General features: G+C 39.9%; 1 protein-coding gene across 1 annotated transcript; it reads left to right on the top strand.

The window, feature by feature from the left end:
• Positions 1-29,538: 29,538 nt before the first annotated feature.
• Positions 29,539-39,211, top strand: LOC137004529 (cytochrome P450 2G1-like). Its single transcript, XM_067364940.1, has 9 exons — positions 29,539-29,800; positions 35,822-35,984; positions 36,074-36,223; positions 36,316-36,476; positions 36,588-36,764; positions 36,865-37,006; positions 37,250-37,437; positions 37,591-37,732; positions 38,223-39,211. The coding sequence occupies exons 1-9, from the start codon at positions 29,630-29,632 to the stop codon at positions 38,402-38,404; spliced, it is 1,476 nt and encodes a 491-aa protein (XP_067221041.1). The 5' UTR covers positions 29,539-29,629; the 3' UTR covers positions 38,405-39,211.
• Positions 39,212-72,089: the final 32,878 nt, after the last annotated feature.

Below are 72,089 nucleotides of genomic sequence, written 5' to 3'. Positions count from 1 at the left end.
ATGATGCCATTTTGTCGTGGTGTGTGTGAATTCAAGGAGCTGTTGATGAGCAGTTGGAACATTTGTTTTGGCTGTTCTACAGACATTTTTTCCTAACATTTACCTTTTTATAGTTTTTCACCAAAGGAGAACATCACAATTTTTAAGTTACCATCATCGAGGGTCAGGGTTTGTTTTAGTTGAGCTGTTGACCCTTAACTTTTTAATATTAGATTTTGTTTGGGCAGTTTTAACTGCATTAAAACCAACCAGACAAGCAAAGTTAAAAGATGATCAGGTGATGTTGGTTATGTTTTCACATAATCATTATTTGATCTGAATCACTGAACTCATTTAGAGCTTAATCTCTGAGTTAGATTTACATTATTGATTACAGCAGCACTGTGATTCTACAGTGGAGGATCAACTTCTACAATACATTTTTTTTTTTTTTTTTTTAAGTTGTCCTTATCACAAAAAAAAAAAAATATATATATATTTTAGGCACACACAGACATCAAGAATCAGCCTGTGAATCTAAACGACGGTGACAAGCAACATGTTCTGATAAACAGATCAACTCTGAACATTAGAAAACAAGCTACTAAAAAGTCACAGAAAAACAGCAAAATTTAAATAGTGAGAATAAAGGAAATTACTAAGACAATTCAGCTCATAATTTATTCGTGCAGCAATGCATGTGTTACAGATCCCGTGTTCCCCTGGACTCTATTTCCCAAGATCCTCCTGTTCTCCACACCTGCACTCACTTCCCTCGTCAGCTCCTCATCGTCACTCATCACCTGCACCTGGACTCTATTGTCAGCACTCCCCATATATTGCACTCACTCCCTTCACTCCTCGTCCGTTCTCTGTTTATGTTAGATGCTTGTTTGGTGTACTCTGCCTTTGGTTATATTAAAGTCTTATATGTTTGTGGAAATCCGTTATCTGCCTCATCTCTACACCACCAGCCGGAACAGAAGAACGGACCCAAAGAACGTTGGATTTTCACAAGGAGAAAATGGAGACTTCCCCCGGCTCCCTGGCTCCAGCTCCTCCAACGCCTCTCACCCTGTCATCCGGCGATCGCCTAATCGGGCTCCTGCAGGTAGGTCGTTCGCTGGAGAGGTATGTGGAGGAGTTCGTTGAGCTCGCTTTTTTTTCTGACTGGCCTGAAGCTTGTTTGATCTCCTTGTTTTTGGATGGACTAGATGATGACACCATCCGTTTTGGTGAACCCGATTACAGGTTCTCCTTAAGTGAAACTATAAATTCCATTTTATGGTTAAATGACTCCAAATTCGTAGTTGATTGGGTTCAGGATGGGTGTCTGTCTCTAGTCCATCCAGAAACATGGTTGGCCGGGCCAGTCAGACAATCACGTTATCAGTTACATCTACGGCGCGAGGACGCGCCTACCGGGAGGGGGAGGTACTGTTACAGATCCCGTGTTCCCCTGGACTCTATTTCCCAAGATCCTCCTGTTCTCCACACCTGCACTCACTTCCCTCGTCAGCTCCTCATCGTCACTCATCACCTGCACCTGGACTCTATTGTCAGCACTCCCCATATATTGCACTCACTCCCTTCACTCCTCGTCTGTTCTCTGTTTATGTTAGATGCTTGTTTGGTGTACTCTGCCTTTGGTTATATTAAAGTCTTATGTTTGTGGAAATCCGTTATCTGCCTCATCTCTACACCACCAGCCGTAACAGAATGATGGGAGGCATGGATGAATTTTGATTGGTGGCAAGTTAACTTGCTTAGTACATTGAACTTAAATATACTAGTTGTAATAACTACAAAGTAATTAATATTACAAAGCATTTTAAGTTAAATGAACTCGAACATAAGTTCACATTACTGAATCATTACTTAATTTTTTTAGGGCAACCAGTTTCCTCAAATGTTTTAAGTAAATTCAACTTATCCGGGCTAACAGTGCAGAAAGATAAAATACTGGCTGTAAAACCCGGACTCTGTATCAGGAGGAAGAACACATTTTAATGGTCTCCTTTCCAAACAGAGTTTTTATCTTGTTTTCCATAACCAGACCCTGCTCATGGCTTTTAACACTGTGGACAGGACCCCCTCTGAGACCCTACTCAAAGGGGGCGAGCAACCCAGCACCGCTTAATTTCCGGGCAGACACTGAGATATGTACTCGCTGGAGACCACTGCGCCCTGAAGCACACAAGGTGGCAGGGTTGGCAGAACGGCCCCCTGTAATGAGGTGTTGACCCCTTCTCCCTGGAGGGGAATGCCCTCATTCAGCCTTCATGGAGGTTATGACAGTTCTCAAATGTGTTTTACCCCAAAAAGACCTCACACCGAGGCTGCTGGCTCTGAAGGCATACCCAACACCAACCTATTCACTTTTCCAGTTAATTGTTAAGCATAGAAGCAGCAACCACATCAAGTCAAGTCACCTTTATTGCGCTTTTTACAATGCAGATTGTGTTGGGGCAGTTTTAAAGTGATAGCAAGAAAATAATTTTGGCTGCACAGCAGCTCTAGAAGAAAATGGTGTCATTGTCCAGCTTAAGTTCAGAATTGATTCATTCCATTTTTAAAAATCATTAGTTATTAATTTAGTTTATCTATCTATACGACAGCTCTGGAGGAAACAGTGATATCATCGTCCAGTTCAGTTCAGTTCGCATACATTGGTGTCAATGAAGGCAGATCAAAAACATTGTTGCACATCAAGTGTTCCAACTAAGCAAGCCAGGAGGTGACAGCGGCAAGGAACCGCAGCTGCTCCAAAAGTCCTCTCCCAGCATCAAATTCAAACATTGCTGGTCATCACAGGCTTTTAAGAACTATATTGAGCCCAATCACTTCCATATTAAAGAAGATCAACAAACCCTTACTAGCCAAATTCTTCAGCTTCAGCTTGTTCTCTTGCTCAATCCTACAAGCTCACCATATCCGCCTCAATTAACACCATCAATCCACTAAAATAGTGAACATTTTAGTGGCAGCTAGAGCCCTCCCGGTCAGTTTCCATCCTATTATTAATCTCACATGTTACTCCTCATTAGCTTCCCTTAATATTCCCTTTGTGTATTTTGTATCGTGCCAGATCATGTTAATGTGTCTTGTTGTTCATGTCAAGTTTTTTTTTTTTGTGCTGTTTCTAGTTATCTAGTCAAACTTTATTTTCTTCAGTTTGAATTTGTTTTGTGTCTTAAGTTATTTCTATGTTGTTTTTTGCTGTGACTAGAGCTCTGTTTAATTTCTAGCTTTATTCAGATTTTTAGTTTTAACCAACTTGATTTAATTTCTTTTTTTCTTTTTTTCCCCCCTTGGTATAATAGTTTTTTTCTGGTTATTTTTTGTTTTTATTTATTTCCTCTCGTGGTTTTTACTTTCAGATTAGTCATTTTTTTTTTATTTTTTTTTATTTATTTATTTTTTTTTTTTCTCTCCAGTCTCCCTGTTTCCCTGGCTGCTGGATTGTGCTCATCTTCTGGCTTCTTCTGGCTTTCCCACTCCACCTGCCATCTCTGCCCATTGCTCCCCTGTCTCGTTTGCCATCATCCTTGACCTCCTGAGCTGCACACATCTCTTGGTTAGGCATTTAAGTTCCATGGACTGTGTCTTGCTACCGGCTGTCATTGACTGTGGACATTATCCAGTCTAGCCCTTGCTGCTATTTTGTTACTCCTTGATCTGTTCCCTAATAAACTGTCAATTACCCTGCAAATTGAATTCTCTTCTTTCTGAACCCTAACATGATCTCCCGTCAGATGCAGCAAGAGCCCTCCCCATCAGCTTCCATATTGTTATCCTTCCCCGTCCGGCGATGCTCACCCGTCCAATGCAATGAGCAATCCCATCGGATGTCGCGAGAGCCCTCCTGATCGGTCATTCCAAATTTCAGCTACTCCTCATTTGTAAGCCAGTAGGGCCCATCCGCCTGGTATAGTAAGATGCTCCTGTCAGTGGCAACATGGGCTCTCCTGGTCAAGCGACCAGGATTCTTGAAATGCCAGCCTGCCAATTCTCTGCATCTTTTGGGGGTCTTTAGTCTAGTGGCTGATCTTTTGCTTTTTGGGGGAGTACTCTGGATTCGGGCCAAAATTCTGAGCTCGGAGCCCTCCCCCTGGACACCAAATACACATAACTTTACTCTGTTAATAAAGCATAATTTCACAAGTTCACATATACATATAATTAAATAAAGTTCGGGAGGAGCAGGTTCAGATAATTAACCTAATTAGTGGAAAGCATTCAGCTAATAAATTCAACCAACAAAAAGAGGTATATAAACTGCAGACTTGCCTCTGTTTGTTGGCGGTTTATCAGCAGCCCTTCTCCACCCCATCTCCTCACTTCTAGTTCTATCTATAATTATCACATCTGGGGGAGTACTCTGGGTTCAGGCAAAAATTCAGAGCTTGGAGGCCTTCCCCCAGTCAGCACGCCAAATATGCATTACTTTACTCTATTTAATTATGTGTATATGTGAACTCGTGAAAAGAATATATGTGATTATTCTGTAGTTTATCATGTTAAGCAGTTAAATCACTTACAATAACTTACAATTACTAAAAGGAAATTATAAAGATTCGCCTCAGATTTGACCTCAGACAGCCTCATGGGAGACTGCGCTTGTGCACAAATAAACCAAATTGGATTTTTATCTATGCTTGATTGTGTTTATGGGGCACAGTTTAACATGTCTTAATGCTTCAAAAAAAAAAAAAACACATATATTACATATACATATATTTGAACTTTATTCTACACCACTGTCTCCATTGCCATTTGAACAGCCGGCTGACTTCCTGGTTCTATGATACCACTCCCTCCGAAATATGCAATGGGCTCAGATTGGATAGCTGGCCCAGTGTATTGTGATTCACTGAAGTGCCTTGTGCACGTTGTCCGTAAACACCACGCAAATTAGACACAGATAGCAGTTATGAAAAAGAATTGTAAGTATTTCCATTTGTACTTGTGTCAAAGTGTTTAGATATGCTGTCATAGATATACTTGTAAATGTTACTGCTGTTTATGTTAGCTTTCAATATACAGTTTTATCCTGATTAAAGCTTTGCTGTAGCTGAAAACACGACTGAGAAGTATCATTTTCGTAAAGGTACTGTTTAATTTATAGCATGAACAACTGTTTGTCTATGAACATAGAAGTTTTTTGGTGTTACTTTGAAGGCGTTTGCTGGAGAAGTATGCAATAGAATTTAGCTAACTGGCTAGCAAAGCAAAACTGTGTTGGTCTTTGTTTATGTCCTTGATGCAACCAAAAAATAGCAACAGAAACTATACATTTAAAAGACATGTACAAATAATAAAACATACTTTTACAGCCGGCTCTTAGGCTGCAACAAACAGGAGACCATGCGCCAATTCTTTGCAGAAACATTTATTTTACACAAGAAAGACTTATCTTATGTCTTAATGTCTTATGTGAGTTGACACCATCTAGGGGTTGAAGTTGGAGATGTAAGGCCTCTGGAAATAAAGGACCTGTGACTTCACCTGAGGGCGTGGCCTGAACTGGAAGTGACAGTCTTTGACCTCACGGCCTGACACCATGCGAAATAGACTGATTCAATCTACCTGTTATCTCTTCAATCCTTTAGTTATTTGAAATTTTGATTTTGCATACAGTTGCTTTTTTGTAATAAATAATACTTCAGTTTTGGAAAATTATGCTGTGGACAATGGAATCTTTTGGACAGTGAGTGTCAAGCCTTTTTTCTGTTCAGCCACCAAAGTGGACAATTTATCCATTATACAAGTCAAAGACTCCTTCCTACAAGCTGAAGAGCAAAATGTGCTTGTATCTGAAGAAGTGAAGTGCATGGATATCGATGAGCACATGACATGGACTGTTTGTTTGGGCCGCATGGTATGTACAGCTTTATGCATTTTTTGAGTCAAATCCTTGAAATGACAGAAAATGAAACGGAACATAATTTCAGATGTTATGGAAATCTGTAAAGTACTTTGAAGCCATGCAAACTGTTAGAAGTCTACTATAGGAAAAGTGGATTATTGGATGATTTTATATCAGCCTGTCAGGCAACATTACAAGTCCATGCATATTGATTCCATGTGCTGAATTACCAAGCAAGTAGCAAGTATGGAAGATACAGTTAATGAGTTTGATGAAGAGAAAGTCAAGGGTGACCTCTCAAGCACTGTTCTGGATCTAGAGGTTAATGGTCATCTGTCTAAGCTACGAAATGCTAGAAAAGGAAAGCTTGCCCACTTAACTAAAAGAAAAAAACATAATGCTTGAGCTTATGGGAGATGCTTCGTGTGTGCAAGAAGTGAAAGAAAATTTGAATAAATATGTGTGTCTATTGGATGATTTTAAATCTCTACATGAAACATATCAAGAATTGTTGTCAGAAGAGGAAGCAAGACGAGATGAAACTGAATGGTTTGAACCTAAAATGGCAGACATTAATGCTTTTCTCTCTTCTGTTTCTGAATGGCTGTCTGGAGTATCTAAGGCTGTGGAACCTCAGGAGACTGAAATTGCCCCAAAGGACAGCATTTCTCAAGTTTCCAGTCGTGAATCCAGATCAAAAGCATTCTCAGTTGCGTCTGCAAGTCTACAGGCGGAAGCAGAAAGAGCGGCTATTTTAGCAAAGGTGGCTGCACTAAGAGAAAAACATGACTTGGAGGATAGAGAGGAAGTACTAAACATGGAGAGGCAAACACTAAAGAAGAAACGTGAAGTTCTGGAGCTGAAAGCACAGCTAGAAGCTTCATCAGCCAAACTCGCAGTTTTGATGTCCGCTGGTAAATATCACGGTGCCTCCGCAGCAACAGACTTAACAGCTAAGCCTCACAGGCCAAGTGAAGGTCAAATTGACAGGAATGCAAATGCCTATCTTGCTGACTTGTCATCAAAGAGTTATGCTTCAGAGTGTGAATTCCTTTCTTTGGATAAGGCCTCTAAAGCCCTTTCTATTGTTCAAACCCCAAGTGTTCGACCCAAGCATGTTCAACCCAATCCTATCCCGCAGCAGCCAAAAGGCCACAATGCAGTCAGGAAGAAAAGCGAAAATGTTTAAGCACCTGGTCCAGTTAGCCTCCATGCACAGACAAACTCACCTAATACATCTAATGTGTCCGAGCAGTCTTCAGAGAGCAGTGAGGCAAATACGAGTTCTGGTGTACATTTGAATAATTTAGCAAACATCCTTCAATGCCAAAATGACATAACATCCCTTCTAGTGAAGCAGCATCAGCTTTCAAGTCTTCCTCAGAGAGATATCCCAATCTTCGATGATGATATTTTGAAATACAGGCCATTCATAAGAGCTTTTGAGTATGTTATTGAGCAAAAAACTGATAACAGTGCTGACCGGCTGTACTTTCTTGATCAATATACCAGTGGCTTTCCCAGAGATCTGGTAAGGAGCTGTCTTTATATGACCCCAGATAAAGGTTATGAAAGGGCAAGAGAGTTGCTACAGAAACACTTCGGAGATGAATTCAATATGAGTTCTGCCTATATGAAGAAAGCATTAGAATGGCCTGTGATTAGACCTGAGGATTTTAAATCACTGCAAGCCTACGCAATATTCTTGAGGAGTCGTTGTAATGCAATGGAGGACATGAATTACGCACATGAAATTAACTTATCATCCAACATGAAAGTAATGGTCATGAAACTTCCTTACAAGCTGAGGGAAAGCTGGAGATTATACGTGTGGGAATTTCAAGAAAACCATAACATTAGGCCTCAATTTAAAAATCTTGTCCTATTCGTTGAGAAACAAGTAAAAGTGGCTTCAGACCTTGTGTTTGGGGATATTCAAGATAAGCCCACAAGCAGAGCTAAAGGCAAGTTTCCCACTAAAGTCAAGCCCAAGTCTGGTGGAAGTACCTTTGCAACTAGTGTCTCCACTCCCACTTGCCAGTCCACTCAGCAGTCCTCTAACGACAACCATATGAGAGTCTTATGCCATTTGTGTAGCAGCAGCGGACACACATTGGAGCAGTGTAAGCTATTCAAGAAAAAGAAACACAGGGATAAAATAGACTTCCTCAAAGGAAAGGGAATCTGTTTTGGTTGCTTACATCAAGGCCACCTCAGCAAATACTGTAGGAAGAGACTCACCTGTACATCATGTTCTAAACAGCACCCAAGTGTCCTTCACATTGAGCAAACAGAACAAAAGGTGAAGCAAGAAAAAAAAAATTGACACACAAGAAACTGTGAACTCGTCTGCTGTTATGCAGCCAGCTGGTGGGCATATTGGGGCCGGTATACAGGATAATGTCCTTTCAGTGATTCCGGTAAGAGTCAAAGCCGTTAAGGGTGACAAGATTATTTCAGTCTACGCTTTCATTGATCCTGGAAGTTCTGCTACCTTTTGTACCGAACGTCTGATGTCACAGTTGAACGTCAAAGGTAAAAGAACTAGCATCCTGTTAAAGACATTGAGTCATGAGAAGTCCATGCTGACTCATGTAATCACAGGATTAGAGATTTCTGGACTAGACCAAAACAATTTCATTCAGTTGCCTGATGTATTCACACAAAAGGAGATGCCAGTCACCATGGAAAACATACCCACAAAAAAGGATCTTGCTAGATGGCCTTACCTGCAAAAGGTTGATATCCCTGAGATTGATGGCAACATTGAGCTACTAATAGGAACCAATGCCTCAAAATTCATAGAACCATGGGAGATCATAAATAGTCAAGGTGAGGGCCCATATGCAGTCAAGACCTTAGTAGGATGGGTAGTTAATGGACCCTTAAGAGGAGGGGATTCCAGTGCAAGCTGCAACTGTCCATCTGCTACCATAAATAGAATCTCTGTAGCAAATTTGGAAAAGCTGCTGATTAGTCAGTACAATCATGACTTCAATGAAAAGGCCTCAGATGAAAAACGTGAAATGTCATTTGATGACAAAAGGTTTCTTAAAATTGCAAATAAGTCAATATCGCTAAGGGATGGACACTACACACTCAACTTACCGTTTAGGAAAGATGATGTGCTAATGCCCAACAACCGTCACATGGCCATGCAACGTCTTCTGAGTCTTAAAAGGAAGTTCAAGAGAAACGATTCATTCCAAAAAGAATACACATTCTTTCTCAGTGACATGATTGATAAAGGATATGCTGAAGTGGTCCCACAGGATGAAGTAGATCAAGTGGAAGGAAGAACCTGGTATATTCAACATCATGCAGTCTACCACCCCAAAAAAAAAATACACTTAGAGTTGTGTTTGACTGTGGTGCAGTATATCAAGGCGTGTCCTTGAACACGGAACTGTTGCAAGGGCCTGATCTTACCAACTCACTGGTTGGAGTTCTGCTTAGATTTTATGTCCGCCATCATTGCAATGGGTTCTTGACAAAACCTATGTTCCATCAGGTAAGAGTCTCAAAATCAAATGTGAACTTTCTACGCTTCTTGTGGCAGCCAGAAGGGGACACTGAGCAAAGTCCAATAGATCATCGCATGTTGGTGCACCTTTTTGGAGCAGTTTCTTCTACAAGCTGTGCCAGCTTTGCCTTGCGAAGAACTGCAGAAGATAATAGTCATTTTCGGCCACAAGTAACCAACGCAGTAATGCATCATTTTTATATTGATGATTGCCTAGTGTCTCTGCCCACAGCATCAGAAGCAGTGCAACTGAGATCAGATTTGGTGGATTTGTGCAGCTTGGGAGGATTTCATCTCACCAAATGGGTGAGTAATAGTAGAACTGTCTTGTCCACCATTGAGGAGGAGCAAAGAGGAAAGAACATTAGGTCCTTGGATTTAGATAAAGACAAGTTACCAGTTGACCATGCCTTGGGACTCCAATGGAACGTAGAAGATGACACCTCTAGATTTACCATCACACTCAATGAAAAGCCCCATACCCGTAGATATGGTATTCTAGGTATTCTCTCCATGGTGAGCTCTGTCTTTGATCCTCTTGGAATTTGGCACCCCTAACTCTTCCAGCCAAACAATTTTACAGCAATTGTGCAAAGAAGGTTATGGATGGGATAAGCCAATATCTACGTCTCAGTCTAGACAATGGCTAAGTTGGATTCATGACCTCCCCAAATTGGCAGCCTTCACTGTACCACGCTGTAAGAAACCCAATGAATTTGGTGAGCCACAGTCCTTTCAGTTGCATCATTTTGCTGACGCCAGCGAACATGGATACGGAACCGTAAGCTACATTAGAATGACCAATGAGCAAGGTAACATTCATGTATCTTTCATGATTGGAAAGGCAAGAGTTGCCCCTTTAAAGCAGTTGACGATACCACGACTTGAGTTGGCAGCTGCTGTATTGTCTGTCAAGGTAGACAAAATGCTCCAGTCTGAAGTGCAGCTCCCATTGAAAAATTCACTGTTCTGGACAGATAGTCAGGCAGTGTTAAAATACATAGCCAATGACTGTGTAAGATTCCACACTTATGTTGCCAATAGAGTATCATTCATAAGAGAAAATACCAGCACCCAGCAATGGAGATATGTGTCCAGTAAGGACAATCCGGCAGATGATGCATCCAGAGGGCTGAGTGTACCAGTGTTTCTGGAATGTAAAAGATGGATTTGTGGCCCCGAATTCCTCTGGCAACCAGAACTCAGTTGGCCAACCGAAGGGTATAAACAAGAGTCCCTAAGACAAGATGACCCAGAGGTTAAAGGTTTTACCATTGTGTGTAATGTGGTTACTCAAAACGAACAGAGTCCTACTCAAAAACTACTTTCTTACTTCTCAGATTGGATCAGATTGCTTAAAGCTGTTGCTTGGTACCAAAAACTTGGAGACAACCTGTTAGCTCTCGCTGCTAAAAGGAATGAACTTTCCACTGACGTCAGCACACGTTCTAGCCATCGAAAACTGACTTCCCAGCTACATATCTTCAGATCAACACTTAGTGGTCAGTTCGTATCTATGAATGATCTTGGAAGAGCAGAGAAAGCAGTTGTATCATATACCCAAAGACAAGCTTTCCCAAATGAATTTGAAAAGCTAAAAATTACTCCACACAACGTTAAAAAAAAGGAGTACCCTCTACAAACTAGACCCAGTGATAAAAGATGGATTGCTGAGAGTAGGAAGACGACTGTCAAGGGCGACTATGTCAGAAAGCATGAAGCATCCCATTATTCTTCCAAAACAATCTCACATCTCCTATCTGTTACTTCGCCACATTCATGAAAGGTATGGACATTGTGGAAGAAATTACATTCTTGCCCAGTTGCGTAAGAAATATTGGATCATTAGTGGCAACGCTGGAGCAAGAAAAAATAATTTCAAAGTGCGTGACATGCAGACGCTTGAAAGGCAAAACCAAGGAACAAAAGATGGCTAATTTGCCAAAAGAAAGAACTCAACCAGATCTCCCACCATTCACAAATGTGGGAATGTACTATTTTGGCCCAATAGAAACAAAAAGAGGAAGAAGTTTTGTCAAAAGATATGGTACTCTTTACATGTATGTCATGCAGAGCCGTTCATCTTGAAATGGCCAGCTCTCTGGACACTGGACTCCTGTATCCATGCATTAAGAAGATTCATATGTAGGAGGGGCCAGGTAAAACGTGTCTGGTCTGACAATGGCACCAATCTCGTAGGTGCATACAGAGAGCTCAAAAAAAGTTTCATCAATCTGAATAGCAGTAAGATTCAAAGTGCCATGCTCCAAAGGGGAATCGATTGGAGTTTCAACCCACCAAGGGCGTCTCACCATGGAGGCGTGTGGGAGAGATTAATCAGGTCTGCAAGATGGATCTTAAATTCTCTCTTACACCAACAAGTTGTAGACGATGAAGGTCTTCAGACATTGTTGAGGCAATTCTCAACAACCGTCCAATCACCGCTGCATCCTCTGACCCTTTTGACCTGGAGGCTCTTACACCTAACCACATTCTCTTGCAAACCATACAACCTGTTCTACCTCCTGGTGAGTTTTCCAAATCTGACTCCTACACCAGGCGCCGGTGGAAACAAGTGCAAGACTTAGCAGACTTGTTCTGGTGGAGGTGGACACAAGAGTATTTAACACTAATGCAAGAGAGACAGAAGTGGTCCAAAGCAAAAACCAATCTCAAGGTTGGAGATATTGTGTTGGTGGTTGACTCTACCTCTCCCTGATCTTCATGGCCACTTGCTAGAATTCTAGAAACAAAACCTGATTCAGATGGGATGGTCCGGTCAGTCAAACTACAGACAAGGACAAGTATTATGGAGCGACCCATCACAAAACTGTGCTTACTATTGGAAGATGATGATAACTAGAGCTCAGATAAAAGGAAAGTGTATATATATTTCTTTTCTTTTGTTATTTGATTAATTAGATTATTTATAGCTCCTTTTTAAAATGTATATAAATGTTTAATGTTATGATTAAAACATTTAGGGGCCGGATTTGTAGGAGCTAAAATAGGATTAATTTAAGTATTATGTTTATTAAATATCTTATGTGAGCTGTTATTTGAGTTGACACCATCTAGGGGTTGAAGTTGGAGATGTAAGGCCTCTGGAAATAAAGGACCTGTGACTTCACCTGAGGGCGTGTTCTGAACTGGAAGTGACAGTCTTTGACCTCACGGCCTGACACCATGCGAAATAGACTGAATCAATCTACCTGTTATCTCTTCAATCCTTTAGTTATTTGAAATTTTGATTTTTTGATTTTTGCATACAGTTGGTTTTTTGTAATAAATAATACTTCAGTTTTGGAAAATTATGCTGTGGACAATGGAATCTTTTGGACAGTGAGTGTCAAGCCTTTTTTTCTGTTCAGCCACCAAAGTGGACAATTTATCCATTATAAAGACATTAATATAACATAAATAAAGAAACATTTTAGGGCCGAGCAGGACACTCGGCATAATGCAGACCATCAAGCGCCATGCTGGAACCAGATGCCCATTCAAACCAAGCCCACACACGAACCGTCTGAGTGGCATCCAACAAGTGTCAGGTATGTCAGCCATGCCTCCTCCAGACGGCACCTAAGGATCACACACAACCCAACAGATGCACAGCGTAGGCTGGGACGTCAAACATACTTACAGGTTGGGGCCCATAAACAGCAGTTTCTGCTTTTAATTTTAACAATTGTCACCGAAGTCCAGCGCCTTTAGGAAGGCCAAACACAGAAGACTTGCAATCTGCGTGAAAATAACAGCATTTTGACGGCTTAATTCCATGCGACATGGCCTCGCCCTTTTTGTTGCGTGTTCCCGGGGGCAGGTTTTTTTTTTTTTAATTGCAGGGTTGGTGATGTCACCAACCCGGGAAGAAACTCATTGTAGTCCCAACCAATTGTATTTGTAGGCATTAAACTAAATTAAGCATGATCGAAATGCCTGATGCCTTGCATAAAATGTCTTGGGTCATGATTGTAACCCTGGTTCCCTGATTACAGGGAACAAGACACTGCGTCCCGAGACACTATTGGGGAATGCCTCCACATGACTGCTATCTGAAGTGACTGTCAAATCACTTCAATCCTATTGGCTGGTGACAGCTTATGACATCATACTAGTGCGACCAGGAAGTATATAAGGGGTGCCTAGAGAACATGTTATCCACTCATCATCTGAAGGGACTGTGCAGACAGCCCGGAGGTGTGTCAAAGAGACACAGTGTCTCGTTTCCTGTTCTCAGGGAACCAGGGTTAAAGTCATAACCTGAGACATTTCCTTTCAAAAGGGAACTTGTACTGTGTTCTGAGACGCCCCGTTTGTTGCTGCCACGCTGTTTGAGTTAGAGCTCTGTCGAGTTAATTTCCTAATTGCTTGTTTTTTCACTTAATATCAAATTTATAACATATCATTCTCTCCTTTATGGTGGGGAACACATACCCGACATTATTTTATATAAAAAAACACTTGGATTGCCTTGATATCGCTAGTTTTATCCGACTTCCTGAACATTCGCTACTAGCTTTAGCCCTTTAGCAATAGTGGTGTGGTCACACTAGTGTTTGTACTCTTCTCTCTCACATTTTTATTGTTCGTCTATTCTAATGGCGGGTGTATCGGATGTGTCTCTCCCTTTGAGTGCAGGTGAGGACACGTTCGAGCTGCATGCAGTGCAGTCGGAGCTGGAGGCTGTGGAGAAGCAGATCCGACATCTGCTGGTGAAGCAGGCTGAGCTACGGGAGCGGCAAACGGTGCTGGAAACATCCTGTGCTGACGCTCACCAATCATCGGTAAGTCTGCAGCGTGATACTAACACTCCTGTTTCCTCTATGCCGTGTGTTTCTCTGCACAGGACCCGAGCACCCAGAACGCATTCATCCCAGCCCTTGTTCACTCCGGCGTCATCACACCGGGGATCTTGGGTTCTTCAGCAGCAGAAGATGCGAGCCAGGCCTCGGACTAGGACCTCTCCTCCACTGCCGCCCGGAAGGATGTTGTACCTAGGATAGCTAAGTCCACTAAAGGAGGGAGAGCGTTTTCACATTTGGCTCCTAAACTCTGGAATAGCCTTCCTGATAATGTTCAGGGCTCAGACTCGCTCACCCAGTTTAAATCTAGATTAAATACGCATCTCTTTAGCCAAGCATTCACATAATGCATCTCATATCAGATCAATTGCACATGACTATCTTTGCTTAATGTTATGAACAGCAGCTACGCTAATCATTCTCCTTTTGCTTTTCTGTTTTACCTCGGGACCCCCTAGGAAGTACATCAGCTTCAGTTTGGATCCAGCCTCTTCAGAAGACCTGTGAAGAGACGGCGACCAACTCCTGTGAGGACTTCAGAAGATGCAACCTCTGGATCAACATGCACATTCCCAAATTTCTATATATCCTAATTATTGTTAATATGTAATTCATTTTTCCAGGATCTCATTGCTTCTACCTTCAAGTAAATTGCTAACAGTGTTTGTAAATTATGCTAACTGCATTCTTAAAATTGTAATGTTAACATGGATTATCTGTAAAGCTGCTTTGAAACGATATGCATTGTTAAAAGCGCTATACAAATAAATGTGAATTGAATTTAATTGAATTATTAGGGAATGAAATACCACATCGCCATGCTGAAGGGAGTACATGCCAAAAAAGATCATCATCAAGGCAGCCCGAGGAGGGCCAACTACTTGTCTTACAGAGATAGCCACCAGGGGTGTGTAGGCTTGGAATACTCCAGACTGTTGAGGAGGCCAATAAATAGGGCCTACAACTCCAGAATAACATGGGAATTTGCTCAGGGCTAATGCTTGAACTCTAAGGGAGCATACTCAAGACCGTCCTGAATAGGAGGGAGTACCTAGTCGATTTGACACGAGCATCATTGGTGTTGAAAACAAGGGGCATAGAACTCTGGGAGTGAAGCACTCTTAAAAGACCCTGAACAAGGCAGGTTATTATCAGCTTGACACAAGACAAAGTTTAAGGATGGAGGCCTGAACAAATAATGACTCTTGCTCCAAGACAGCTTGCTGTCTGAGCTAAGCTCTGTAGGAGTGGAGGCCTTGATGGGAAGAAATTCAACAGAAGAGGCCTAGGACACTCAACCCTGCAACTTGATGGTTATAATTAAGGAGCTAGACAGGATAGCCTGCTGAAAAAGGCCACAAGGCTAGATAATGCTTTTGTCTGTGTCTAATACCACTAGCTTAGCATATCACTTTTTACTCTAGTAACAAGAGGAGTTCCAGCTCAACGTAGGCAGATTAAGGAGGCCACAAGGCCTGCAACTTGCATTATTAGCCTAAAGCAGAAGAAGAAGGCGAACCCTGGCCAGATGACTCTCACAATGAGAGGAGGCTTACCAGTTTTTGGGCTGGAGCGGCTCTCCCTCAGGAGCAGCCTACTCTGAACCACTGTAGACTAGGAGGCAGAGATGCTACGGTAAACACCGCCTCTGTTTATGCACTAAGCCTAGGCTGGATATCGTGGCAGCCAAGAATGAAGGGCCAGACACACACACATTCATGTCCTTACTGGAGCTCAATAGAGCAGTGGTTTCAACCTAACAACTCTCTAAGTGAGAGGATGGTTAACTGACCACCTGGAGCTCAGTGGAGTGGTGGCCTCAACAGAATAATGACTCTCAAATGAGAGGATGTCAACACACTGCCTTACAACAAACCAACGCTTATGACATTATCTACATGGAGTTCAATGGAGTGGTGGCTTCAACATAATGTCTCTGACTCAAATGATATTATGACTGTAAATAAGAGAAAACCAACAAACTTACCACAGCAGGATTGTCAAGGCGGCCTCACAGAGGGCCTACCCTTGAAGGAGAGGGTAAATCTATGACCCTCAGAAGGAAGGAGGAGATGTTATCTACCTTTTTTCACCGATCTACAGGACTCTTGAGGGTGTCTGAACTGGATCACTTCCCTTCTAGTGTTATGCCTTCTACGCAACCTGCTCGTCAGAAGAGGAGGGGCATGAGAGGTGCTGCTAGCCCTCTGGACCTGTCTGTAGTCATCGGACCGGGACAGGGACCAGGACCCCCTGGGTGTTTGAGCATAGCCTTGGACTGGTATGGTATACAAGAATACAAGATTTGAATGTTGGTCCAGTCTTTCAGCAGGTCGGTTCGGCATACTTAAAGCACTGCCATAGTGTGCAGTGAGAGGGATAACACCTCTCTCTAACTCTTCAACAAGCTTCATCTGAGACCCCTGCAATCTCAGTCTCCTCTCAGTGAGAGGGACTGAACCACTGGGTGCTGATGGGTGCTATCTTCCCTCAGGAAGATAGACAAAATGAGATAGGGGTTTCCTAAAGGGGAAACGCTGACAGTGCGCGCCATCAGCTCTCTCAAGAACTGAGCATGCATGTTCTTCACCCAAACAAACAATGCACAAGTTGTGTGTGTGATCAAATGTCAAAAATCTTTGAACACAAATCCACACACCCCATAAAACGTTTGCTTACACATTCTTTACATAATTTTGAACAATTGCTTCAAACAAACAGAAAACAAAAATAGGATGACATGTTCTCTAGGCACCCCTTATATAATTCCTGGTCACACTAGTATGATGTCATAGGCTGTCGCCAGCCAATAGGATTGCCATTATTTAACAGTTGCTTCAGATACCAGTCACATGGAGGCATTCCCCAATAGGATCTCAGGATTCAGTTCCCTTTTGAAAAGGAACACATGACTTTATTCCTTAACCCTTATGCGGTCTTCACTTAAGGGACTACACACATGGTCTTCGGGGTCTCTGGAGACAAGATGCAACAAAATGCATTTTTGTATCAATATAATATATTTTTAAAAACTGTTGGGTCTGCACAGTCTCAAAGATGAGCAGGTCCCACCATAAACTGTGTTTAAGTCTCAATTCACGGAACTTTGGTTTGTAAATCTTACATTGATTCCGGCCTGGCAGACACTAATGACACAAGACTCTTTTTATGACTATTTCGATAAGTTCCCGAACCTCTCCTCTGTGACTTCAAACGGGATGCGAACACCATGGATCGGGTTTCTAGGAGACAGGCCCGCATTCCAAACAGTCATAAAAGGGAAAATACACGCACACACCCACACACACACATACACACACACACATGTTTGTTTTTGTGAATTGTGGGGACTTTCCATAGACTTCAATGCATTTTACACTGAACAAACTGTACATTCTATCCCCCTACCCTGCCCCTACCCCTAAACCTAACCCTCACAGGAAACTGTGCAAACTTTTACTTTTTCACAAAAACTCATTCTATATGATTTATAAACCCATTTACATTGTGGGGACCGCTGGCTGGTCCCCACGATGTAGGTGAACTCAGGTTTATATTACATCATGGGGACATTTGGTCCCCACAATGTAATATAAACAAAAGCACACACACACACACACACACACACACACACACACACACACACACACACACACACACACACACACACACACACACACACACACACACACAAAGACCTACATAAAGACTGTATGCACAAATATTGTACCTGCAAATATGAATGTATCTGCCATTGTAGTGCTTGTTGCATGTATGTGTTACCAGTGTAGAAGCGTAGAATTGACTGTAGTAGGTTAGTTCTCATGTTAAACGATAGTAGTAGAGTATAAAGTGTATCTTCTTTATATGATGGGCGACACATGTCGTGTTTGAACTCTCTGTAAAGCTGTGAGTCCGAGCTATTCACTCATGTATGTTGCATGTCTGTCAAATGCACCGTTCAATTTTTAATAGTACTATGAAGAAAATACACCCAATTTGACATACCATAAATTATGCAAATTAGTCTGTGAGACAGGACAAAGGAAGGTGGAAAACCACCAAAATTTCAACGCTATCATTGGCGGATGTTATCAAGAAGGCGTTCTGGTCTGTTGTCTTTAAAACACCATGACACGTGTCTCTTGGTTGCACAAGTTTCCTGCCATCGAGACGGACTCTCTTCTTCATCTTCCGGTCATATTACTTCCAGTTAAGCCTTCATTTGAAACTTCGCCGAAAACAACCTCCTGAAGAAGGGCCAATTACCAAACTGAGTGCTCCGAAACTCTAAGCACCACAACGAACCTATATGCAAGTATTAACTTCTTTAAGATTTTAAATACTGGGTTTCCTTGCTGGCTCTTGAAGGTTAACTGTTGCAATTTGCCATTCTTTGATCATCTCTCTCTTTCTGCCTTTACTTTCACTTTCTATGTATTTGTATCTACTTGTGTACATTTAGCCGTATAACCTTTGTATTACCCGTTTCGTATATTAAACATATTATATCCATGCTTTTTGTTCTCTTACTCATTAAACAAAAACCAAGTCACTTTAACGTTCCGATCCTAGTACAATAGCTTTACGTTTGATGCTATCATCGAATGTTAACCTCGTGGCCAGAGGATAACATTTCCGTTATAATAATTTTTAAACCAGAACTAATCATATATGATTATAATTCGTTGTAATTAATTCACCATATATGTGACCCGTCACGGAAACCAGAGACACAAGTCGGCAGCACAACTCTCGAGCAAAATGAGAAAGAAGCATTTTTTTTTTTTCAAAATTGGTGATTTTCGTTTTTTTTTGCAGAAAGAGTCATGATCTCTTAGTTGAGATCATGAAGAAGCCTTTCCATGTTTGAGATAGCAGTATTGGTATATTTAAAAGCGTACATTTTGAGGTTGAAATCGGCTTGTTTTTCGGAGATTCTAGGATGCAGTAGGGGCGTGTCATGTCTGTGTGTATTTCTATACTGGGAAGCGTGGCTACTTATTATGCAGCGCTCTGGCCGGCTCTAGCTGATATCAAAATTCAATGAAGAACCGTGGCCGTTACACCGGAAATGTTTTGAAGTACTTCTTCGACAAGCCGGATGCTTATGAACAAGCGCTCACTGATTCTGAAGACGATCTGAGCGACGATGAAAGCGGCATAATAAGACATTACCTCTCTGGAGTCGGGTAACACGCCGGCGCATTTTGCAGGATTTTAAACAGACTTAAAATACTCCGTCATTTTTTGTCATAGAGACATAAGTAATATATCAATTGAAACTATAGAATGTCTTCTTTTATTTGTGTACACTCAGAGTAAAAACAATTTTTTTTCAAAATGCTTTTTGAAAAGTAAAGAAAACTAACATGATGCGTGATCTCTCGTAGTCCAATCTGATAGTTCTCAGAAAATGAACTGTAACTTAGTGAATACTAATCACAAAAAAATTATACTTATGTCTGAAAAAACTTTGAAATGTCAAGTTTTAAATCGTGTAAGTCAAATCGAAAACGATCCTTCTGTGTTTATGTAATCTGTATGAAAAGAGAGCCATGTCAGACGCCCGTGATTCAGCTCATTATCCGCTAATGCGGCCACGCCCACGGAGCCAGCACTATTCAGACGCAAATTCAGTCAATACATGCATTCATCGTCTCAATCGTGTATTTATTGTCTTGAAAAGTGTTTTGAATAGCCATAGTCAGCGATCTCTGGCCTCTGTTAGTTCAGTTAGTATCCTTTATTATTAATAGTATGCAGTCCATGCAGCTTTACAGGGGGTATGGCTTATCTAAATTAGATGTAAATGAGCCTTATTGTCACTCCCAACAGGTGAGAACAGGTGAGAACTGCAACTTTAGAGGCGTTTTTCTCCCTATAGAGCTTTCCTGAGTGCCTACCTTCAAATGGCCACAACTTCTCCAAATATTATCAGATTTTCATGTGTTACACATCGTTGAAAAGCTTGGAGACTACACTTTCAGAATCTGTGAATAACTCAAAATGCCCCAGAACCGACTTGTGTCCCTACTTTCCGTGACTGGTCACATATGTTTAATTCCCCATTGGGTCTGCCTATGCATAATAATTGACCATAAAGCTTTATGGTTTATTATATTCATATCTCCAACCTATAAATTGATTAATAACTGTACAAATTTGTGATATGTAAAAATTGTGAACTGTACAAATTTGGGATTTGTGATATCTTTTAAATTTATATAAATACATTTAAAAATATTTTTTAAATTGATTTTTATGCATAAACAGCTTTTTATGTAAAATTCACTTTATAAAAGGCCCAGATTTCTAACATTCATTCATGGGGATAACATGGATAATTTGACATGGTTTAGTGTGAGATTTTTGCCCATCTTTTGAAAAATGCAGTTATAAAGTAAAAAAATATAATTTTTACCAGTAGATGGCTGCAGAGATCCGCTATTTGCTATGTGCTATTTGAATGATTGAAAGATGTCTTTTCACAAGTTTTTTTCAGTTGGATTCATATCTAAATGTTATTAAATCACAAATATAACAATAAAAAACGCACAACGCAAATAGACAGAAATGAAGTGGCACACTTCCAAAAATGCAAAAAAACATCCCCAATACAAAATGGACATGCTCACATACACACACACACGCACGCACACAAAAATAAAAAATATTTATTTTATTATTTAATTATTTTTTTTATAAAATTATTATTGGAAAAATGATTTTGCCCTGCAAAAAAAATGCTAAATCTCGACAAAGTAATTTTTATTATTATAATTGTGATTTCATAACATTTAGATATGAATCCAACTGAAAAAAAAAAAAAAAAACCTTGTGAAAAGACGTCTTTCAATCATTCAAATAGTACATAGCAAATAGTGGAGCTCAGCAGCCATCTACTGGTAAAAATTATATATATATATTTTACTTTTAAAACTGCATTTTTCAAAAGATGGGCAAAAATCTTACACTAAACCATGTCAAATTATCCTTGTTATCCACATGAATGAAAGTTAGAAATCTGGGCCTTTTATAAAATGAATTTTACATAAAAAGCTGTTCATGCATAAAAGCCTATTTAAAAAAAAACAATTTTAATTTATATATTATTTATGTTGAGAAAAAACATTAATAAACAGAGTAAAATTACATTGGTTTTTAAAAAATATATTATATTGTTACAAAATTACATGACCACGAACGTAACTTTTTTTTTTACACTAACATAAAGATATCATTTTTTTTATTTTTATTTGTAGATCTTAAAAGTGTTAACCACCGTACAAAGTCTCATGCCATTTGGACAAAGAGAACTTTTTTTTAATTTGAGCAAACATCGTTTGCTGGTCAAAAAGACCCCGAAGACTGCATAAGGGTTAAAAAAAATGAATATAAGTTATTTAGATGATGAAATGTTCTCAGAACTGTGTATATAGAGTTATAATAGTTATAGAGTGAAATGCAAGATTTTACCCAATTATTTTTTAGTTATTTTTTTATTTGTTAATGTACCAAATGCATTTACTGGGATCTCATTTACTTAGATTTCAAACAAAAATTTCCTGATAATTTACTTTCAGTACTGCTTCAAAGTGCTTTAAATGATACCAGACGAGGAATTAGTGTCTTATCTAGTGAAACAATCAGTCATTTTCTTAAAAAAAAAAAAATGTATATACTTTATAGACACAAATGATCACATCACAAGTGCTTCCACCAGAACGTGATTCCGTATTCTTCAAAAAGCTTACGCTAAAAGTCCTACACTTTCCCTATTTAACTTATGGAAAAAATGGAACTGGCACCACATTCATTCCATAAGCTGAATAGGGAAGGTGTAGGACATTTAGCATAAGCTTTTTGAAGAATATAGAATCGCGTTCTGGTGGAAGCACTGCTTAACCTGATATTGCTAAGTTCAACATGTTCCTGGGTCAACATTTTTGTTGATCCTGGAACAAAATTCAAATCAACCAATCAGATTTCAGGGACAAGTTTACAGATTATGTCAAGTTTAGGCTTAAAATCATGAATTGGTGCTTCTACATCAGTGTTATTCATCTATAATTTCCCTCAGATTTTTGGGATAACGTTTGGGTAGGGTTAGGTTTAGGGGTAGGAATAGGCAAGGCCGGATTAACCATACGGGCAACTGGGCAATTGCCCAGGGGCCCAAGACCTCTAAAGGGCCCAGGGCAGCAAGGGCACGAGCAAAATACTGTATGTGGTAATCTCCCGCTTTATATTAAACAAACTGTCAACACGGGCTTTTGTGCTGCACAGAGAGATGCTGCGCTGCCTATGACTTTGAACGTGACGGTTGAGAGTCAGGCTGCGTTCCAGTTCGGTTTTTAAATGCCCTTCCCTCGCTAACTTCACTCGGTCTCGTTGACTCGGATGTACGTCATTGCTTACGTTGCACGAGTGCCCACTTCTGGCGGAACCTTTGTATGGGCTGAACTGGAACGTCCTAAGCCCTTGATCACTTGGAATCCGCAATGGAGCTGATTTATTATTTATTTTTTCCCCTTACAAAATTGTTTAATACAGCATTCTATATGTATATATGTGTGTGTGTTAAATGTTTAAAAAATAATTAATATATCAGAGTTGTTTGTGGTGGGGTAAATTAAACGCGATATGCGGTGACGTCACAATCGTGTTGCATTGTGGGTTATGGAGCTGCCTGAAGTGTACATATGAAGTACATATTTTGACCGAGGGAGCGAGGGTCTGTCCATATAAACTTCCCCCGTCCACTTCACGAAGTGGAATGCACTTCAAAATTAGGGAAGTTCGCGAGTGCGTGTCTAAAACCGAACTGGAACGCAGCCTCAGTCTCATGCGGATTGACCATTGAAGAGAGGGCATTAAGTTAAGACCCTCTCCTCATTGGTCAGTCCGCATGAGGTGTGGGTCAAATGTTACGCCGAGTGATGGTGCGTTCAAGTCTTCCTGGGAAGTTCGTATTTACGAGGTGGGAAATCGTGTGTACGACGGTAGGTGCGTTCAAGTCACTTTCGTCGGAGTATGATGGCGGTGTGCCTTCTCTAAATGAATTACACAAAATTACAACACTTCTGCTTCTAGAAAATGTAGAGCAAATAATGTACATTAGTTGTATGTTGCTTTTTTATGTTTTTTAATTAATTTATGAAGCTGTTGTAAACTTTATTGTTGCATATTACATTTTTATACTGTGATGCTATTGTATTTTTTGCTGGGAATCAGCTTACTTTGTGTGTAAATAGAAAAGCCTGACAATTCACTGCTAAATACCTGTAATATTGTGGTATTTCGCCATGTTTCTGACTGACACGCCCCCAACTCGTACAGATCGGAGCTTAAAGAAAATTACGAGCTTCCCACTGGTATTTACGACATTGTGGTGGCATTCATGTCAGTTCTGCTCGTAAATACGATCTTTCCGACATGACTTGAACGCACCATGAGTTACGTCAGGCGTTGCTTGCTACAACAGAAAAAAATCTGACATGGAGAAGCTAAGGGGGAGCGCGAAGCGGAAATTAAAAAAGGAAAAGGACATCAGAAACGCAGAAAATTTAAAGTAACGTTATATACCTAAAACAGGTAATTTCTTCACTCCTGTTAATGTTGCCGACAGTTCTGTTAAGTCAGCTTCCGTCAACGACGAGGACAACTCAGCTAGCCAGGACTTTTCTACACCGCCAGCTTACGTTTACAGCCCGGAGAGCGAAGAGCCAGCAGCAACTTCAAGCAACAACAGAGGCAGCGAGTCTGATCGTAGAGGGAAGCGGTGATGGCGAGTCTCCAGTGTCTCCGCCGGCGCCGCCGCCACCTGTGCCGCTTGTCGAGTCTGGGAGCAGCCCCTGCATCTCAACGCCTCTACTCGCTGGGGATCCTGCACTGTGGGGGGCCGTTACGGAGCGGCTCCGGGAAGAAGCGATTTACAGAGGGCCTGCAGCTTTCCAGAACAGGGCCGCCAAGCATCCTGCATCGGTAAGGGAGTCCGGATTTAGCTACTGCTCTTGGCCTTTTGCGCTCACTGCTTTCATATGTTGGCACTCTACGAGAACAGTTTTCTGAGCTCGAAGAATCGCGCGGTCAGTGTGACACAAAACTACCAGTTTGACACTAAACGTGTGAAAAAAAAAAAAAAGAGATTTGCAGATGAGTCTGCTGATGACAGCAAAGTAGATTTGAATGACAGCAGTCTTTTTTTTTTTTTTTTTTTTATTATGAACAATGCACAGGACAATAGGTACAGAGAACACTACAAATACTGTGTAACCTGCACAACAAAAAGTGACATGTACAGACCAGAGGATAATAACATATTAATATAATATATAGAAGGGGAAAATTAAAAATTAATCAGTTCCTTCAGGAGATGAAATGTTCTTTTAGCCTTCATATTTTGCATGTTTTCTATTGTTTTGTAATATGATTTAAAGTCAAGATGAAATACATTAAAGCAAGGTTGTGAATTAGACCATTTACATTTGTGAATATGGTATTTTCCGAAGATAATAAACAGCTGAATAACAAAAATTAAATTTTTGGACTAACCACATAAATCAAAGTATAACATGACATCAAAAATATTGATTCTGATGTTTACATTCAATTTTGTGATTATAAATTCTTCCAAATCAGACCAACATTTTTTTGTGTACACACAGTGATAAAATAAATGAAAAATAGTCTCCCTATTTGATTGGCAAAAGACACAGGACTCTTCTATGTTTATTTTAAATCTCCTTAGCGTATCTTTAACAGGATAAATTTGATGTAAAATTTTAAATGAAACTTCTTTTATTTTATTATTAATACAGTATTTATAAATAGTAATATTAGCCTTTTCCCAATTTAAATCACCCATGGTTGAATACCAAAAAAACTTTGCAGCAGGTGGAACTGAACACGAAATTTGATTTCTAATATATTTATTGGTGTATTCTTTCTTTGTAATGTCTGTATCTCCAATAAAAATTCTATTAAATTCAGCACTAATATCTGTGAATGATATGTGTTTTAGAATTTGAAGTGAACCTGTAGGGATTGCATCAAATACAATTGCGTATTCTTTTGGTGTCACTGGGAAGTTAAAGTTCTGAAGAAATTCTGAATATGACATGAGAAAACCATCTTTGTTCAGTAACTGTCCTACCAACAGAATTCCTCTATCAAACCATGGTTGACAAAACAGAGACTTCTTTTTATAAAGGATTTCTTTGTTATTCCAGATAAAGTATCTATGTGGAATAAAGTTATGTTTATAGATCAATATCCAAGATAGAAGGGCTTGTTTATGGAAGTCAGCTAATTTCAAGGGAATTTTATCAATAGAAAAATTACATTTCAGTAGAAAATGTATGCCACCAAGAGTATTGAACAAATATGATGGAAAAGCATTCCAGATGCTGTCAGGACTTTTCAAGAATTCTATAATCCATTTTATTTTAAAAGTATTATTTATAGTATGAAAATCCAGCACTTCCAGACCACCTTGGTCTCTACATCCTGTGATAACATCTTTTTTGAGATAATGGGGTTTTTTCCTCCAGATATAATCATACAGTATTTTATCTAATTCTTTGATTGTATTTTTTGGGATATCCAGCGATAAGGCAACATATACAGAGCGTGATATACCATCTGCCTTTGATATTAAGACCCTGCCAAATAAAGACAAGTCTCTCATTAACCATGAATTTAGTTTAGATTGTATTTTTTTAACAATTGGATCAAAATTTAACTTATGACGTTCTTCTTTATTTTTACAAATTACAATTCCAAGATATGTCACTTTTTCATCAATTGGTATTCCATCAAAACTGGCCAGATTGCAATTTTTCATGGGGAACAAAACTGATTTATTAATGTTCATTACCAACCCTGATACATCACTAAATGTTTTGATACTATTTACTGCAGTCCCAATTTGGTTTCGGTCACTCAAAAAGATGGCTGTGTCATCTGCAAGTTGGCAAATTTTAAACTTTTTACCAACAGCATTAATTCCTGAAAAGGGAGACATTTTTTTGTGTGTAGCCATTGTCTGAGCAACTAAGAGAAACAAAAATGGAGACACCGGGCAGCCTTGTCTAATACCACGTGATATACTAAATCTTTCTGATGTGCCTGTTTTCAGTTTAATAGAACTAGGACACCCATTATATAAGGTTTGAATCGCCTTATGAAAATAGTTACCAAAACCAAAAAAGGAAATAGATTTTAATATAAAGTTATGCTCGATGGTGTCGAAGGCTTTATAAAAGTCAATGAATAGTATGAAGCTATCATTCGGAAGAAGGTCACTATAATCTATCATGTCTAAAATTAAACGTATGTTATTGCTTATGTATCTTTTGGGCATAAAGCCAGATTGTTCTTCATCTATAATTTGGTTCAGGCTATGTTTAAGTCTTCTGGCAAAAATTAAAGCAAATAACTAAACTAATGGGTCTCCAGTTTTCAATGTGTAATTTATTCTTATTTGGTTTGGGAATTAAAGTAATCACACCCTGTTTCATAGTCGGAGGAAGTTCACCTTTTTCAATGGCTTCTTCAAACACAGATAGCAGGAAAGGAGAGAGTTTGTCATTAAATACTTTATAAAATTCTCCTGTTAAGCCATCATTCCCGGGTGTTTTATTGTCTTTTAAAAGTTTAACACATTCCACCAGTTCAGGTAAGGAAATTTTTCCATCACAAATCTCTCTAAATTCTTCATTTATTTTCTTAGCATTTGTGGAGATGTTATTTAAAAAAGAATCTATGCCAGAACCAGTGGAAGCGGATGAGTATAAGTCCTGATAAAAGCTAGCAACATGTTTTGAGATTATCTTATGATTATTGGTAATACTTCCATTGACTGACAAATTAGTTATTGTATTATATTCAGCATTTCTCCTTTCTAATCCAAAAAAGTACTTTGTATTTTTCTCTCCTTTTTCAATCCATTTACATCTGGATCTAACAAAGGCGCCTTTAGTTTTTTCTATGTATATGTCGTCTAGTTTACTTTGTAATAAAATCAGATTTTCTTTCTCATGTTCACTAAGATTACCGTTAGATTTTATTTGTATGAATGACAGCAGTCAGAAATTTAAAATTGAAACATATTACGTCATCATTGACAGACTTTGTTCATGCCTGTCCAAGCGCATAGAAGCCTACACACGTGTGTGACCTCTTTGGGGTTTTATTTGAGAGGGACTGTGATGATTGTGATGTGCGTGTAAGAGCTGCTAAGCTGAGCTCCACTTATCCAACAGATCTGGATAGTTCGTTGTCAGATGAACTTATTCAGTTCAAGCACTTTGTGCAGCATGAGACTTCACCTGTACAGCTACTGCAAGCTCTTGACAGACAGAGACTTAAGACAACATTTCCCAATGTTTATGTTGCACTAAGACTGTTTTTAACCTTACCTTTGTCTAACTGTGAGGGCGAGAGGTCATTTTCTGTTTTGAAACGGGTTAAAAATGAGCTGAGGACCACAATGTCGCAGACACGGCTCTCTGCACTTTCTCTCTTAGCCATTGAACATGAACTTGTAAGTGGCCTTGATTTTGAAGATATTATACATCAGTATGCACAGTCAAAGTCCAGAAAAAAGCCAGTATAAGATGCCAAATGAAAGCAAACATGCACTTCCTCATTATTTAGGATTAAAATTGTGTGTTTTGCCAGGTTTTGTAGTATTTATTTTTATCTTGTCTTCTAAAGAGAAATTGTGTCACAGACACGGCTCTGCACTTTCTATTTTAGCTATTGGACGTGAACTTGTTAGTGGCCTTGATTTTGAAGATGTTATACACCAGTTTGCACAGTCAAAGTCCAAAAAAAGCCATTGTAAGATGTGTTTGCCAAATGAAGGCATTTCAAATTCAAACATGCACTTCGTCATTATTTAGGACTAAAATTGTGTGTTTTGCCAGATTATGTAGCATTTATTTCCGTCTTGTCTTCTTCAGAGAAATTGACAGATTTCTAAATGTTTATGTAGCACTAAAATGTTTAACTGGTTAATTGTGCAGTGATATGTTGTAGGATAAAAATGTTTATGAGCAGATAATAGTGATACTGCATTTTATTTATTTATTTTTTCCTTGAGGTGCCAGCTTCATTAAAATGCTGTAAATTGTTATGGAGGGATAACTGGCAGATTTCAAATTGTTTGTGTTGGACTAATAACTTGATTGCCTTGTTGAATTCTGAGGAAACAGTGTCACCCTGTCAGAGTGATTTCTGCTTAAAATGAGCTGAGGACCAAAATGTTTCTTGATGTGTTGTCTGTGGTCTTCTGTTATAGCTCTATCAATTCAATACATTTCTATTGGGAATAAATGTTGTTAAATTAACAATGGTTTGAAAGTGGTTGCTTATTTATTCATTTTTGTGAAAATGGAGGATATTTCCCTCCCTCTCAATGTAGTGGGTCAATTTTACCAGATTATACAGATGCTGATGTGTTTTGTTTTCATAGCATCATATGTGAGTGAATGTCTTTGATAGGGGACATAGTAGTGCATTTGTAGTTCTATGAGCATTTAAATATTTGTAAATCAAAATACACCTGATGACAGTTAGAATTTGAAGTATTGAGTATATTTACTGTATATTACAGTAATATATTCTGTATATGACCATATTATGGTGATCCTGGGGTCGTGATGATGGGGCCCTTGAATATTGTTGCCCAGGGTACAACAAAGTGTTAATCTGGCCCTGGGAATAGGGTTAAGATTAAATTTTCAGACTAGAATGTTGTTCCAGGATCAACAAAATATGTTGACCCAGGAACGCGTCTAACTCCGCAATATCAGGACGTGCGGAAACACAAATGATGTGATCCTTTGTGTCTATAAAGCATATACATTTTCTTTTTTTCTTTTTTTTGAAAGAAAATGACTGATTGTTCCACAAAATAAGACCTTTATTCCTTGTTTAAAGCCCTTTGAAACAGCACTGAAACTGTCATTTTGACCTTCAACTATTTAAAGACCATTGAAGTACTATAAGGAGAATAATCCTGGAATGTTTTCATCAAAAACCTTAATTTCTTTTCAACTGAAGAAAGGACATGGACATATTGGATGACATGGGGGTGAGTAAATTATCAGGAAATTTTTACTATTCTTTAATGTTTTACTTACATTTAATCAGTTCATACAGTATATGTAATGGATTCCACTGCTTTAAAATTGACTCAATATTTTTAAGTGTAAAAATGTTTCACTAAAATAATTGAGTAAATCATAGTTAAAGTTTTTAGAGTGTAGTGTTCACCCTGGTTAATGTGTAATGCATGTCACAATCTTCACCTCTATCCTATTCCAGCTTGAACCGCCCATTTTTTGTTCATTTCCTACTGTGCATATAAAAACCTCTAAAGCCACTGGCAAAACAGCTGTAAAGAAAGAAAAAACCTGAAATTTAACATTTAATAGAAGAGAGATGGAACTCTCTAGCTCATTAGTGTTGGTTTTAGTCTTGGCTGTGTTGATGTTGGTCAGATGGAAGAGGAAGGCGAGTGGACTTTCTTTGCCCCCAGGGCCACTAGCACTGCCGCTGGTTGGAAATTTGCCAATAATGGACAAGAGTGCACCCTTTAAAAGCTTTATGAAGGTAAGAAGGATTATTCATTTCTGATTGTTACACTTATTAGGGCTGTCACAATATTATATTTTTCACACCACGGTTATTGTGGTCAAAATTAAGGCTTTTTAAGACCTGAAGAAATAAAAATTAATACTAGCCTATACATTATGGCTGTTACCAATCAAATTAAATCATTATCAACAAAATCCATCTTTGCAATACAGAGGTGACACAGAATGAGAAGTGGCATTAATATGTTTACACAGCATTTACAATTTGTCTACATAAATTTAATTCAATATTTAAATGGATTTTTCTAATTTTAACTTTTTAATTAAAATGTCCCTTGAATATGAAACTAAACTAAACTGCCAGTAGGTGGCAGCAAATCTGTCTTAATGAGTGAGTGAGTCAACCATTTTGTTCAAATGACTGATTCATTCAGGAACGAAGCACGGATTCTTTCATTCTAAATGTGGATTCAGTCAGAATAACAAAAACACTTCTGTTGCACAGGGACTCTGTCCTGCTGTTCATCATTTTGAAATTTTCATTGGCGAAATACAGGGGAAAAAAACAATATTAACAATACTGTGTCTAAAATGTAATTCACATTGTTCATTTAACAATAAGTTGAAGGAACATTGCATTTGTGCTGATTAGGGAAAAACGGCACTCTTGCTCGTGTGATATTGTAAAACAACTACATCTTATAATATGATATAATGACAAAAAATCGTCAGGGCAAAAATGCCCATGTATCTAGAATTTTGAGGCCGGCATATAACTGCATGCATAACTACATCACGCTGAATAAGACGAGTAAAGAAAATGCGGTAGGCTACTTATTAAAAGAATCAAGCTTTATTTAAATTTATACAACAGTTCTGTCTGGTTCTCGAATCTGATTGGCTGATAGCCATGCGATATTTCAGTGATAACAGCACTCCTACTGCCTTTTCACCGTTTGTATCACTCCATCACTCCGCTTGAAGTGACCGTCATGGCGGCCGATCAAATCAACCGTAATTTTTACAAATACTACTTCTTGTACCACAAACTGTAGTTTTAATAATTTTTTAGGCAAGAATGTAGTTGTTTAGACCTGAAATATGTGACTCATATTTAACAACAGAGCCCATTTTACAATTTGTTTTGACGTTTTCGGAGATGCGAGCTCGAGTGCGTCAGCGGTCGTTCAGTGCTTCTGTAACCGCCGAGAACAGCTTCATCTCGGCCAGTGCCTCGGGGATTTGCCACTGGCTCTTATAGTGGTTAAACATGAGACATAATTCAATTTGAGTACACAGAACGGGCAATCTTTGGTCTTATTAATCTATTATTTTATATCTATTAGAGCAAGTCGAATTGTGCTATATTAAATTTGATAATAATAAACGTTATGTTACATCCTTATAGCACATTGGCTACAACTAGACGGAAAATATCAGACTCTTCTCTGCTTCAAATACGTAAAACATTAAACTAAATAATTTAGATGAGATTACATCAAATTAGATAAAAACAGATTCAAGACAAGAGTGATTCCGTATGTCACAGACTTGAAGCTTTGGTCATGTGATTTTTCAAACCGTAGATCTGCTCCGCAATGATTTGGATATGGTGAAGAAAACAAGTTTGACCACCAGATGTCACTAATGCGCACTGTGTTTTAAAAGCTTCGAGTAATGAACCATTTTTCGGCACAATTTGATGAAAGCCTCAAACGCTTCAGAAAGCCTCGGTTTCCCATCACTATCCGTAAGTCACGACTTCAAATCACCACTCACAACTTTGTAGCGTTTCAAGAAAGTCATGCCAAACTGCGTAAAATTGTAAACAAATCAACATGGCGGACCATAAGGCAAGAGAATCTGTTATACCTTTTATTTTACCCATAGACTGTAAAAAAGTATGGACGTAGCGTCCGTGACGTCACCCATAGAGTTCTGAACAGCAGTTTTGAAGCGAAAATGAGGCCGCGGCCATCTTAGCTGCACGTGACCGCACGTCACTAAAGTTATAAAAAAATTCACCCCCCTCAGAGTTCTCATGAAGGGCAAAAATAGCAGTATAGACCAAAACCACAATTTGAACCAACTTGTAAACATGTTTTTTTCTGCTATAAACTTGGCCAATTTAACATGGGACTCTATGAGATTCTGCTCTCTTTTGGAGCCTGTCCCTAGCGGCCAGTCGATGAATCGCAGTTTAAGTTACTTCCGTATTGGCTTCACGAGAGAAAGGGGGAGGTTGCCGCTTGATTTTACCATGCACTTGCATAAACACAGCATCCGTAGGGGCTGCCATTGTTGTTTCGTGGGCTATGTGACGTCAGAACCCATAAATGGGAGTACATCGATCTAGTACGAGTTCACGGGTAGGAAGTCACGGGTTTGACTGCCGTTCCAATGCACTTTCACAGGTAGAAGGTTGTAAAACACAACACGGTTTATGGGTTGCCTGGAATGCGGCATTACTCTTTGTAAAATGGCATAATCCACAGGGTGATGGACACGGAGGTGGGTAAAGAGGTTGGTGTTGTTGCCACCCATATATATATATATATATATATATATATATATATATATATATATATATATATATATATATATATATATATATATATATAAACAAAAACGTAAAGATCATTGCTAAGGCTATTTGGTTGTTAAGTCTGACGTCACGCGGCAGTGCTTCCGGGTCCTAACACTCTATCAGAGATTGTATAGACCCCTTAAAAGTTTGTAAACATTGCAAAGTTTCCTGGTGGGTGGGGCTTAGCTGGAGGCAAAAAGAGATGCTGGACTCAATGTTGACAAGCGTAAGCTAGCATGTTTTTGGAGGGATTTATTAAACATAGATGCAGAAGAAGGTTCAGAACTGTCCGAATATGTACAGTCACTGACTCTGAGGGACCGTGACAGCTATTTTTGTAAATTAACTTAAGTTTTGGATATTTCCTAGACAACATATGAATTACTTTTGGGTGGTTCGGGAAATTTTGTCAAGGCTTATTGTCTAATGTAACCTAACGCTGGGCTAACTATGATTATGGCTAGCAATATGGATTATTTTAAGAGACCATTCAAAGGATGCACAGACATCTATCGCTGTATGTTTGTTTAACATTTAAGCTAGCTAGTGCGCTGAAAGTTGGCGACTTTTCACCTATAAAACAGAAACTTGCTGATTTGTACTAGATAAAACCAACACACCATTACATATGCCTCGATTATTTTACCTGATATGAAGTGTGCACTGCAAACACAAGTATTATTTATGATCGTCTCCGTCCAGTCTGTACGCCATATTGCATTCAACCACAATTATCTTTTCGATTTCTGTGAAGGAATGTCTGCCGGGATCTGGTAAAACTTTAGTTTTGAACCAAAAGTCCTGTTCCTTCTATTCTAGCAGCCAAAAACACAACAAGACGACATTTTGAAGTCAAAACCTCAAAGCGTAGTTCTTATTTATGTTTTGCCTCCAGCTAGAGCGGTGACGTAGGCGATTAAGGGGTCTATATAATAGGGAGATAAGAGGGTCTGTATCTCTTAGCATTGGAGAAAGTGTAACGGCTAACTTAATCACGTGTGGCACCTCTCAGCCTATCATGTAATGGCAGTGACGTCAGTCCCAACGTTCCCTAGTCTGCCTTCTCATAAAAAAATACATTTTTATCAAGCTAAAATCTACACATAGTTCCCAACGAAAGTATTGTTTAGTGTAAAACATTCTGAAGATTGGCAAACAGGCAGTCCATTAATTAAATTATAGCTATTTAGCTATTTACCCACAAAAGGTGTTTAATCAGCATAGTGAAGCCTTCTCATCCATTGACTTCCATTCAAAAAACAGCCTTCGGTCTCATTCCCTGCGTACCGCGGGGGGCGGAGCGTTAGCTTTAGCCGTTACGCTTTTTTGGCTACAGGTTGCAGGCTTGCCTTCCAGTGGCTTTGGCTCTATCTCATACCACAAGAAAACAACAATTCGTGCTAATATACACAATGTGGTGTAATACTACAAAAAATGTATAATTATAACCTTTATCTCCATACCAAAATTCCAGATGGCCAGACATGATGATTCATCTTTTATAAATCGTTAAAATATTAATGTCTGTGATGCTGTGAGCATGGAGACTGTTGTGTAGACAGTAAGTATTTAAAATGTTTAACTTTTTAAAATGATTGATGTTTAAAATGAATAAATAGCGCTCATAAACGGCTGTCGATGGCAAGTGAAACGAGTCGAAATGGCGTTCCTTATGTCACGACCTGAGCGGATATGTTGATATTTTATTCTTAAAGCTTTAATTAAATATTACACTGGTTAGGATCTATACAGAAAAAAACATGGCAATTTTCACATTGGTCAGCACTCTGCAGAAAAATAGCAATTATCTGAATTAAAATGTAATTGACAGTAGGCCTAGGTGGCGCTGGAACAACAGAAACCTATTGTTATACAAATAGTATCAATCTAACAAAAATCATAGTTGCCACACTTTTACTATAATAAAACCATGTTTAATTTTCATAAGTGTTGACAATAGTTTGCAAAGCAAGCAATGTGTTATTTAGCAAACTTTTTATACATACAAATAAAACTAGCGAATAATACAAATTTACAAAATAACTATATGTTTTATATAGGGCTGCCCCCTAATAGTCGACTAACTGTTAGTCAACTTGAAGAGGCTTGGTCGACCAAGATTTTATTAATCGGTTAGTCGCAGAAAAAAAAATCTCCACAGGAAGTGGCGAGGTCACGCAGTCCTAGAGGCACAGATCATTAACTGCAGGAAATCCAAACATTCACCTATCATTTATCGACCTCAAATATGGCTTATCACTTGAAACATGTAAGTCGCAACTTTAGTCCATTCTCTTTAATGTTTGCCTATAGATAAATGTGCGATATTATTTGGCGCATATCCAAGTGTTTATGTGGAGAGCGTGTTTACTGCATGACATGGAGGCGCCGGTGTGATCACTGCACTTAACTTAAAATACTCCGTCATTTTTGGTCATAGATAAGAGTAATGCAAAATGTAAAGGGTGTACTTTTATTTCTGTAAACTCACAATAACAGCAAAACGTTGTGCTTTTGTAAAACAATGAAAGCAATCAGGATGCGTTTTCTGATCTCGATCTTGGTGAACTTGAGCTCGTAACGAGCATGAACCGAAACTCATCGTATAGGCTGCTTTCCTCACAGACACAAGAAATATATCTATAGCTTGGAATGTCTACTTTTAAACGAGCCAATTCAAATGGCAAATAAATATTCTCAGATTATGTAATCCATATGAAACTTGCATATAGGCGCGTCCACTGCAGAGATGAGAGATGAGTCAGCATTGTTGACTTAATCTCTGCAGCCGAAAACACAGAAAACATTATCAATAAATTATTAAAATGTTTAGACAGTCTCCTTGCTGTTTTTTCATGACACATTCATAATCTTTACGTTTGCCGGTGCACTGTGGCAAGCTTTATGCATGTGTGTGTTTGAGCACTGATTAGGCTATGTATACACAAGATTAAAGGCTCATTATTATGATTTATGGCTTATTAATATAAATGTGCGATTAGTCAACTAATGGCTTAAATTAACGACTACTGGTCGACTGGAAAAATCTTTAGTCGAGGGCAGTTTTAAACACTAGTTTTATACAACTTAGTGTAACATTTACATGGCATACATGTGACGTCACTTTGAGGCAGGGCAATTTCCTCCCTTAAGTCTGATGCTTTTATGTCTTATGCCTTTTTTTCTGAGGCTGTTTTGTCCGATGCCTAATTACGAGACCTGACCTGACGTAGTTTTTCGTGAGACCATGAGGCCTTTTAGTCTGAGGCATGACGCCTTTTCGTTGTATGACTGAGATGTGAGAATGTCTTAAAATGGACACCGTATATATGATTCATTGTTGTTTGTGAAACACTGGTTTTAGTTTAGGAAATTACATATGTTATGAAATGCTCAGAAACACCTGATGAGTTTGCACTGGTGTGACAGTAAACTCTATTCTCCTAACAGTGGAGTAAAACCTATGGGCCTGTGATGACGGTGTACATAGGACCCCAAAGAACAGTGGTTCTGGTCGGTTATGATACAGTGAAAGAGGCTCTAATGGACCAGGCAGATGACTTCAAAGGCAGAGCACCCATTCCCTTTCTGTACAGAGTTCTGAGAGGCTACGGTGAGATTATTTTTTGTGTTTGTCAAAGACAGATGTTATCAGTTTAATGTAGCTCAGTCCAGATTTCGATTTCTCTATATTGTCTGTAGGTTTGGCCATCAGTAATGGAGATCGTTGGCAACAGCTCAGGCGGTTCACTCTTACCACATTGAGGGATTTTGGAATGGGACGCAAACGAATGGAACAATGGATTCAAGAAGAGAGCAGGCATTTGCTGAACAGTTTTGAAGAAACCAAATGTGAGGGAAGAGAGCATTTGACATTTACATCCCATGAGTTCACTACAAGTACAACTGTGAGATTTGTATGCTAAACAGTTTTTCTCATTTAGCAACACCAGTCGACCCAACCTTCTTCATGAGCCGGGCTGTGTCCAACGTGATCTGTTCTCTGGTGTTTGGGCAGCGCTTTGATTATGAAGACAAAAACTTCCTGCACTTGCTCCAGATACTTTCCAGACTCATTCGCTTTGGCAGCAGCCCTTGGGGTCAGGTGAGCAGATGCTTCAAAACCACTGCATTCTGTTACATTCAACTGTGTCTTTATATGCAAAGACTGTTTCCTGTGTGAATGTCTTCTTAACTATCCTCTCAACCCCAACAGATGTACAACATCTTCCCTAAACTAATGGAGTTTTTGCCTGGTAGACATCATGCCATGTTTAGGGAAGTAGATGACATCAAAGCCTTCATTATGACAAAAATCAAGGAGCATGAGCAGAATTTAGACTTCAATGAGCCAAAGGACTTTATCGACTGCTTCCTTATAAGACTCAAAGAGGTACAGAAGAGATTCCTCTTCTCTTATCTATTTTATCTACATAGCATTCCCTTATAAAAAGTATACAATTCCTGTTCTGGTTCTTTGTGTGCTACGGCAGGAGAAACAAAATCCTGACACAGAATTCCACAAGGATAACTTGCTGGCGACTGTTTTAAATCTGTTCGTAGCTGGTACAGACACCACCAGCACAACTATCAGATATGCCTTGATGCTGTTGATCAAGCACCCCCACATACAGGGTATGTTCAGACGAGCACATGAAGTACGTCAGAAATAGAATGGGGAATCAGTTTATCAACAACCTTGTTTTTCGTTGCACCACTCTCGTCTGGTGCAGACATGGTGTAACTCTGCGACACTATTCTGTGCTTATCTGGTGTACTTAAATTATATATATATATATGCGTGTGTGTGTGTTTTCTTTGTTTGTTTTTACATATATAAGAATTTTTATTAATGATTTTTTGGTGTATTTGATCTAGAACAAGTGCAGAGGGAGATTGATCAAGTTATTGGACAGAACAGAATCCCTACAATGGATGACAGGAAGTCCCTCCCATTCACTGACGCTGTCATTCATGAAGTACAACGCTATATGGACATTGCCCCACTAAATTTTCCCCACTATGCCACGCATGACATCTCATTCAGAGGTTATTTAATACCAAAGGTAACAATAAACACATACAATGGTCCGCTCCTTTTATCTTGGAAATTACTAAATTTATGAAAATTCACAAAATATTTCCCAATTATCTCTATTTGCTTTATTGTGTTGAATCTAGACATTTTGTGTAATTTTGGATGGATTTTATTTCCCCAGGACACTGTAATTCTTCCCATGCTGCACTCTGTCCTAAGGGATGAGGGACAGTGGGAAACTCCTTGGACATTTAATCCAGAGAACTTCCTGGATGCCAATGGCAACTTTAAAAAGAATCCAGCCTTTTTCCCTTTTTCTGCAGGTAAATTCTATTAAGTCTCTCATGTCAACCCAGAGTTAATCAAAGTTATCTTTCTAGCTTTGACAATGAGTAGTTTGTTATTGTGGGACTGAGTGCACTCCCTATCTACATCTCAGTACTCACAATACATGTTGGGTTCTCATGTTTAATGAGGACATTGTGTAGACAATGATTTTATGAACTGTCCATTCTAACATTAAACCTCTATCATTCTTTATTATTTAAAAACTGTTTTCCTCATGAGACCAATAAATGAGATATTGTCCTCAAAATGTAGGGTTTACCAGGGCCACAAACTCACACACAGCACGACTAACCTTGCATCAATTGATTTTCCACCTTTTAAATCAAGCATGGATCTAATACGTTTTAAGCAATCCTATATAATTAGAGATAGCCCCAAATTTTAAGCTCGAAATTGTAGTACTATAACTTATATCATAAATAACATGAATGATCAGATGTTTTATTTGGTCTTGCATCTCTGCAGGTAAACGCTCTTGTGTGGGCGAGTCTTTGGCTCGTATGGAGCTCTTTCTGTTCATCGTGTCTCTGCTTCAGAGGTTCAACTTCAGTAGTCCAAAGGGTCCAGATGGCATTGACCCCACTCCTGAATTCAGCAGCTTTGGCAATGTGCCTCGATTCTATGATCTTATTGCATCCCCCCGCTAAGCAACATGGATACTGCTGCTTGTCTCATTTTACAAACTCAGTACAAATGGATCAAAGCTACTTTAGTATGTATATATAGTATGTATAGTATGTATGTCAAAATTACCACCATAAACCTGACAAGCAGTCTTGCATTAATGCTATAATGCAGAGCTTCTCAAATTTCCAAGTACAACCTTTGATCAAATCACCAAGTGTCTTTGCATGCAAGCTTAAGAGCAATTTTTGCTGCATTGAAAATAATTAGGCAATCACCCAAGCAAAATTTTGGGCTGCCTGCATTGCCAGAGAAAGATGAATTCAATTACTTCTGTGTATGAAATGTGATGTACATAGAAAATAGTTTTGCATTACCCTGTCTAAGTGAATGAGACAAGAGATAAAGGCTGGTCCCTGCAAAATAATATATTTCTGCATGAACCAACAGTGTAATCAGTAATGTCTTTTTTGGTTCCTTACTGAATTTGAAAATCACTGACAGATAATTCAACAAACTTTCCATTATTTTGAGAGACAGAAAACGGTATCTGGTGTTGGTATCATCAGCTTTGCTATAGATGCAATGATTTAATTGTTTTACTTTTTAAATTGATACATATAACTAAGTAATAATAATAAAAAAAACTTAACCAAATAAATAAAACAAAAGTGGTTTGTCCAAACTCACACTTGTCATTCAATGACTCTGGTTCTTTACACATTCTTTAATGGAAAATCTACAACCCTGATGATTATTAATGATTGTTGCACAACCTTTGGGTCAAACCAGTCGGCTTGAACTCATGAGTCATTATTATGAATCTTTGTTAAAAAAAAAAAAAAAAAAAAAAACTTACTCACTAAATAATTCAGAGCCCACTTATTGTCAGTAGAATGTCTGTTGGGGAGCATCAAAATAAAGTTTTAGCAGACAATACTGAAGTGCAAATAGTATGTATCTGCCAATATAAAATATAAATAGCATCTAATTACTATTTACAGGAAGTGTGTGCACCCTTGTCCACGTTTTATCCCGGACGGGATTGTTTGGGAGTGCAGCATGCCCAGGCAGCTCTCGAGGGGTCTGCTTGTGTGCATTGTGACCAGCTGCCGCTGCGTACACTGCACTCCCGCCGAGCCTTCTTCGAGGAGATTGGCTCGGCTCACGTTCCTCATGGGGTTCGCAGATGGATGTAACAGAGGGGTTAGAGACGGGCCCAGCCTTATCTCTGCCCTCACCTGTTGCATCCGGAAGTGTATCTATCAGGAGGCAGGAAGCACGCGTTGCGGATTCGGTCACGTTAATGGCGTTTAGTTCTGAGGAGCTAGATGTTGTTAGCGTGGCCACGGGGGAGTCTGAAGATCCGCCACTTCAGTCTCCCGCCAGCGAGGAGCTTATGGAGGTGCTTTATCGTGCCGTCACTAAGTTAAACAGCCACTGGCCAGCCGAAAAGCAAGAGCAGACCGTGAAAAGTAAACTGGATGAACGCCTTAAAGACAACTTCAGCGCTAGTGGGCAAAGCGTACTCGGCAGCAGGTCAGGCTGCAGCATGCTTGCATACGATGTCCATCTTGCAAGCATATCAGGCTGATCTGTTGAAGGATTTGGGGGAAAGTGATGAGGTTGGGGCTGATCTAATTCAGGAGTTATGCCTTACGGCCGATCTCGCCCTCCGTGCCACTAAGGAGACAGCTAAGTCTGTCGGCCGTTCGATGTCTTCCTTGGTGGCTACAGAGCGGCACTTGTGGCTTAATCTCACTGAGATTAAGGACAAGGATAAGGCGTTTCTCCTAGATGCCCCACTGTTACTTCCTGCTTCGCTACTGTTCGGACACTCTTGCTTACAGCTCCGCACTTTGCTCTATTGCTTTTATATTTTATCTCCTAATTTTAACTACAGCAAATAGGCACAGTGCTCAAACGACAAATCTTGGCACCAACAATCTTTTTAACTGGAAGAATTGCTACAAAAAAAGAGGAATTTTTATCCAACCAGGCTCCCACTGACAGCAGCCATCAGCTTACATTCCGGAGAAGGGAAAACACAGCCCCTACATCCAAAAGGATTAGAAATAATATGCCTCCTCTGGTTGAAGAATCTACCTGCTGCACAAACTGCCACAGACTTCTACAAAGGATTGCAGTTCTTGATACAAATTTACTTGCGGGACTACCAAACCAGAAGGAACACACAACAGAGCTTCATCATGGACGTCCTCAGCACACAGTCGGTGAGTCCCATGAATCTAATGCCCCTAAACAGACCGTACTGAGTGCCGAAATTGATCAACATATTAATCGATGGCACACTCAGGGAGCGAGACCCAAAGGCACTCGAGACATCAGATTGTCACGAGTGCCACATATTAAAGGTCCCGTTTTTCGTGTTTTTTTTTGAAGCTTTGATTGTGTTTATAGTGTGCAATATAACATGTGTTCATGTTTCGTGTATAAAAAAATACAGTATTTTTCACATAATTTACTTATCTGTATACCGCTGTTTCCACTGTCATAAAAACGGGCTGATGACTTCCTTGTTCTATGAAGTCCCTCCTTCAGAAATACGTAACGAGTTCTGATTGTGCCAGCGGTTCCTGTGTTGTGATTCGACAGCAGCTTGAGTGCACCTTGCCTGGAAAGGTCACGCCTCTTACCATAACGTGTGCTGCACATAGTTTTACATGTGGATTATTGTGGTGTGCCGAATGAACACAAAAGACAATAATTCCCGAGAGACTGTACTCTTTAATCTCCACAAGCAGCGACAAAAAGTGTACAACGTTAGCACTCACTCAGAAGAGTACCTCATACGGAAAACAGCTGTATACATAAACATAGTCCCCTCTTGTGGCCATTATGTGCACTGCAGTCCAACATTAACTATTGCAGTAAGGATACCACAATTATAATTTTCGGGAACCGAGTTAAACATAAATTGTAACCATTGATCTCTAAGTACAGCGTCCCTGGGAAGGCCAAACAAAGGTGATTGGACTGCGGGATGAAAATAACAGCGTTTTGACGACATGGCGACAAGACCACACCACGTTTTAGTGACGTCATTAAAGAAGGAAGTAGAGGGATGTAGTCCAAACTGGCCGTTCGATGTAGGCGACTTCTGTTAAATAAAATCTCGCTTGGCATTGAACATTGAGCTTTAACCTGTTACCCAGCACTGGCACGCCGACACGCTGAAGCTTCTTTGTTTAAATTAGCTCAAATTTACTGTTAGATTTAATGTAATTACCTTGACAAACTATACATCTTTAAAAAGATCTAAGACTCGAGCTTCAATTTTTAATCTTTATTTTTCACTCAACATTGTATAGCGACCGTTATTTGTTAATATGCGTCGGGAGTTATGAATATGAGAAACGGAGTCGTTACCTTTTCATTGAAATATGAGCGTCAGCTTCAGCCATTGAGAAAAAAACTCTGTACGATCATCATGAAAAAACTCCACAAAATAACATCCCTCGGGGATTTTAGCTTAAAAGCATGCACATTTGGATAAATATTGATGCACTGTCATACGTTTGTCAAATTTCTATACAGAAGAGTCATATTTATTCAATTTTTACCCAAAGCGCGCTGTTTTCATCATATGAGCGCTGTATACACTGACTACTGTGTGTCCAACACATACCCAAAGCTGGAGGGCGCTCTGTGCACTTTTAGTCCACAAAATAATACAGCATGAACAAGAGGCAGTCATGTGACATACACGGAGCTAACAGAGGCTACCAGACATCGCTATTCATTGATATAAACATACAGAACGTCACTTTTGAAAGTAATAAATACACGATTGTGACGATATGTGGTTTATCTGTGTTCTTCACGCCATGTCAGGTATTCATATAGCCTAAAATGATATATTTTCTAGGGGTGTAACGATATGCTCAGGTCACGATACGATACGTATCTCGATACGGAGTTCACGATACGATACGTATCACGATATTTTGAACAAAATGAAACTGAAATTCAAACAAGATTTATTAAAAAAAAACATTAACAAATTTCAATAATTGTCCTTGTTGTACACACAAGATCACATTTCAATAAAATAAATAAATATAAAATTTTAATAAAAACCTTCTGTATTCAAATTAACAGTTGAATAGGGCTGTCTGTCACAAAAAAAAATTCTTTAAATTTAACATGAACTTAGAATTATGAATAGGGGCCGTTCACATATCGCGTCTAAAAACGTGTGGAAGGCGCGGCCGCACCGCTTCTCCTTCTTTCCAAAGCGCGTGCGCTCCCGTGGCGTCGGTCGTTGCTATGCAACCTTGAACTGGGCTCTCCAAGAGGATCAGAGAATGTTTCTGCAAAGGATAAATGATTTCTAGCCCTTGCATTAGTTTTACTACGAGATATATTGATGGAGATAAGATATAAAAACCACCATGTACAGCTATGATCAGCTGTTCGGCTGAGCTTTTGATGTTTTGTTACGGAAAGGCCATATAGCTGATCGGTTGATTCTTGTCACACGACCTGCGGTGCGTTTGCGGCATTCTGAGAAGTTGAGAATTGCATGCGTGTCGCGACTGCGTTGATCCCATTATGAGCGCGCCTGCCGCACGGCTACATTTGAAAATAATAACTGACTTGCACGCAGAAAAGACGCAATATGTGAACGGCGCCACAGAACTTAAAGCAAAGCATCGCAAGCGTCTTTTGCTTTTCTGTGAGCACAGCTGTTGCTGTGCACTGCGGTGAAAGAAAGCCACGACTTTTCTCACGCGACCATGCAAGAGACTGACATGAGAAACGTTTAAACCTGCTTGCAAGATTCAATGTGTGCCCGAAACACTTACTGAACTAGAGAGCTGATTGAGACACACCATCTACGATAAATCGTTACACCCCTAATACTTATAGTAATTTAAAAATGTGGTAGCATTGGATCTGGACAGGAAGGATAACTCTGGGAGTTGGAAGGGGTGTGTCGTGATTCTGCCTTCTCAAATCGCGATACAGGTTCGTGGACCTGCGTATCGCGATTTCGATTTCATATCGCATATCGTTACAGCCCTAATATTTTCTGTCTGATTTTGATCCAAAGCCACATCACATCAAAGAAGGTTATTTAAAACAATCGACTAGTAAGTTTGGAGAAAAAACGTGGTTTTAATCGTATAAATTGTCGTGTTTTGATGGTGTGCTAAGCTAACATGCTAACAAGCCCAGATGCACCTGTTCTAAGCTAATAAATAATAAATAATTTTTAATCGTAAAGCTCAGGTTTTTTTTCTCTTTTTTTTCCAAGAAGGGCATTAGATACAGTTTGAAAGAAGGTGAACTGAGAAGTTTGGTGAATGAAATGAGGGATTAAATCATCTTGAATAGAACATCAGCAAGTAATTATAATAGAGACAAAAGAATAATAAGAGCCATAAGATGGCTGAAGAGGTGTGGATGTGTTCAGGGTAGACTGAATCTAAATGGGGCTGTTTGCACCACAAACACAATACAGAAAATACACTTGAATAGATGACAATAAACATCAGTTAACATTTTAGAGTCCTTTCTAAATAAAGTCTCATGACATGGTCTTGAAAAACATGTAATAAAACTCAGAGTTTTAAACCTATCATCTTCAGATTTGAAATATAACATGGTCAGACATGTGGCTTTAGCTGCAGTGCATTTCTAGATTGCCACAAGGCCAACTTCACTTTTATTTTCATAAATATATTTCATAAAAATAAATTTCTAATAACTTTTAAAAATTTCAAAGCTATTTTAACTATTTACTTCATTGTGACAATAAGTAATTATGAGATTACCATAAACTGCAAAGTGTCTGCTTTCAAATGAGACCTTACTTATGCTTTTAGTGCAAAGGGTTCATGAACTGTATCTGTTTTAGTTTGGGTATGTCATTTTTTGGGATTTTCCAAAGGTGGGGGTGCTGGCTAACAGGTTAAAATTTTACAGATTTTATTCATACTCTAACAACAACATTACACACTAACTAAAGTTTGAAACATGGGATCACGAAGAACGGGACCTTTAATGCAGTAGCATCCTCTACCCCAAACAATGGCTCCCTACCACCGCCAATACATCTGGAGAACAGATTTGAAGTGTTAATGAATGTGGGTGAGGAATCCCCAAACATGATCGGACACAGATCAAATCAGCCACCGGCACTCGCGTCGGGAGACTTTGGAGGTACGCCCTTCGTAACCGACAGCGGAGGCACGCCCTTCGTAACCGACAAAAGGTTGGATCTGGGGCTTACTTTCAATGGATCGCAGCGATGGAGCTGCTCTGCCACGCACGAAACCCCGACCCAGAATCAGGTCGTCTACGAGTCATTTAGCACCGGGTTGTTCCACAAACTTGCGGTGCGCGTCAGGGAGTGGGGACGGCGCTCTTTTGGCCGCCCCCGATTCCGGTCTCGAGAGGCTCTCCTCGCCGAAGCCGAAGCCGAAGCGGCTCCGGCTATCCGGGCCCAATCTGATTCCCACGGCACTGCGGTATCGTCGCCTTTAGGCGGGATTCTGACTTAGAGCCGTTCAGTCATAATCCCGCAGATGGTAGCTTCGCACCAGTGGCTCCTCAGCCAAGCACACGCACCAAATGTCTGAACCTGCGGTTCCTCTCGTACTGAGCAGGATTACTATTGCAACGACACGACCATCAGTAGGGTAAAACTAACCTGTCTCATGACGGTCTAAACCCAGCTCACGTTCCCTATTAGTGGGTGAACAATCCAACGCTTGGTGAATTCTCCAGATGAGTGTCCACCAACCATGACCAATGGCGGCGGCTCACACTCTGTCAGTAGACAGCTTTAGGAAAGGGCGGACTCGGACAGTTGGGCTCGCACATCTGACATCTCTTCCTGCCAATGCCGACACTGACGGGGAAGGCCTAGCAGAGCCCCATTCCCCAGGATAGGAGTAACTGCGTAACCACGACCCGTCAGGTAAGGTAGAAACATTCGGATAGACAGAGCACGGCACCAAGAGCTTCCCCCACCGAACCAATCACCGGCCCCGGTTTGCAGGCTCGAGACGGAGGGTCCGGGCCAGACCCGAGAACAGCCCATATCCCAGGGGTCCTGACCCGACTTTAACATCCACATAGAAAATGCAGAATCCAATATGGCAAAAGAAATCATAACTGTTTTGAATACTTTTGATCTGACTCAACATGTACATGGACCTACACACAATCGTGGACACACTCTAGATTTAATTATTAGTAAAGGTCTAAACATTTCATCCATTATCATTAAGGATGTAGCGCTATCTGATTGTTTCTGTATTTTCTTTGATTTATTGATCTCTCCAACTCTTGAAGCTAGATCTATCTCAGTCAAAAAGCGATGCTTAAATGACAATACTTTTGAAGGCTATATCTTTAACACCAAGCATATCTGCAGACTCTGTTGATTTTCTCCTTGATTCTTTTAACTCAAAAGTACAGAATGTCATTGATAACATTGCTCCTGTGAAAGTCAGGAAGAAAAGTGGCAGACAAAAATCACCATGGAGAAACTCAACAGCAGTGCAAAATATGAAAAGACAATGCAGAAAAGCGCATGTGGCGAAAGAGAAAACTTGAAATCCATTATAACATCTATAAAGATATTCTTCATGCTTTCAATGTGGAATTAGGCAAAGCTAGACAGACCTTCTTCTCAAATATTATAAACAAAAACTTAAACAACACCAGCACTCTTTTGAGACTAGCAAACCCTTAGATTCTCAGTGAAATGCTCTCAGACAGCAAATGCTGTGAGTTTGCTTCCTTCTTCTCTGAGAAAATTAATAATATCAGAAAGGCGATCAGCACATCCTTGAGCTGAGTAGAGTATCATATACACTGTGTCAGAATGATGATTTATGGCCCTAATTTATGACCCAAATTTCTGTGTGTTGTCAGTCAAGCTGACTGGACAGTGGATGTCAAATATGTTTTATGAGGGCTGTGAGCCTTGATTGGCAGGTCAGTGGTTGTCAATGGTTGTTTTTTATGGCTGAATTTATGGCTGTTGTCCCCTGATTGGCAGGTCAAGAGTGTCAATGAGATATAGGGTGAGTTTGATTTATAGTTAGATATATTGGTAAATTTATGGTGGTTGTATCTCAGCCCCAGATTTGGCATTTTTATGACACTTTGGTGAATCCTGGTCCTGTTATTTAAATAAGGTGTATGGGGTACATTTGTTGAACACAGAGGAGATTCTGCAAGTCATCTGTTACAATGGGTAGTCCAAGCACCCCTAAAACTACAAGAAAAGTGATGTGTATTTCACCAACAAGAGGCCCTGTTGAAATGGGTGAAAAGTTGACTTTTGCACCAAAGAAGAGACAAAGCGTCAGTTTGACAAAGTTTCTTCATGAAGATATGAAATTTGTGAAACGTGATTTCTCAATGTCTGGTGGACGCGTCGGGCGCTATGTGTTTGACAAAGTGATGCGGGTTGTAAAACTCTACGCTGTGGATGTTGGAGATGAATTTACATCACAGGAGCCGTGTCTGATTTTCCCTGCGAAAGACTGGTTTATTTTTTTCAATTACGTTTGGAGAGATCTGAATGACTGTGGCGACGAACCGTTGTACATCGCAGAGTGGGATGGTGTGAGTCCTGACACGAGATTTCGCGTGGTCGGTGATCATAGTAAAAAGCTACCAGACGATTGTGTCTATATATTTTGCTCCAACGAAAAGACAAAACTCTGTGAACGTGTATGGCCTATCCCTGAGACTGAGCATTACGTGTGCTATGACATGAAATTTTTGTTTCAGTGGAAAGATATTTGTCTGTTTGACAATCTTTTTACCTGTATTAACAAGATGTTCAGATGGTGTGATATGTACGATCGCTACAACAGTGTAAAGGTGAAATTGTTTCATCCTGAGCAGGGCGTTACCAGCCAAGAAGACCGCCTCTTAAGTCCGCCCACTTACTACAAACATTAAAACATCTGCAGGATTGGTACACTCACTACATTCATTCACCATGTCTCAAGAAACTGCATCTAACTACTGCTACACCAGTACCTCTGAGACTGGACCAGCTATGCCTGACGATAACGCTATGCCATTTGAACCCCACCCACAAAGTTATGACATAACAATGTCTAATGACAGTGCTAAATCGCAGGAGTCCCACCCACAAACTTATGACAACAGCTGGCTGGATAAATTTTGCATGGATCTGGGATATCACAACCTGACTTTCCTTACAACACCGTACGGGAACACAGGAGCAGTAGCTGGAGCTGCAGTCTATGGTGGGGTTGACGACACAGATGGAATTATTCGGTCTGATGGGTTCAGAATCATAAAAGCAACTGTTGTGGTCCTCCTGGAACATCTCATCAACAAAAAGCTAAAACAGATTTGCTTGGGTTGTGAGGTGGAGCACCCGAGTCAGATTAGACATTCCTGTTTGTTTGAACCTGATGCCTATTTCTTTGACACATACTTTGACGAGCTGACTCATAATCTAATTAAACCAGGACTCAAACACATCATAGCTCAGGCACTGAACCGGTGTGGTTTAAGAATTCATCCCCAAAGGATTCAGGGGTCAGTGGATACTATTTTGCACGAACTGCGTGACGAAGTTTACATTGTGGAAAAACTTTGTGAAGTCAGAGAGAAAGTTGTGGATGTCAGCAGCGAACAGATTGTCTATGACGCTGTGGACAACTGGAAGGGGTCCGCACAAGTTGTCTGACTGTGATACTGAAATGGGGAATACATGTTGTGCAATGGGGCTGGCAAAATGTTTACTTAAACGCTGTATTAGATGCGAGTTGACAAACTTGTTGTATAAGATCATTAATGACTGTGTTGATGTGCCTGTTGCTGTAAATGGATGTGGTGTAGACCCCAAACGTTTAACAAATCTCAAGAACCAAATGTCTGGTGTAAGAGGCATGTCTAATGAGTGGACTGATATAATGCATATGTGTATTAATAAAGGTGAGCCAATTTGTGCAACAATTAGAAAAATACTAGACCTGGTCACTGAATGTGGGAGCTGTATTAGAATTGCTGACATATTGTGTTTGTGTACATATGTGACTGATTTGTGTGTAATCACTGTGTCAAAAAAAAGACCAAACTAATGTATGTGAAATTGTTGAAACTTTAATTGAATACATTCTTGAGAAAAACTTTGTGATGTGTATAAGATTTTTACAGTACCTGGATGATGTATGAGATTATTGTACTCTCTTTTACTGAAAATAAAAAGCCAGAACATGTATATTATCTGAGTTATTCTTTTGTGGAGACTGAACCAACAATATGTCCGAAGAAGAAATAAAAAATATTTATTACACACCTTGTAACCCTGGTTCTTTAGGGGGTAAAAAACGTTTAAAAGATGCTGTTTTAAAAGAAACAGGTGTTCCTTTATCCGACAAACAAGTGTCGGACTGGCTCGCTGGTGAAGATGCTTACACGCTGCACAGAACAGCACCTGTGAAATACAAAAGGAATCGTGTCTTTGTCTTCGGCATTGATTTTCAATTTCAGGCGGATCTTGTTGATATGTCAGCATATTCCAAAGAAAATGACAACAATCATTTTCTCTTGACATGTATCGACCTGTTTAGTAAATATGCATGGACGCGTGTTTTAAAAAACAAGAGCGGGGGTGAAGTGACTAAAGCTTTTGAATCCATATTGAATGATGGACGAAAACCATTGCGATTACAGACCGATAAAGGGAAGGAATTCCACAATAAACACTTTCAAAATCTAATGAAAAAATATAACATTATACATTTTACACCTGCCACTGAATTAAAGGCATGTGTTGTTGAGAGGTTTAATAGAACGTTAAAGGGTAGAATGTGGCGGTATTTAACAGCTATAAACTCCAAACGCTACATCGACATTCTTCAAGACATAACGGATGGATATAACAGTAGCTACCATAGAAGTATTAAGATGAGGCCAATCGATGTGAACAAAGAGAATGAATCTGTGGTGTTTCATAATCTATATGGCTCTAGCGGTGTTCGCTGTGTGGCCCCCAAATTTAAATATAAAATTGGTGATGTTGTCAGAATTTCTAAAGTAAGAGGCCCGTTCACGAAAGGGTATGAGGAAAACTACACACAGGAATTTTTCACAGTAACAGCATGCATCCCCCGTAACCCGCCTGTCTACAGATTGCGTGATTATGACGGTGATGTCATTGATGGGGTTTTTTATGCAGAGGAATTACAAAAAATATTTGTGAAAGATAACAAGACATTTAAAGTGGAAAAAATTTTAGATAAGAAGAAGAAGGGGCGTAAAACAATGGTGCTGGTACAATGGCTCGGATGGCCTGCAAAATTTGCATCGTGGGTTGATCAGAAAGAGCTGGTGGATGTACAAGTGCCATAAAAACAAAATCCTGCATAACATGAATACATTAGTGTAAAAACCGGTCATGGCTGAGGGTGGATTTTATGTCACGCTCCCCTGCAACGCTTCGTTAACTGCTTATCCAGAAAATACCATATCTAGCTATACAACCAGATTAGCAAGAACTATAAACCTAAAAGGTGAATGGGAAGTTGGTTTGATCGAATTTGAATATCCTAGAAGCTGGTATACTTTTAATGAGGAAGATGCAGCTTTCATCTTCAACTATGGGGAAACAACAACAACAGGTGCAAATAGTGAGGATCACACCCCCGAATACACCGCTGAAGGTAAAGAGATTGAGATCTTCATCTTCAGGGATAAAAAGATATCAAATGTGCTACACAGGTTAAAAGCTGGATATTATGACGACATTGTTTTTTTGATCAGGGAGATCAATGCAAATCTACCACCACATGTGAGTTTTGGTTTTGACCATGTTAAAAACAAAGTGTTTCTGAAAGGTCCACCAAAGACATCACTCACATTTTACGGAAAGTTGGCCGTTATTTTAGGATTAAAACCGGGGGTTGCAATAGAAACTAATGATCAACCTATTGAAAACCACAGTATTGGATACAAGTCTGTGACGTATGCACCTCATCAATCAGATATAAATGGGGGGTTCTACACTATATATATATATATATATACGGATATAATACAATATCAATCAGTTGGAGACCATCACGTCCCACTACTAAGGTGTGTACATATAGATGGTGAGAATAACAAAATTGTTAGTGTTCGATACGACAGACCACATTACGTCCCGGTTAATAAATCCTCCATCACAGAGATATGTATACAGGTGAAAGACGATCAAAATCAGGACATACGTTTTAGTTACGGAAAGGTGACTGCTAAACTCCACTTCAGACCTGTGAAACAGTGTGTTTTTTAATAAACGCTTAGGAGAGAAAAAAAATTAAAAAATGATTTATCACACCAATCATAACGCTGATCCGATGCGTTACGTGGCGTATTACCAGAATCAAGCTGGTGGCGGACTCCCCGGCTATGTCGGGAGCGGACCTATGTATGGAGCGGGGGTTGGGGGGCTTTTTCGTGGGCTTTTTAGAATGGCAATATCCTTGCTAAAGCGTGGATTTAGCATAGCGAAACCACATCTTAAATCAGCGGCGAAAAATATATTAAGCGATGTTGTTAGCAATACATTATCACGATCTTTTAACAACGATGGTGCTCAAGATGGATCCGGGTTAATGGTGATGGCTCGCAAAAGAGGTTCCAGGCCTCCAGGGGTACGGAGGAGTGGCCAGACACAGAAGAAAACAAAACGTGCTCAGAAAAAAACACCAGTTGTAAAACGCAAGCGTAAGGAGACAGCCAAGCGTACTGGGTCAAAAAGAGCAAAGAGAGCTGTTAATACAATATTTTAAAAATATGGCGGCAATACATAACATGTCACAAGAATGTTTAAAAACTGAGCTGGATCTTTTCACCGTGCCACCCACCCAAATGTCGCTTGAAAGAAATACTTATATTGAAGTCCCCCCGTTATCAGCAATATCGGAGACAACACCTTTAGAGTTTTTTATCGCCGGGGCTGGTGAGGACTACATCGACCTAAACAATACACTTCTGTTTTTGCGGGTTAAGCTTACCAATCCTGATGGCACTGATATCGCAGATGGGGATCCGGTTGGCCTGATTAACTACCCTGGAGCAACAATTTTTACGCAAGTAGATGTATCGCTTGGGGATCGTCTTATATCACAGAGTTCAAGTACATATCCGTATCGCTGCATAATAGATTGTCTTACCAATTATTTCTCTGCAGGGCTTTTTTACAAAGACACAGCAGGACAAATGGATGTCGCAGACCCCGCTGGAGAAAATCGCGGGCTGACAAAGAGAGCAGCCTTTACCAATGCTAGTAATATCGTCGAGCTGTTAGCACCTGTACATAATGATATTTTTTTTCAGTCAAAACTTCTAATTCCTGGTCTAGATCTTAAAGTTCGCCTGACCAGAGGTAAAGATGAGTTCTGTTTAATGAGGAGCAACGGTACACCTTATAAACTATGCATATTGTCTGCATCACTGTTTGTGAAAAAAGTGTCCGTGGCACCTGCTGTGAGGTTGGGTCATGCTCAAGCTCTGCTTACAACAACAGCAAAATACCCTGTGGACCGCGTGTGTATGAAGACATTCTCAATACCTGCAGGTTCACGTGTCTGTAATCAAGAAAACTTGTTCTTAGGCACACTGCCAAAATCTATGGTTATAGCGATGGTTGATAATGATGCATTTACAGGATCATATAATAAAAACCCGTTCGCGTTTAAAAATTATGACCTTGAATTTCTAGCAGTTTATGTGGATGGGCAACAGTACCCCGCAAAACCTTTGCAACCTGAATATGAAAACGGTTCTGCAGTGCGTGAGTTTTACCAGTTAGCATTGGCTTCTGGAAGACATCTTAAAAACCAGCCTCTGTCTTTTGATAGGGAAGAATTTCTGCATGGGTATACACTGTACGCCTTTAACTTCACACCGGATGAGGAGTGCAGTCAGCATTTGTCACTTATCAAGAGTGGAAATATTAGACTAGAAGCCCGTTTTAGACAACCTCTACCTCGTACTGTTACTTTATTAATTTACTCTGTCTTTGACAGTCTAATTGAAGTTTCAAATCGTCGACAGGTTCTGGTTGATTACTATTAATACATAAAATGAACACTGTACAGCTTACCTCTATCATGGATAAGATTTTGTGCAATCTACATTTTCTTGGGGTTCTTCCATGTGATTATCTGCCAAAATCACCTCTAAGAAAACTACCATCAGCAGTTATTATAAATACAGATATATCGGGGCTTCCAGGCCAGCATTGGCTAGCCATCTACATAAACGAAGATGGTGTTGCTTGTTTTTTTGACAGTTTTGGAAACAAACCGGATCATCATCGTTTTCCAGTATTCATCAAAAACTTTTTAACTCGGAATTCTAAAGAGGTCCAACATTCAAATGTCCAAGTCCAAGACTTTTCATCAGACACATGTGGTCAGCACTGTGTGTTCTTCCTGTACCACATGGCAAAAGGGTTTGATTATGATTATGTGTTGAAATTGTATACTCACAATTGTATTAAAAATGACAAAATGGTGTCAGCCTTTGTGAAAAAACTAAAGCAATCCCCATGTAATGAAAATGTTTTCAAATGTGTTCAGTGTGTACAAACAGGTGCAATGTTTATGTCTCATGATTAATTTCTTTTAATAAAAACAAAGCAATTTTAATTTTCTGTATTGTCTCTTTTTTATTATACACATTATTTCAACAATACATTTTAATAATGATAAAACAAAATATACATGTGTACAGAACTCACAGATTAAAAAGTTAACCACTGTCCATGTTCAAGCTTGGGTGATTTGAATACAGATGGTGATGGTGTACTAGGACACACTTTCTGCTGTTTATTCTTCTTAGATGAATTAGTTACAGATGGCGTCGTTTTGCTTTTGAAAGAGTTAATTCCACGTCTGACCTGATGATTTGGTACCACAGAGTATGGTAAATTTAAACCAGCAAAAGCCTCCAGAAACTCATTCCATCCATCCGATCTCCGTTCATCTGCAATCTTATGTGGAGCTGTGATGTTTTTAATTAAATCAAACATGTGTGAACCGGGGATCGTGCGCCCTTTAAACACAAACTCACCCGTGTCAGTCCATGAAGAAACACTTTTAGCTTTAGACATTTTCTCTAAAATGTATCGAACATTTTTCACACTCCTCTGTGGAACATTGTTTAATATTTCTTCTGAAACATTATCTAAAAAGTCATGAACAGGCTCACTAACTGCCCTGTGTGGGTCTTCTTTTTCAACGTGATCAGGGTGTGGAAAACTTAGTTTTAATGTACCAAACTCCTTATCCCCTTGTCTAGCTATTGTTAGAAACCTTTGCAAAACAGCTGTGTACAATTTTGCTTTTTCATCGGGATTTAGATCAGAACTGTACAGGATGCTTTTTATAGAAATGTCTAGGTCATTTTCCACGAGGTCTTGTATAGACTCGCGTGTGTTAGAGGCTTTCAACTTATCCAGCTGATGTTGTGGAACTAAAAACATCTTCTCACCATACTCCATCGCCGGACCTTATTTAGAGCTAACCAAGCTTGTTATGAATGGTATTGCAACACTTAAAAGCGGTAATAGAAAACCTCCTTGTTGATTGATTAGCTGTTTTTTCCTTCTAACACCAACCTTCTTATCTGCAACAATTTTGATGTTGGTTTTTCTTCTCTTCAGTCTCTGATATTGCTGTGGTGTAAGTGGAATATTACCATGGAGAACATTAAGAGCTAGTTCACACAATGAAACGATGAGTTCGTCTGATGCTGACTCTAAAATAGCACGCCTTTGTTTGGGTGTTGCTTTTAATAACAACTTTAAAACTGGGAGGTTCCTTAAAAGTCTTGCAGACATTGTAACATCCAAGAGTCTTAGTGTTTTCTTTTCTGAATGTATACAACAGGGTGTTTTGAGAGTAAACTCGTTCTGAGACGATAATGGTCTGGGGTTGCTGCTTTAAAGTCAACCAAAAGGTAGCCAAAAGGAATACTGGTAGCATCTTGATAACATTCCATAAAAAATGTGCTGTTTCTGGGGTACATCTGGCGTGCTAGCACATTAATTTGGGTATTGTCTCTGGGGTTTTTAAACAACACCAAATAACTTGTATTCAAACTGATGGTTCTACTGGATTTTCCTTTACAAAAGAGGTTCTGGACCATAAAGAGGCAACTTATATGCTTGTGATGCACATAATTAGTGAATAAACGTTCAATCTGTATGTTGTTACATGCATCGTTCATAAGATCATCAATTATTAATAAGTGTGTCTTATTGGGAGGAAAAAGATGAACATCATTCAGGTTCTGGGGGATTCCTTCAATAAATTTAATATCATACAATGCCAAAAATTCATCATACAAACCCTGCCAACAGTCAAATATGAAGACTATATTTTCAATCTTTTTAGAAAACACACTTTTAGCATTTTCTAATAACATTTTTACAAAAAACGTTTTTCCAGAGTTAGAAGGTCCACATAAAACACAACTGAATGGAAATTGTAATCTGAAATCAAAACCATCTGTGTCTCGCACACCTTGGTGTCCAAAAACGTTGTCAGTAGCCATATGGTAGTGTGGTAAAGTCAGGTAGCAGAACGCGTTTGTTGTAAACGACTTTGAATTTTTTTGCAAATGTCTTGTTATGTAGTGTGAATCGCTTTTTGTTTCTTACGATACCGTCGGTTTGTGCAAGAATATAATTATCACAACCATCCCCCCTCACATACTGACCAACAAGCTCAATCAGCGAGTCTAATTTGACGATTTGAGAGTTTACAGAATTTAAAGTGATACCTTTGGCTTTCATGCTCGTCTTACCATTAACCGTTTTAAAGCCATAACTTTTTGGACCACTTGAACAAAACTCTACAATGTAATCATCATAATCAAGTTCATTCGTAAGATCACCAAGAAAGGGTCCTAGCGGGGGTTCCCAATCCCCATCTTTTGATGTGAACAGAAGACTGTCCGTATCCGTGTAAAGCAACCTGTCACCCAGTTTATCCATAACATCATACAATTCTAACCGGGCATGCGCTGTTGTAAAAGCACCGATAAAGACGTTTACATCACGACTCTGACCACCTTTTCCTTCAGCATACGCCCACTGAACTAATGCAACAGAGTCGGATAAAAATGTGAAATACTTAATATCATACCCCCGACCAAAAATGTGTTGGGCAAACTGTTCCGGTTCTGAAATCAATTCTGAATGAGGTAGATTCTGACGTAAACAGAAGCGTCCCCATAAAGAATTCAAAAGGAGCTTGTTTATAGACCGACGTGCAGGATTAATCTCAATCTTGTCCGGATTTAGTCTAATCCCTTCTTTTTCAAAGTATTCTCTGACATAGGTTTCTTTGTCCATCTCTGTCACTACATCTTTTGGGAATCCAGAGCTTTCCTGTTTGAGTTGCAAAAATGTTTTAACATAATCACAAAATAACGTTTCTGAACTTTGCGAAAAATGCCAAACCTCATGCAGTTTTACTACGACATAGCCTTTTGTGCTGACCCATGTGCCTGTTAAAGCTCTTTCATCATCCGAGTGTTTGCACGGCGTGGTCTGATTCTGTTGTTCAGCACAACTTCGACAAAGAGGAAACATAAGTTTTCCAGAGCTTCTGAATGGTAGTACGGGGTGAAGGAGCTTTCGTGGTGGCACGACGGTTGCCTTTATTATACCGTAATAATCTTCAAGATTTTGAAAATCTTTATGAATTATTTGTGGATGACCTACGGGGTAGCTTTTTCGCGCCTGAACAAACGGATAGAGCGAAGTGAAGTCTAGGTAACACACCCGTTCACCCTCACTGACTTTGTGGTACACCTTGCAAGCGTTTGTTCGCCCTCCATAAAGTGCATCGCGTGGTTTCAACCTCTCTGTGTGTGTGTAAGTGGACATGAAATCCATCACATCAGCATCAATCTGTTTGGAAAGCATCCAATCACACTCCCAAACAAAATGAATTTGAAGATTATATGCACGTTGCAAAATTTCAAACTTGTCATCAACCTGTCTTCTGAGGCTGCCATAAGGCACTTTTGATAAGGGATTTAAATCGTTCGGGTTATAACAACGTTCACATCCATGAAAAAAACAACCGAGAAATTCGAATGCTTTTTTCACAGTGCCATTATCATAAAACCCATCGACATAATATTTACCAAACGATACCTCACCATGGTTTAGAGCATGCTGAATGCCATTGGAGTGTGATTTTTGCAAATATTCTAGCCATTCAATTGAAACATTTGAATATGTTTTGTTTTGATTAGTGTACGCCTTGTCATGTGTCAGCGCTACTGTATCTTTTTGCAGGAAATGGGTCTTATATACAGCCATTGCACAACCTGCTAGAGTGGTGTAATTAAACGGGTCCAAATCTGTGCAGGCGATGAACTCGTTACGATATTTCATACACACTTCTCGTAGCAAGTAAACATCGTTCTTACAGTACATTTCTAGTTCCTTCTTAAAATCAAAAACTGCACCAGAGAGCCCATTGTACCAATCATCAAACTTCAGCATCTCCTGTGTTGACATCGTCGAATAACCATAAAAATGTTTTTCTGGGTACGGGCCGATGTAGTCATCATTTTCTGCACGGTTAAACAGTATATCCCTTCTCACTGTTAGTCAGATTAAAAGCAGCAGGTGTTTTGGCCAAACGCATAGGAATGAATGCATAACTATCGACAAACCTCTGTTTAAATGCGTTGTCATACATTAAAATCAACCGACAGCCCTGCATTATAATTTTAGGAGTGATCCCCATTCTAGTGAAATATTCCAAAAGTATAAAATTATCAAATCCGGACGCATTATGTGCAATCCATGTGAAATTACTATAAAAAGGCTGTCTGAACTTTTTAATGAGACGTTCGACACAATCTGGGCCCTCTGCCACAAATTCCTCACCGTTAAACGTGACTGCACAGACAAAATTTGCAATGTGGGTATTATTTTAATTTCTTGTTTCAAAATCATAAAAAATGTAGCGATCATTTGGTTTCTCTGGTTTGATTGGCTGAATAAAACACTGATGCTCCCCATCGGTAACCAAACTCTCACCACATTGGACACAATGTTCAGCGCCACATCGGTGTGGTTTCGGGTTGGCCCCACTGACGTGATAACGTCTATTACATTGGGGGCAAAATTTGGTGACAGTGCACTGTGCATATTCCTCACCAGGGGCGGGATGTTTGTGCATTTCAAAACAATAATCAGATGTACAGTATCGCAAACAATCGCCACAGTGTTTTATCTTTTTGGGGTGTGTGTGACAATCTGGGTAATTGCACACATCGCAAACAAATCTGTATTTGTGATCTCTGCGACAAGTATACCCTTGGTAACAATACACACATACATATGGCACGCCTAAAAACGCTTTTAGGTTTTTTATCAAATAGTAATGCGAATCATGCAAATATAAAAACACAGTTTTTGGATACGGGTCGTCCGTCGTTGTATACTTCTCCAACATTCTTGCATTTGTGCGATGGAAAGTAACAATTTTGATATTCAGCATGCGCTCAAAACATGAAATGTCATTAAAACGTATTTTATGCTGATCTGTGAAACCAGCTGACTTCTGTATAGATGCTGCTACAGCCTCTAACTCTGTGTGTGGTTTCTCTGGGTTTAGAAAATGAGCGAGACAAATTGTAAAACATAGATTATTTGTAATGTTTGTTGGGCAGAATAAATTCATCCTGTTTTTACTGATTACTTGGTTATGCAAAAGGTCACGTATCTTTCGACGAGCACCGCCATTTTTACACATTGCTATCGACACTCTTAAATCCAATGCCTCATCGACAGTTACATCAGAGTTGCTTTGCAATATCTTTTCAAGCTGATTAATAAAGAGATGTGGATCGTAATTATTTTGAGGTGACAAGAGAGCATCAACATCAGATGTCAGGCTGGACCCACGCAAAGTAATATTAATTACCCCCCCATCACCTGCTAATAATCTGGAAAATGAGACAATTTCGGCCAATAGATCATGTAAAAATGTAGTGTAGGCAGATAAATCTGTAGAAGATATCTGCCGCAGATTTATAAGCCTATGAATTTCCAAACCATTGAATCGGGCTCTGGGAATCACTGTGTACTCATGCACGACACCCCCATCTCTCACAAGAGAATCTATTTCACCCTGCGTAAGGCCCATGTTGGGTGCTGCTGGATCAAATGCTTGGTACTGCGGGGGGGTCGCCCCCCCACCTATCTGAGGAGAATTAAAAAATTGCTCTATATCAAAATTGGTGTTTGACGAATCATTAGACGCATTGTTGGTCAGAGGAGAATTAAAAAATTGGTCTACATCAAAATTGGTGTTTGACGAATCATTAGACACATTGTTGGTCAGAGGAGAATTAAAAAATTGGTCTACATCAAAATCTGTTTCTTCTTCTTGATTTACCACCGCTGATTGTACAGTGTTTAGCAAATCTACCAAAACTTGTGTACTAGATTTAGGTCTATCCATATTTTCGACTGTTTGAATTAAATAACGCATAGTTTCTGTTGTGCTTTGCTGATGATGTGAATCATTATCACATCTAAATCTCACTGCTGGACTTTGTTCACTATCATCTGACTCCAGACAACGTTTTGTGGCCATTTTTAACACAAATTATTTAAAATCCACAACCAACTAGCACAAACACACTAAATAATCAACAATAAGCTGGAAAGTGTCAAAACACCAGAACACAAAATAATCCTACAAATGAAACCCTAAAACTACATCGTAAGCATAATACATAAAATATAGCTCAAAATCATAACATAAACATAGCGAACATTTGTAAATCCACATTTGTATTAAATCAATCAGGACTTACCAAAGCGAGGTATAAACTTCTCAACCATTTGCTTCATCAACTCCACAGTTAATTCCTGATCAGTTCTTAAGAGCTGTTGTATAGAACCGTGACGTCTTAGTAACGCAATAACTTCTTTCAAACCAGCTCTTTGTCCCTGGAGCTCGGTAGTCACAGTCCGGTTAAAGAGTTCATACTCTTGTCTATCCCTTCGTCTGTGGTCTGACGCAATGTTCTGATTTTTTACCAGCAATTCAACAGATGATTTTAAACTTTTCACTTGTTGACGTAATATCTCATTTTCTGCTCTTCTCTTCTGATGTAATAGTTCATTCTCTTCTCTAAAAGCAGGAAATTGTCCCGACATCACATCCTTACTCTGGCATACACAGGATTGCCCCTCATTCTTGAAGGCCTCTTGGTTGGAAGGTAGTGCATCCGAATCCGGTTCTGAACCAGACACATGAGCGACGTTCTCCGAACCACTCTTTACTGTTTGAGACTCAATTGGTAAAGCCTCTGAAAAGTCAGAAATGCTCCATGCATGCAGCATCTCATCATCCCAATTATCTGCATTATCCACGCTTGGGACCCCATTTTCCGGGAACGATTCTGTGGAAAAATAATTTGTATAAGTGTATCGGGATTAATCTAATAACATGAAAAGGAAAAAACATTACCATATATATATATATATTTTTCTGTATATACATACCCCATGATTGTCTTTGATGTTTTTGCTCAGGGGTGTATGGTATCACACATATTTCATCTGATTCTTCAGAACTATGTACTACTGATCCTGACCCAGGCTCTTTCCTTTTAATACCATGCGTGGTGATATCATCAGCAAATGCAGTGGGTGGTGGCATGGCTCTAACAGCATCCCTTATATGTCCTGGGGGGAATGAAATTCTGTATGAGTGATTTTTTTCCGATTTTTAACATATGCATCCCTGCAATATATATATATATATATATTATCCACCAATGCATTGACCCACATACCAATCGGATCAGATATTCCAGTATCCTCAGTTGGAGTGTGAATTTGGGCCTTTACTTTCAAATGCTTCCCAACCTTCGTTTCAGAACCATTGTTTCCAACACTGTTCACAATACTTCTCAAGGATGCTAAAAAAAAAAAAAAAAAAAAAAAAAAAAAATTCATATTAGTTCATGTTTTTAACATGATAAAAACTTATAACAAACAATAAAAGATGAGCTAAAACTTACCAAGCGGAGATTGTTGTTGATTTTGGCTCACATCAGCCCCAGAAACCTGAGGGCCCCGCACTATTGGGCAGGGGAAAATACTTTAAAATCACAATTATAACACACTCCATATACGTTTTTAATATTTATAGAGTTGAAAATTGACATCATAACATCATACCCACACCGTTCAAAGCTAGAAGCTGATCCACAGCCTTGTCATAATGGGAGTTCTGTACGCAGAACGTCATATCACCTAGTGAACAACATATTGATGCCATGAACTACATAAACAATTTATTTATGCATTTTATTTAATTATTTTATTTATGATTAAAACACCAAATCAGAAAAATAGGCCTACCGTTTGAAGGAGGATCCATTTTCAGAAATATGTCCTTAGGGTGAAAATGGAATACTGGAAACCCTTTTGATGACTTTAGAAAATCTAAAGTAAAACCAAGTAAAATCGTAGCAAATGCTCTATGTGTTAGCCACACAGAAAAACCAGCCTACTAGCCTCCAATGGTCCTTATAGGTAACACAATCAGTGGTGTGAAAACTGGGGGTGTTACGTCTCGGTAGACCCCACCTCCTTACAAACCCCTGAGGAAAAGGATTGAACACCGGAATATTTAAAGAATAAAACTATGTCGGCTTTTCAAAATAAAAAATAAGATAAAAAACAAAACAACAACAAAAAAACAATGCATAGCTTCATCCGTCTATAAAAAGATGCATTACAATTTTAAATAATTATAAAACCCTGTACATCTATTATTTACCTAGAAAGTTTACTGTTTTTTGTTCAAAGGATGAGATTTAACAAAAATCTTTAAAATAACACATCCAATTTGTCTATTGTATTTAGGGAAGCTTATAAAAAGTTATTTTATAGCAAAGGATATTTTTGTATAGATATAAGTATACATCAGTAGACCTTGCGTCTGCAACTTTCATGTTAACAAACATTAAAAACACATTCTAACAGACATACTGGTTGCATCACAGCAGGTAATTGATAAGAGAAACTAGGCTTCTGATGCTCATCCCTGCTGAGGTCTCAATCTAAAAAATGCAAACATGAAAATGCAGACATCTTGCTTCCTCAGCATGATTTAAGATAAGAGAGAGCCCCATACTGCTTCTCTACAGACTCAATATTTTAGATGAAACAACACTTGATTTTCACTCCAAGGTGTGAAATTTGCTTGGGTGACTTACACCCCACAATCAAAGGAAAAACATGGTCACCACCAGCTCCCAACAGACTGAAAGGAGCCAGATACCCGGGTTTCACCAAAATGTCATAAAAATGCCAAATCTGGGCTGAGATACAACCTCCATAAATTTACCCATTTATCTAACTATAAATCCAACTCACCCTATATCTCATTGACACTCGTGACCTACCAATCAGGGGACAACAGGCATAAATTCAGCCATAAAAAACAACCATTGACAACCACTGACCTGCCAATCAAGGCTCACAGCCCTCATAAAACATATTTGACATCCACTGTCCAGCCAGCTTGACTGACAACACACAGAAATATGGTCATAAATTAAACCATAAATTAGGGTAATAAATCATTATTCTGGCACAGTGTATATGATACTCTACTGAGCTGCACTGGGGTAAAACAGATCAGATCACAACATCAGAAAGCAGCTATTATGTCTGTTTTCGAAGCAATTGATGGTAAAATTTTGGAAGAAACAGTACAGCACCTTAAAACATCAACCTGCGCCGTTGACACACTTCCCACATCTTTTTTCAAAAGTGTGTTTAACTGTTTAGAAGCAGATCTCCTAGAAGTGGTAAATGCCTCACTTCTATAAAATAATAAATGATATTCGCCTTAACACAGATTCAGGTAAATTATCAGTGCTGGTTCTACTTGACCTCAGTGCTGCGTTTGATACTGTCGATCACAACATTCTTCTTGACAGGCTGGAAAACTGGGTTGGGCTTTCTGGGATGGTCCTTAAATGGTTCAGGTCATACTTAGAAGGGAGAGGTTATTATGTGAGTATCGGTGACCATAAGTCTGAGTAGACATCCATGATATGCGGAGTCCCTCAAGGTTCAATTCTTGCACCCCTCCTGTTCAACCTATATATGCTGCCACTGAGCCAAATAATGAGAAAGAACCAAATTGCATATCACAGCTATGCAGATGACACCCAGATTTACCTAGCCCTATCACCTAACGACTACAGCCCCATTGACTCCCTGTGCCAGTGTATTGATAAAATTAAAAATTGGATGTGTCTAAACTTCCTTCAGTTAAACAAAGACAAAACTGAAATCATTGCGTTTGGAAACTAAGATGAAGTTCTCAAAGTGAACATGTACCTCTCTCAAAGTGAACATGTACCTTCACTCTAGGGGTCAAACAACTAAAAATCAAGTCAGGAATCTTGGTGTGATTTTGGAGTCAGACCTGAGTTTCAGTAGCCATGTAAAGACAATAACTAAATCAGCATATTATCATCTCAAAAATATTGCAAGAATTAGATGCTTTGTCTCCAGTCAAGACTTAGAGAAACTTGTTCATGCTTTCATCACCAGCCGGGTGGATTATTGTAATGGGCTCCTCACTGGTCTTCCCAAAAAGACCATAAGACAGCTGCAGCTTGTACAGAACGCTGCTGCCAGGATTCTGAGCAGAACCCGAAAACATGAACACATCACACCAGTCCTCAGGTCCTTGCACTGGCTTCCAGTTGCATTAAGAATTGATTTTAAAGTCTGTTATTTGTTTATAAATCACTCAACGGTCTAGGACCTCAATACATTGCAGATATGCTCATAGAATATAAACCTAACAGATCACTCAGATCATCAGGATCAAGTCATTTAGAAATACCAAGGGTTCACTCAAAGCAAGGAGAGTCTGCTTTTAGCTGTTACACCAGCAGCAGCTGGAACCAGCTTCCAGAAGAGATCAGGTGTGCTCCAACAGTAGCCACATTCAAATCCAGACTCAAAACATATCTTTTTATCTATGCATTTGCTGATTGAGCACTGTGCCATGTCCGAACTGTTTGCACTTTATTTTATACGTATTATCTTTTTATTCTTTTAATTCCTTTTCCTGTTTTTATTTCATTTTTAATGTATTTTATATCTTTTATGTATCATCTTGTTATTCTGACTTTTAATGCATTTTAAATATTGCTGTCTGGTTGAAAGAGCTGGGAGAATTAGGAAGAAAGTGATTAGGTTAAAATTTGGTAAATTTGGATAAGGGGACAAACCATGGGGAAATTTAAGCTGTAGTGCATGGTTAAAATATCTCTGGATTACAGTCAGGACACTTTCCAAAGGTGGAAATTTTCAAAGGGGAAATTTGAACTGCGTTGCATAGGTAAGATATCTCCGGAAAGGGGATTAGGGCTGTTTGGTGCAGTTTGAGGTGTCTTGGCAAAAGGGGAGATTTGAAGTGCCTTAACAGGTAGCAGTCCTGTTGTGTGAGGAAGATCCATTCTGATCTGCTCTGATGGATAGATCCGTTTAGATCCAACTCTGATGGACAACAACAACAACAACAAACTCCCTGAGTCTTTCTAGCTCTTCCATCCAGATAGCAAAATTCTCTGTTTTTACTGTTATTTCTATTCCTTATGTTCTATTTTTATTTTTAAGCACTTTGAATTACCATTGTGTATGAATTGTGCAATACAAATAAAATTGCCTTGCCTTGAATCCTTCCAACCTGTTTGGTGATGCTATTTCTACCGTCACCAACAGGTTCCAAGAGGCAAAGAAACAGTCTGCAGCCTTGCAGCAGTTTCTCCCTCGACGGGCCCAAATTCCCCCTGCTGCCGGGCGAGGGCAGCAGGGACCGAGTACAAGCTCCACGCAACACAGACAACACCAAAAGCAGAGTGTTGCTACCCTGGGTCCCCCTCCGAGGAGTTGGGAACCGGATCAGCGCGCTCAGCCAAAGTCCTCGAAGGGCAAGACGGATCTGAGGGCCGTCATTGCCGCTAAGAGGGCTTAGAAGAAATCCTGATGCTATAAGAACCGTCAGGATTCTGAGGGCGGTCCCCATCGAAGTCACACAGCATTCACCTCATTATACGGTGCCTGTGTGTCCTCAGTGCCCTCAGGGGGGTACTCTGCCAACCCCGCTGCTATGCCGGGGCGCAGTGCTTCCCCGCGTGTCATCCGAGAGTGGCGGGCGGTCTCTAAATATGAGTCATCCAGACCAGTTGTTCCCTGCCGGTCAGCTGTTACAGGACACTGTGCTGGGTGCTCATGTTCCACCAGAGGCCAGCCTCGAGTGGCTGGTTCCCTAAGTAGATTTTTTGTCAGAGTGGAAAAATCTGTCAAAAGTATCTCAATGGGTCCTGCGAACTATAGAAAAGGGGTATGCAATTCAGTTTCGATCACGCCCACCCCGATTCAATGGGATTCTGACCACGGTGGTAGATCCCTAGCAAGCTCTGGTGTTGGCACAGGAAGTTCAGACACTCTTGCAAAAAGGAGCAATAGAAAGGGTTCCTCCCAGCAAGGAGTCGGGTTTTTACAGCCGTTACTTCATTGTACCAAAGAAAGACAGGGGATTACGTACGATTTTAGATCTACGACAACTGAATCGAACAGTAGCAAAGCTCAAGTTCAAAATGCTCACAATAAAGCATGTCGTGTCACAAATCAGATCCGAGGACTGGTTTGTGGCGATAGATCTGAAGGACGCGTATTTCCATGTGTCAATCCTCCCGCATCACAGAAAATTCCTGAGGTTTGCTTTCGGGGCGAAGCATACCATTCTTCCCTTCGGCCTAGCGCTGTCACCCCGCACTTTTACCAAATGTGTAGATGCGGCTCTAACGCCCTTGCGTATGCAGGGCATAAGCATTCTGAATTACATCGACGATTGGTTGATTCTCACTCAATCAGAGCAGATAGCAGTTCAACATCGAGGTGTTGTTCTCGCTCATATGGAAAAGTTGGGGTTGAGACTAAACGCAAAGAAAAGTGTTCTTTCTCCAGTACAGAGAATCACTTATCTGAGCGTGATATGGGACTCTGTGATTATGAGAGACCGTTTATCTCGAATAACATCAATCCTCAATACAGTCTCGAACTTAAAGCTAGGCTCACTGTAAAACAGTTTCAAAGACTGTTGGGTCTGATGGCAGCAGCATCCAACTTTATACCTTGGGGCTTGCTGAACATGAGACCCTTACAGTGGTGGCTCAAAACCAAGGGGTTCTCACCGAGGGGGAATCCATTTCGTATGATCAGAGTCACGCGGCGCTGCTTACGTGCTCTGGCCATATGGAAGCAACCTTGGTTCCTATCCCAGGGACCTGTGCTGGGAGCTCTCAGTCATTGCGTCACGCTAACGACGGATGCATCCCTCACGGGCTGGGGAACGATCATGAGTGGTCGCTCAACATGGGGTCTGTGGCAGGACCATCATCTCACATGGCACATAAACTGTCTGGAAATGATGGCGGTATTTTTAGCACTGAGATACTTCCTCCCAGATCTCAGGGACAAACATGTGTTAGTTCGATCAGACAACACATCAGTAGTCTCGTATATAAACCGACAGGGGGGTCTGAGTTCACGCCCGCTTTACAAGCTGGCGAATCAGATCCTCCTGTGGTCCCAGGGAAAACTGCTATCCCTCAGAGTAGTTTACATCCATGGGTACCAAAATGTGGGAGCAGACATCCTGTCGAGGCAGGGGCCAAGGCCCAGGGAATGGAGACTTCACCCGGATGTGGTAAAGCTCCTTTGGGAGAACTACGGCGAAGCCAGGGTGGATCTGTTTGCATCTCGAGGGACGACTCACTGTCCACTGTGGTTCTCCATGACTCACCCAGCACCTCTTGGGCTGGACGCTATGGTACAGCTGTGGCCGAGGCTACCGCTGTATGCATTTCCCCCGATTGCTCTGCTCCCAGGAGTTCTGGACAGGGTTCGCCGGGACGGGGCCCGCCTATTATTAGTAGCCCCGTTCTGGCCAACTCTGATATGGTTTTCGGACCTGGTCTCTCTCCTAGACGGCTCTCCGATGGAGATTCCGGTCAGGAAGGACCTTCTATCACAGGCGGGCGGTCTAATACTGCATCCCCGCCCGGAGTTATGGAATTTGTAGGTGTTGCCTCTGAGGGGGCACGTCTCATAGATTCCGGTTTCTCAACTGAGGTTGTTGAGACCATACTCCAGTCCAGAGCTCCATCCACAAGGAAACTCTACACCTTGAAGTGGAGATTATTCACTTCCTGGTGTGAAAATCACCAGTGGGATCCAGTTAACTGCCCGGTTAGCACGGTGCTGGACTTCCTACAGGATAGATTTTCTGCAGGGCTATACCCCTCCACGCTGAAGGTGTACGTGGCGGCCTTAGCTGCTTACCATGCTCCTTTAAGTGGAGACACCTGCTGATTACTCATTTCCTTCGTGACACTTTGAGGATGAGACCTGCAGTTCCGGCATGGGTTTTGGCCACTGTGCATCAGGGCCTTTCTATGGCTCCCTGCGAACCTATCGAAAAGGTTGCAGAAAAAATTCTAACATTAAAAGCAGTGTTTCTTCTTGTTATCTCGTCTCTAAAGAGAATTGGTGACATTCAAGCCCTGTCGGTTGCTCCATCGTGCCTGGAATTTGCGCCTGGTAATGTTAAGGCATTTCTACATCCCAGAGCGGGATATGTTCCTAAGGTTCTCACTAATACTGTGAGGCCTATTGTACTGCAGGCCTTCTGTCCTTCTCCATTTACGTCATTGGACCAGGAAAGACTGAATCTGCTATGTCCAGTTAGGGCATTAGATGCTTATGTACATAGAGCTTCTTCATGGAGTTAGTTTGTTTACTTCGCCGCACCAAGAAAAGGTCTGCCAGCATCTAAGCAGAGGATGAGCAAGTGGGTGGTTGAGGCTATCTCACTTGCATATGAGTCAGTTGGATAGCCTTCACCATTGGCTGTCCGGGCTCATTCTACCCAGAGTATGGCTGCCTCCAAGGCATTTATTTCAGGGGTTTCCCTTAATGACATTTGTGATGCGACAGGCTGGTCCTCACCGCACACTTTTGTTAAGTTCTATGAACTAGACCTCGGCTCCACTCCAGGAGCTCAAGTGCTACTTTGAACTGTGCGCCTCGGCCTCACACGATCGGTCACTTGTTACTATGGCGGCGTGGGTATAGCGTTCCCATAGCGATTACGCAGCGCGAGTTCCCTTGAAAGGGAACATCTCGGTTATGTATATAACCTTAGTTCCCTGATACGGAACGAGAAGCTGCGTATCCTTGCCATACTCCCTACATGCCCGATAAGCGACTTGCTTCAGACTTTGAGAAGCTGAATGACAGTGTTTTCGGGCGGGTTTTATAGTTCCTGGTCAGTGACGTCACCCGCCTATGACGTTCCGTCTCCTGATTGGACAGATTTCATATGTGCTTCATGACGACATCACGCAGAGGCATTCCCATAGCAATTATGCAGCGTCTCGTTCCCTATCAGGGAACTAAGGTTATATACATAACCAAGATGTTTTCTATATGTAAAAACTGCAGTAATCTTTTGTAAGGGCGAGAGGAGGCCTAACAACGTTCCACACTCAGGATATCTTGTGGGGAGGCCCACAGAGAGCCTACAACTCATAATCATTATCCTAAGCTATTTGGCGTTAGACAGCGCAGTTACAACTAACCACTAATACCGAACCATCATTAAGGCAGACGAAAAAATAAAAACAACTGCCTAAAACATCATAGGTCCAGCTTCAGGGCCACATGTAAAACACGTGTCAGAGCCCCTCCTAACATAGCCAGGGGATGATGAGGGGGATCCCTGGCCCTGGTCCAGGTCCTTCAGCAGATCAGCCTGGTAGGCCTGCAACACAGCCATAGTGTGCAGCGCCACGCCAGCCTTTCCTGCTGCCACACATGCTCTGCCGTTTGGATGCGATGTAATGCGCAAAGGTTTGGTAGGCAGAGATGGGGCCTTCAGCAGGATGCCTCACCCATCACGACATAGCTAGCGAGCGTATCTTCGATCGGAGGCATCGACACGTATCCATGTTCCCGCATCCCCTCAACATCAGCATAATTCACATAAGTGCGATGGATGCAGGCAGAATAGGGCTTTTCCCAAGATCTCCGCAGCTCAGTGGGAAGATTGTGCATTTCCTTGGCAGATCTAATCTTGCCGTGGCACGGGGCATAACATCCAACAATTCGTCATATGCTGGGCAAGAGTGCTGAAAGTGCTCGGAAGCATCATCGATCTCATCAGCCACGTCTTGCTCATCATGGCTTGAATCGCTGCCAGATCAGATGTAAGAGATAACACATCATCATCATGTTCATACCTCTCTTGAATTCATCAGTGAGCTCCATCTGCGAACCCGACTTCAGTCTCCTACTTGCCTAGTCTCCTAGGTCCTGAACTGTGAGGCACAGATTGCTGGCCCGATTCCCTAGAAATAAAGGCCAGACGAGAGTGAAGCTTCCTCATAGGAAGGTGATTACAATGCACACAAACAGCTTTTCTGATTCTGATTATAAATATAATGAATCTAATGTAGTGCATATATGAAAAGATCCTCTCTAGAGTCAATTTCTCAAGCGAACTAACATGCTGTCGTCGACACTAAATGCCTGAGGTAAGTATAATGCTATGTGTGATATTATTCTTAAGCTGTTTTATTGATACCTTTCCACAGTTGAATCTTCTGGAAAAGGTGGATATGGGAGTATGTATCTCTGTTACAAAAATGTCAAGAAAAATTGTTCTCATATTGGATCCCATTGCACCCCGTGGTTCATGGCCGCTCGGTAGAGTACTGGAAACATTTGCAGATGATAAAGGCCTAGTACGTACAGTAGAGATTAAAACTAAAAGTAGTGTTCTGGAATGACCTGTTAGAAAGTTTTGTCTTTTATTGGAGGTAAATGATTAAGGTGGTTATAAGTGTAACAATGTCATGAATTTGACCAAATGTCTGTATGTTGCTTTAATTGTTATGGCTCCTTTATGTATATTTTGTGTCATTTTTATGTCTTCTTGTCAGAAGCAATTAAAGGGCCTGTGTGTATAGCAGCTATTTTAATGCAATTATACATTTGTCCATTAGGTGGCGGTCTGACACTGCTGTATATTAAGAGCATCTGGTAAATGAGATGACAGGTGTGATTGGTGGCAGGAAAGCAAACAGTTTTTGACTATGCTTGACCGTACAGGCAGCTATGCTTATCGTGTGCACAGACTGACTTTGTCAATTGGGTTGTGTTGGACTGAGCTTAAAGCTTAACCATGCAATAATGATAATAACAAATAAAATGAGTCTGAAATTATCCATACAGAAACAAATGTACAAGTTCTTATAAAAAGGAAAAAACAAACATTAAAATCAAGTCATAGGCGATCCACGCCTCAATCCAAAGGGGGTGCACGCTTGAAAACAAAGTCCACTAGATAGTCTGCAGGTGTCGAATGCGTCTTTCTGTGCTCACGGACAAAGTAGAATACTTTTAAAGGCTCACGCTCTCAACTTTGTGAAAAACGGAGCGGAATGTATGTATGAATGGATGTTTTAGTGCATTTATTTTTAAAATTCCTATAAAGAAAGCATTTTATGTTATTTAAAACACAATGCTTATCTACTAATCTACTGATCTACTAATTTGTTTGTGTTTTAGGTCAGCCACAACACCTGTGGCATCAATGTCCCAGTCATCTAATGAGCAAGTATGTCATATTCTGTAATATAATACACCTGAATTTGTTAATGTTTCTGGTTAATTTTGTGATTATTATTCTAAGTTCTTATTGTGCTGTGTGGTTTTGTCTGTGCAACAAGACCCAAACATACAACCACCCCAGTGGGTGAACCTAAGTCATGTGACTTCTACAGGTCAGTCACAAGGCATAATTTTACATAATATTTCACTGGATTTGAAATAAAACTATTAGAACAAAGTTCTGGACTACACCCAAAACAACAAAACATCTGTTTTAGAATACTTTTCTCCCTTCCACAGTACTTGTTCTAATTTACAAAAATCTGCCAAGCTGTTTCTCCTGTTATCCAGAAGAATATGATTTTATGATTTTTCAAAATGTATTACTAAGGTTGTGATGTCCAAATTATGTTTATTATTTTTTAGCAGTGTGGAATGGCTTACTCATTATAAAGACCCCATGAAATACTAAAAACCTTAAAAGTCTTGGTTTAAATAATACACAAAAATAAGAACATGTGGTGACATGATGGACATGATTGGCTGACAGCTGCAGACATAATGTCAAATCTGGCACAAAAAAAAACACATCCTGTAGCAGATTTAACATTAACCGGGCGAATGTCTGGGATGGTGCCTTAAGAGGTTTCAGGTGATCCTCATTTGATCCCACCTACAGCTTGATGGTGAAATTCACAGACGATGCCGGGCTGACTGAAGAGGCCTTGGACAACGGAGGGCCAACTCGAGAATTTCTGACTCTTTTGATGGACACCATCAAAACAAGGAGGATATTTGAAGACAATGCCAAATACCTCTCCTTTGATAGCAAAGGTAATACTTTTATAACGTTTTTACAATGTCGTAAATCATAGTGTCCTAACGTTTAAATATTGTCATTTTTAGCTGCAGAAGAAAATTAATACTTTAATATTGGACGGATGATTGCTGTGTCCATTGTTCATGGCAGTCCAGGGCCTCGATGTCTTTCACCAAACTTTTTCTTTACTTCATTGGTAAAGTAAAGACAATTGAAGTCCCAATTGAGGATATTCATGACAAAGAGGTCAGAAAGGCCCTCGTTGTGGTAATTTGTTAAACTGGGATTACAAACAACTTCAAGAAATTTACTTTTCTCAATTGACACAAAATGTCAAAATGTTATTATTGTTCATTTTTAGCCTGATATAATTATTAATATCTGGTATCAAAATGGTTAATTTCAGTTTGAGTTTAATTTAATCTCTCAATGTCAATTTATTCAACAACAGAATCAGATTTTTTGGTGGCCATTACCAACCAAGGTCAACGAAATATAAACATGCATGTTTAATGTAATATTCTTATCAGATTCTTTGATAATGATGTGCTACACCAAAAAAAAAAAAAAAACTTTATTCTGTGTACACAGGTACTGGAAGGTAGACCATAAATGATGAATTTGTAACATATGCCTAAATATGCACAATATAGAAATTAGTCTCAGAATTTCATTGTTTTGAATCGGACATTACTATCTGTTTTAAATCTTATTTTCCTTTTATATTTGTGTCATTACAGACCGTTTTAAAACAAGTTATCATTACTCTAAGCCTTACTAATTTCTATAAAAGTAACATGGACTGTAACTGTTACAATAATATTAATAATGATGATAATAAAAAAAAAAACATTTATTGTTTTTATTTTTCTCTAGATAGAGAATGCAGCATCACTGAGTGAACTCCAGGAGCTCACAGCAAAGTACTCAAGCATGCTTCATACAGCTGGCTGCTACAGATTCATGAGGACTCTGGAGGATAAGAAAAAATTGATAGATGATTACATTCAATGGTATTTCATCTACCGAAACCATGTTTCCATACAGAGGTATAATATTATTCTTACTCTGTGGACATGTAACAAAACTTTTACAAACAATGTTAAAT

Source organism: Chanodichthys erythropterus, chromosome 17 (assembly GCF_024489055.1).
Source record: "Chanodichthys erythropterus isolate Z2021 chromosome 17, ASM2448905v1, whole genome shotgun sequence".
Lineage (NCBI taxonomy): Eukaryota > Metazoa > Chordata > Actinopteri > Cypriniformes > Xenocyprididae > Chanodichthys > Chanodichthys erythropterus.
Note: the sequence above shows the minus strand (reverse complement) of the source record. Positions and strands in the feature narration are given on the sequence as shown.

Bases quoted from the DNA above. Each gene is read 5' to 3' on its own strand.
- LOC137004529 (XM_067364940.1), top strand. From the start codon at position 29,630: ATGGAACTCTCTAGCTCATTAGTGTTGGTTTTAGTCTTGGCTGTGTTG. The intron at 35,985-36,073 runs GTGAGATTATTT...TATTGTCTGTAG, and splicing joins CAGAGTTCTGAGAGGCTACG to GTTTGGCCATCAGTAATGGA. The intron at 37,007-37,249 runs GTATGTTCAGAC...TATTTGATCTAG, and splicing joins CAAGCACCCCCACATACAGG to AACAAGTGCAGAGGGAGATT.